Below are 69,538 nucleotides of genomic sequence, written 5' to 3' on the forward strand. Positions count from 1 at the left end.
CCGCTCGGTCAGCATGGTGCATAGTCTAGAAACATACATTTATTTTCCATAAAATTAATGTTTGAATTTAACTTGTTTTTAAATTGCAGATACAGCTCAAAAGCAATACTTTTTGCATGTGAGAAAACACACCCAGGTGAGATTAATTGAACCACCTCAATGTGTGCAAGGCAGAGAATGGGCTGGATGTGTAGAGGAATGTGGGTTCCAGTGCATTGCTGCATTCCTGATCACCCTTTTTGTGCTCCAGAATTCCCTGTCTGCAGACTAACCCATGATTATCCCCTTGATACACTACACCAGTGTTTCCCAAACTCGGTCCGCGTCAGAGTAGTGGTTTGGTCTGTACATACAGTACTGATGGCATAGTTACATGATATTGAACAAACACTGCTCATACACGCTGGTTTACACTCCTTCACAGTCAAGTACTTTATTTGTATTAATGGTTTTTCTTTCATTAAAAAAATCATTTCAATATACAACACCATTTTAGACGAGACAATGCTGTTTACAACTAATTTCCGCTCAGTTAGGGATCATTCAGAACCTAGACAGGCAGACAGCAAGAGGACAGAACAAGACAGGGAGAGAAAGTGAAAGAGGGACGCAAGGTAGAGAACTAGGGATATGAGAGGGTTAATTTGAGAGGGGTTTGGAAAGAGAAACTACAATTCTTAGTACAATGTAACAAAGAAAGCTAAATTAAAAGTCCCAAATAAAAAGTAAAAGTTAGAAAAACAAATAGGTCACTAGCACACGGTTGTCCCATCATTCATCCATGCAGTAAAGTAATGTACACGTCAGCTTTCTCTCTTCCAGTCTTTTTTCTTTCTTCCACCAAACAAAATGAGAAAGGAACAATATTGATACAGTCCTTGGGTCCAAGGGGCAGGCCTGAGGTATCTGTCACTCAGTCAGGATGAGAAGAGTTGAGCCCCGGGACCCGCCTCTTTTTTCCACCCCAGGGCATCTTTAACAGGCCATCTCCAGCCCCCTCCTTCAGCCATTCAGTTCAGATTCCTTCATGTCCAGGCCTCTGTCTTAAGGGAGCAGAGTAAGGGGAGGTGGGGCTTAGAGTGTGACCTAATAGACTCCGCTCTGTGTGTGAGAGTATGTGTGTTTGTGTGATTTTCAGAGGGGTAAGGGGAAGTGCGTTTGAGCACTGAATGGCCGATCGGGGAGGGATGACCCCTCCACATGAACACCAGGAGGACAACAGAGATGGTGCAAAGAGGATGATGGAGGGAAGGGAGGGTGGGTCCTTTCCTTGACCTCTGACACATTGACTTGGCAAATCAGGACTGTCCTCGGACACAGACACACACACCACCGGGCCTGCCCTGCAGAGAGAGACGCACACACTCAGCACACTATTCATGTTAGCTTGTAGGTATATTAGATTTAGGTCAGTAGTCCCGCCACCAAGCAAAACATTTTGGAGTTGTACATGAGCTGCAGAGCTTACCCAAACAAGTGCTGTAGACTGAAGATCAATAGAATAAATAGGATGGCTGGCTTAAAAGGTAGAGTCAGCAACGCATAAAGTAAACAGAAATATAGAGCAGACTTAAAGGCTTTGGTCTCTACATGCTCCGCAATTGCATCACACCCTCCATACGAAGCCTCCGATCCCCTTTTCAGATCAAGCATAAATTGGCTTTTACAGAAATAATACGAATTGAGAGGCTGGTATGGACCCACAGCTATCATGCACATATTTTTTTACGTCTTGCATCGCACCCATCTAAAATATCTGCAGTTCATCCTGCTGCTACTGGCAATGGCATATTGATGAGTGTCAACAAATAAGACACTCAGAAAAGCCAACTTGTATTTTTCTGCGTGTGCACCCCATTTGCTCAATTGATCCTGTTGGTGTGTCACTTCATTTACATGTCTTTAGGATAACATGCATGTTAGGGATGAGTTCAAATTTAACATATCCGGCAAAATAAAGTAAGACATAAGCGTGCATACTAGACATACGTCGTATCTATTGAAAAGCCACATATTTTGAATCAGATCCAAATCTGGTTTATACAAATAAAAAAATAAAATGTTTTCTTTTCATCTCCAGTGTGTGTTAGTTCTAGTGAGTGTATGCAGGTGTGTACTCTTCTGAATGTGTGCAAGTCGTGAATACCTGCTATCTGGAGATGTATGTGTACGTGCGAGAGGGCGACCGGCCCTCAGTCTGTCCATTGGTCGACACGTTCAGGAAATCCCAGATGAGGATGGTGTCGTCATGGGAACTGCTGATGATCTGGAACTCATCAAACTGTAGTCGGAATACACGCCCAGAATGCTCCTGAAAAACAACATTCATCAGTATCATCTACATTAACTATCCTTATAATCATTGCCACAATCGCCATATTCTAGATCCAGGCTAGACTCACCACCAGTGTGCGCAGACAGAGGGTGCTGGCAGGGGCACGAGGGTCCAGAGCAGCTTGCAGGTCCCATACTTTGATTTTACTACAAAGAAAGAAAACAGACTGTATGTGTTAGGGACCAGAACAAGTAGGCATAGAAATTGAAGATATACTAGCAGAACACATGAGAAGGCTGTTGGTTAACCAAACCCATATGTCCAAGATTTTATGCTCTACAGGTGAATTACAGGAGAAGGTGATTCACTCAATCCAGTCCCTGAGGAGAATAGATGGGAAGCAGCCCCGTTGGGAGGGGCCATACCAAGTGCTCCTGGTGACAGCCTTCGTAGTCAGAATAGCTGAAAGAGCTACCTGGGTTCATATCACACATTGCAAGAGGGTAAGACACACTGACACGGTCGAACAATCAGAGTTAGGAGAAGAACCGAATACCAATAGGGTTCGGGGTTACCTCTCTAACAAAGATCCCTGACCCCGCCCTATCCTCCCTGTGTGTGTTCATAGAAGTGAAAGTATGGGCTAGCCTCTAGATGATGATGTTGTGTTCTCCGGGAAAGGGTGGGGCTTTACAGGAGTGCTGATTGGTCTGAGCTGTCTTATCGTGGGAGCCATCTTCTTAATACACCATGACCCATCCGAGAATGCAGAAGGTGGTAACTTAACCCATAGTTTAGACGATGAGGATTTTGTATTAACCAAGCACAAGAGATCACTTGATCTGGATAAACAGGAAGTAAGAGTGGAGATTGGGAAAGATGTCTCAGTGGAGTTCTATGTAGACCAAATGGGGTCTCTGACTCCTTGGCAGTCTAGGACTATGAGCCGTTATGGAAGATATCTGTGCAGGTTCCCGTGTAGTTCATGGAAACAGGTTATAGCTCACACACAGAGAGAGGGCTATATAAATCCACATACCCAGTATGGAAGAAGGTGGAGTATAGTGAAGGTGAGGGTTTTGGACTGTAATCCGGAGCGAGAGAAGTACTGCGTAAAGGTATGAATTACCATTAAATACGTAAAAGGAAGAGGATCTCGTGTTATGGTATGTTGGATTTGATCGGGTTTCGGTTGATACCCTAGTGCCATTCCGGGTAGAAGACGTTAGGGCAGGTGATAGCTCTATAGTCAGCCAGAATACAAGCAGAGCCCCTGACAAAACAGATACTGACAGCAGAGCCGTCCAGAGCCAAGGGCCGGTGCGGATAGTGCAGACGAAAGATCTTAAGGAAATGATTGAGGTGGAAACTGGTTTTGGGGATTCTAACCTATGGTTAGAATGGATTCAGTATACAGCCAGATCAGTAGCGAAAGAAGAAAGTTATGCCTGCGCCACAGCAAAACCTCAGTTGACAACCATTCCCTTCCCATTTGATGGAATTGATACACCCAGGGGTATGGCCTGTATGGTAAAGCTGTTCATGAAGGCAGGGAAACCAGACAATGAGTTGCATTGATCTGCATTAACTGTATCCCCATGTGCCCATTACATCCAGACTTCCCCCTTTCACAGGAGGACATTATTATTGTATGGCTCGATACATCACACACGGATGGGACGTAGGGGAAGTAAGAACATGCAATAGGACAGAGAATGTTACAACAGACAAGACAATGAGGGACCTGACTGGGTGGTTGAGTTCCGAGGACTTTAGTAAGATAAAAAAAGGCTAAGAGCGGATGTTTTTTGATCTTTAAGACTGTAATAAAAACCCTAACAGGAAGTGTTAGGATACCTGATGTAGGCCTATAACAGTCATTGATGGATAAGTAATGAAAATACATATATTTATTTTGTGAGGTTGATTGAGTGACATTGACAAAATTAATAAAAATATGTATAATTTTTGTAGTTAATGTTTAGGCAATAATTAACTGTTTTCCACCCTGTCACTGTATAACATATGGAAATGGGTATGAATCATAGCAGACAAGGAACTGTGGCAGACAACTTATGACCACTGAACAGGGAAGGAGGTCTCCCCACCCAGAGAGGGGAGAAACCGTTGGGCTTGCAATAGATTGTGTAACATATGGCAGGATATGATAAGCAATGTATTGGTCTGGATTATTCTTGTATACAATTGATGTATAAGTGTGTATTATTTAGTCATTAAGGGTGGATTGTTAATGGGATTTATCTGTTAATTGAACGATTAGAATATTCCACCCTGAAACCATAAAATTGTATGGAATTGATTAGAATGTATAAAATTATAATCAATACATGTGTAGTTCTAGTCAGAATTAGGGTCTTTATGGTATTTTAAACAGACTGTCTGAGCAAAATTTGGCGCCGACCTGACTAGAGATTTGGGAGAGAACAGGGAGTATGTCTCAAGGTCAAGGTCTCCCTGATCTCTGTCGGCTGGGTAGTGAGACAGTATGTGCATAGGATATCTTCTGTTTGTGTGTATGTATGTGCGTAGGATATCTACTGTTTGTGTGGAAGTATGTGCACAGCTATAAAATGGATGTCTTTGTATTCTTGACTTTAGAACGTTCTCTGAATAAACTGTACAAACCTTTTGCATAAGCAGAGTCTTTGACTAATTATTATTATACCCACGGTCTTATAAACCTCAGGGATTGGTCAGAGCTATTGATTGTCAGTTATTATCATTGGGATAGAAAATTCACGTGACACAGACATACTATCTTAACTACATAATTTGAACGGACCGCGGCCCAAAACCTGCGGGCTCTCCTTCACTGCAGCCAACGTGAGGAAAACCTTCGCAAGGCTGCCGGCCCAGATGGCATCCCCAGCCATGTCCTCAGAGCATGCGCAGACCAGCTGGCTGATGTGTTTATGGATATATTCAATCAATCCTTATCCCAGTCTGCTGTTCCCACATGCTTCAAGAGGGCCACCATGGTTCCTGTTCCCAAGAAAGCGAAGGTAACTGAGCTAAATGACGATCGATCGGCCCATAGCACTCACTTCCGTCATCAAGTGCTTTGAGAGACTAGTCAAAGACCATATCACCGACACCCTAGACCCACTCCAATTTGCTTACCGCCCCAATAGGTCCACAGACGAAGCAATCACACTGCCCTAACCCATCTGAACAAGAGGAAAACCTATGTAAGAATGCTGTTCATCGACGACAGCTCAGCATTTAATACCATAGTACCCTCCAAACTCGTCATTAAGCTTGAGACCTTGGGTCTCGACCCCGCCCTGTGCAACTGGGTTCTGGACTTCCTGACGGGCCACCCCCAGGTGGTGAGGGTAGGTAACAATATCTCTACCCCGCTGATCCTCAACACTGGGGCCCCACGAGTGCGTTCTTGGCCTTCTCCTGTACTCCCTGTTCACCCATGACTGCGTGGCCATGCACGCCTCCAACTCAATAATCAAGTTTGCAGACGACACTACAGTGGTAGGCTTGATTATCAACAATGACGAGACAGCCTACAGAGAGGTGGTGAGGGCCCTCGGAGTGTGGTGTCAGGAAAATAACCTCACACTCAGCGTCAACAAAACAAAGGAGATGATCGTGAACTTCAGGAAACAGCAGAGGGAGCACCCCCCTATCCATATCGATGGGACAGTAGTGGAGAGGGTAGTAAGTTAAGTTCTTCGGCGTACACATCACGGACAAACTGAAATGGTCAACCCACACAGACAGCGTTGTGAAGGCGCAGCAGTGCTTCTTCAATCTCAGGAGGCTGAAGAAATCCGGCTTGACATCAAAAACACTCAAACTTTTACAGATGCATGGTCGGAACTAGAAGCACAAGCATTTCGCTACACTCACATTAACATCTGCTAACCATGTGACAAATAAAATTTGATTTGAACAACAGTCTCCCAAGTCTTGTCAGTGGATAATCTCATTTTTGAGTTTATGAGCTGTACGCAATAGACTAGAGACTTTGAAGTTGTTACTGGATAAACTGGAAGATCCATTACTCTGTCCTTTTAAAAAGTTTGAACAGCCTAACAGATTTATTATGATTAACTGGCCGAGACTGGGATTGAGATGGGGAGACCAAGAGTCCGATTAGCAGTGAGAGAATAACAAGGATAAACAATGGCCAAGTGCAGGATTAGAGTGAGGGAATAAACCCATTCAGGGTCAGATCTCCATTAGTAGTGAGACATCAGCTCAGGCTAACGCCTGCCACAAAGGAATAAAGCCTCTCACCCATCGTAGGCTCCACTAACGATCCTTTTGTTGTCGAACCGAATGCAGCGGACCAACTCTTCATGGCCTTCCAATACGCGCAAACATGCCCCACACTCAATATCCCACAACCTGAGGAGAAAAATAATCAGTGTTAGTTCAGTAACATTTGAGAGAACAGTCATGACAAATTATGTTCATCTCCAGATTATAGTTCTATAAATATAGACCAGTGTAACACACACACACAGCTGACAGATTTCACCCTCATGAACAAACATACACACTCACCGGATAGTGTTGTCAGATGAGCCACTGACCACTAGTCGGTCTCTGTACTGCAGACAGGCAATGCCTCTCTTATGGCCGTTCAGTGTGCGAACAAACTCACACGTGCTGGTGCTCCACACCTGCAGGGGAGACAAGGCAAAACATGAGCGAACACACAACCCCATGGGGCCAACACAAACAGGCATTTGGCCTACATAATTCTTCATGTCGACAAACTGTGAATCTCTTGAAACTGTGAATCTCTTGAAACCTCATCCTTCTGGTTTTCCTTCATTAGAATGCATCTCTACTAGTCACTGTCTGGACACACACTCACGTGTCAGAGAGAACAATACCGTGCTGCTGGATGAACACATTAATGTAAACACATACAGTACCAGTCAAAAGTTCGGACACACCTACTCATTCCAGGGTTTTATTTATTTTTTACTCATATATATATATATATATATATATTAGTAGAATACTAGTGAAGTCATCAAAAATATGAAATAACATGTGGAATCATGTAGTAACCAAAAATGTGTTAAATAAAAATATAATTTTATATTTGAGATTCTTCAATGTAGCGACCTTTTGCCTTAATGACAGCTTTACACTGTTGGCATTCTCTCAACCAGCTTCACCTGGAATGCTTTCCTAACAGTCTTGAAGGAGTTCCCACATATGCTGAGCACTTGTGGGCTGCTTTTCAATCCCTCTGCAGTCCAACTCATCCCAAACCATCTCAATTGGGTTGAGGTCAGGTGATTGTGGAGGCCAGGTCATCTGATGCAGCACTCCATCATGCTCCTTCTTGGTCATATAGCCCTTAGACAGGTGGTGTGTTGGGTCATTGTCCTGTTGAAAAACAAATTAGACGGGTTTCTTGGCCCAAGCAAGTCTCTTGTATTTATTATGGATCCATAATATCCATATGCTTTGCTGCCAAAGCAATAGCTACTCTTCCTGGGGTCCAGCAAAATTAAGGCAGTTTATACATTAATTTAAAAAAAAAATTCACAACACACTGTGCTCTCAGGCCCCAACCACATGTCTACAGTCCTAAATCCATGTGTATGTTATCGTGTGTGTGCCAATTTTTGTGTTGCTTCAAAGTCCCCTCTGTTCCATAAGGTGTTTTTTTTATCTGTTTTCTAATTTTACTGCTTGTGTCAGTTACTTGATGTGGAATAGAGTTCCATGTAGTCATGGCTCCATGTAGTAGTGTGTGCCTCCCATAGTCTGGACTTGAGGACTGTGAAGTGACCTCGTGGGGTATGCATGGGTGTCCGAGCTGTGTACCAGTAGTTTAGACAGCTCGGTGCATTCAACATCAATACCTCTCATAAAAGTCGCGAGGAAGTCAATCTCTCCTCCACTTTCAGTCAGGAGAGATTTACATGCATATTATTAGTATTAGCTCTCTGTGTATATCCAAGGGCCAGCCATGCTGCCCTGTTGTGAGCCATTTGCAATTTTCCTAAGTCCTTTGTGGCGCCTCACCACACAACTGAACAGTAGTCAAGGTGCGACAAAACAAGGCAGGTCATACAGGCCCTAGTTAAGAAGGCAGAGCATGGCTTTATTATAGACAGACTTCTCCCAATCTTAGCTACTACTGCATTAATATGTTTTGACCATGCCAGTTTACCATCTAGGGTTACTCCAAGCAGTTTAGTCACCTCAACTTGCTCAATATCCACATTATTTATTACAAGACTTAGTTGAGGTTCAGGATATAGTGAGTGTTTGGTTCCAAATACAACACTTTTAGAAATATTTAGGGCTAACTTATTTCTTGCCACCCACTCTGAAACTAACTGCCGCTCTTAGTAGTAGTACACGTAGTAGCTGACGTGTATAGTGTTGAGTCATCTGCATACATAGGCTTTACTAAACAGCTACCCTGGGGAATTCCTGATTCTAACTGGATTATATTTCAGACGCTTCCATTAAAGAACACCCTCTGTTCTCTTAGACAAGTAACTCTTTATCCACATTCTAGCAGGGGGTGTAAAGCCATAAGTTTTTCCAGCAGCACATTATGATCGATAATGTCAAAATCTGCACAGAAGTCTAACAAGACAGCCCCCACAATCATTTTGTCATCAATTTCTCTCAGGCAATCAGTCATTTGTGTAAGTGCTGTGCTTGTTTTGTGTCCTTACCTATAAGCAGGCTGAAATTCTGTTGTCAATTTGTTTACTGTAAAATAGCATTGTATCTGGTCAAAGAGGTTTTTTTTCAGAAGTTTACTAAGGGTTGGTAACAGGCTGATTGGTCGGCTATTTGAGCCAGTAAAGGGGGCTTTACTATTCTTGGGTAGCGGAATGACTTCAGCCTCCCCAGGCATGAGGTTACACGCTCTCTAGTAGGCTTAAATTGAAGATGTGGCAAATAGGAGTGGCAATATCATCTGCTATTATCCTCAGTAATGTTCCATCCAGATTGTCAGACCCCAGTGGCTTGTCATTGTTGACAGACAATTTTCACCTCTTCCGCACTGACTTTACGGAATTCAAAAGTACAACTCGTCTTTCATAATTTGGTTCGATATACTTGGATGTGTAATGTCAGCGTTTGTTGCTGGCACATCATCCCTAAGTTTGCTTATCATGCCAATAAAAAAGTAATTAAAGTAGTTTGCAATATCAGTGGGCTTTGTGATGAATGAGCAATCTGATTCAATGAATGGAGCAGAGTGGCTTTTTCCTCCCCAAAATGTAATTCTTCTTAAGGCTTGGGGGCGGTATCCTGAATTTCCAGATGACCGATGTGCCCAAAGTAAACTGCCTGTTACTCAGGCCCAGTAGCTAGGATATGCATATAATTGGTAGAATTGGATAGAAAACACTGAAGTTTCTAAAACTGTTAAAATAATGCATGCGAGTATAACAGAACTAATATGGCTGGTGAAAACCCAAGGAAAATCCATCCAGAGTTTTTGTTTTTTGGTCACATGCATTTTCAATGCAAGCCTATGTGATATACAAAAACAATAGCTCCCAGATTGCAGTTCCTATGGGTTCCACTAGATTTCAGTCTTTATCAAGGGTTTCAGGCTTGTTTCTTGAAAAACAAACAAGTAGTTGTAGTTTATCCAAGGTGTTCTCAACAGGAAATGTAGGCTTTTGGCCAGCGTGAATGAGGGCGCGCTCTTTGTTATTTCCCTTTTCTATTGAACACTGTTCATTCCGTCTGAAATATGATCATTTATTTACATATTAGGGTACCTGAGGATTAATTAGAAACATTGTTTGGACAAAGTTTACTGGTATCTTTTTAGATTCCTTTGTATGCATGTTGAAGGAGTGGATTATTGAAAATCAATGGCGCCAACTAAACTTGACTTTTTTGGATATAAAGAAGGACTTTATCGAACATTCATTGTGTAGAGCTGGGAACCTAGGGAATGTAAACAGAGGAAGACCTTCAGAAAGAAAATGTCTTTATTTTATTGCTATTTGTGATTTTTGTGACTCCGGTGCTGGTTGAAAAAGTATTTATGTGGGGTGATGTCATCAGATAATTGCATGGTTCGCCGTAAAGCCTTTTTGAAATCTGACAAAGCAGTTGGATTAACAAGTTGAGCTTTTAAATGATGTTAGACACTTGTATGTTCATGAATGTTTAATATTTAGATTCTTATTTTGAATTTGGCGCTCAGCAATTTCACCGGATGTTGTCACAGGTGGACCGCAATCCCTAAGAGGTGCCCCAAAGCTTTTTACTATCATTCTTTATATAATTTATTTGTTTCATAGTGTAGTTCTCTTTTTATTTAGTTCAGTCACATGATTACTTCAATTTGCAGTACGTTTGCCAATCAGTTGGGCTGCCAGACTTAATTGCCATACCTTTTGCCTCTCAACCATACAATTTTTCAATTCCTCATCAATCCAGGGGGATTTAACAGTTAAGAGTCATTTTCTTAACGGGTGCATGCTTATTAGTAACTCAAATAAGAAGTTTCATAAATGCGTCAAGAGCAGCGTCTGGTTGATCCTCATTACACACCACGGACCAACATCATCAACATATGAATCAATACAAAACTTCTTGTATGACCTCTTATACACAAAATTAGGACCAGCCTTTGGAACTTTGGTTTTCCTAGATACGACTATTATATTGTGACCACTACATCCGATGGATTTGGATACTGCTTTAAAGCAAATATCTGCAGCGTTAGTAAAGATGTGATCAATACATGTTGATGATTTAATTACTGTGCTGTTTGTAACTACCCTGGCAGGTTGACTGACAACCTGATCCAGGCTGCAGGCAATGGTTACAGTTAAGTTTTTTCCTGAGTGCACAGCTTGATGATAGCCAGTCGATATTTAAAATAAAATAAAAATCACCCAGAAAAATATACATCTCTGTTGATATCACATACATTATCAAGCATTTCACACATATTATCCAGATACGGACTGTTAGCACTTGGTGGTCTATAGCAGCTTCCCACAATAATGGGCTTTAGGTGAGGCAGATGAGTTGAACCTGTAGCCATATTACGTTACAGGAATGTGGTTCTGAATATAGACCGCAACACCGCCTCGTTGGCATTTCAGTCTTTTCGGTAGATGTTATAACCATGTACTGCTACCACTGTATCATGAAAAGGTATTATCTAAGTGAGTTTCAGAGATAGAATATGAATGTAATCTCTTTCATGGACCTTGTTTCTTAGGCTACGTATGTTAATATGAGCTATTTTTAGCACTTTTCTGGGTTGCTTGATTGTTTTTAATGCTTTACTGGGAAGCTTAGAGGTAGACTTACTCATGTTATTTATATTGGAGTTGATAGTGCAGGGTGAGCTGTATAAAGTGGTCTACCTACTATTGCACACCACCTCAGTGCTAACAGTAACTCTGTTTTATAGGCTCATGATTACTGCTTACAATTAGAGGTCGACCGATTAATTAGGGCCGAGTAAGTTTTCATAACAAATCGGTAATCAATATTTTACACCTTTATTTAACTAGGCAAGTCAGTTAAGAACACATTCTTATTTTCAATGTCGGCCTAGGAACGGTGGGTTAACTGCCTTGTTCAGTGGCAGAACGACAGATTTGTACCTTGTCAGTTCGGGGATTCGTTTTTGCAACCTTCCGGTTACTAGCCCAACACTCTAACAACCTGCCTTACATTGCACTCCACAAGGAACCTGCGTGGCAGGCTGACTACCTGTTACACGAGGGCAGCAAGAAGCCAAGGTAAGTTGCTAGCTAGCATTAATCTTAACATAATCACTAGTTAAACTAGTAATATCGTCAACCATGTGTAGTTATCTAGCGTGTTATATCCCTTCTTGGATATAGGGGGCGCTCTTTTAATTTATGGATAAAAACGTGCCCGTTTTAAGCGCAATATTTTGTCACGAAAAGATGCTCGACTATGCATATAATTGGCAGCTTTAAAACACTAAGGTTTCCAAAACTGCAAAGATATTATCTGTGAGTGCCACAGAACTCATGCTACAGGCGAAACCAAGATGAAACTTCAACCAGGAAATGGGCAGAATTTTTGAAGCTCTGTTTCCCATTGTCTCCTTATATGGCTGTGAATGCGCCGGGAATGAGCCTGCCCTTTCTATCGTTTCTCCAAGGTGTCTGCAGCATTGTGACGTATTTGTAGGCATATCATTGGAAGATTGGCCATAAGAGACTACATTTACCAGGTGTCTGCCCGGTGTCCTTTGTCTAATTTGGTGCATAATCTACAAGCTGCACGCAGTCATCCAGTGATTGAGAGGAGAGAGGAGGCTTTCAACTAACGATATATCATGAAGAGATATGTGAAAAACACCTTGAGGATTGAAAACACGTTTACCATGAGGATATTTGATTCTGGAAAAAACAACGTTTTACCATTTGTTTCAGTCGCAATTTCTCCTAAACAAATCATCTTTCAGGAAAAATGGAGTTAATTTGGAAAACAAAGTTCTTCAAAGGTAATGATTTTATTTGAATGATTTTCTGGATTTTGTGAAAATTTGAAGACTGAAGCTTTTGCTTATTTTGCAATGGTTGAGAAGCATATTTTTTGAGATGACAGTGTTGATAACAAAGGCGTGAGCTAGCATATTCATTTCATTTAATTTGCGATTTTCATGAATAAACGGAGCTGCGGGGATAATTACACTCCTTCTCCTAAACAAATAAACAAAATCTTTCAGGAAAAACTGAGCATTTGCTATCTAACTGAGTCTCCTCATTGAAAACATCTGAAGTTCTTCAAAGGTAAATGATTTTATTTGAATGATTTTCTGGTTTTTGTGAAAATGTTGCCTGCTGATGCTAACGCTAAATGCTACGCTAGATGCGCTAGCTGTTACACAAATGCTTGTTTTGCTATGGTTGAGAAACATATTTTGAAAATCTAAGATGACAGTGTTGTTAACAAAAGGCTAAGCTTGAGAGCTAGCATATTAATTTAATTTGCGATTTTCATGAATAGTTAACGTTGCGTTATGGTAATGAGCTTGAGGCTGTATTCACGATCCCGGATCCGGGATGGCTAGAATCAAGAGTTAACAAGCACATTTGCGAAATGTACCTAACCATAAACATAGATGCCTTTCTTTAAATCAATACACAAGTATATATTTTTTAAACCTGCATATTTAGTGAATATTGCCTGCTAACATTAATTTCTTATAACTAGGGAAATTGTGTAATCTCTCTTGCGTTCCGTGCAAGCAGTCAGGGTATATGCAGCAGTTTGGACCGCCTGGCTCGTTGCGAACTGTGTGAAGCCCATTTATTCCTAACAAAGGCCGTAGTTAATTTGACAGCATTGTACATAACTATGACATAACATTGAAGGTTGTACAATGTAACAGCAATTTTGACATAGGGATGCCATCCGTTAGATAAATGGTTCCGTATTTCACTGAAAGAATAAATGTTTTGTTTTTGAAATGATAGTTTCCGGATTCTACCATTTTAATGACCATAGGCTCGTATTTCTGTGTTATTATATTATAATTAATTAATTATTAATTATAATTAAGTCTATGATTTGATAGAGCAGTCTGACTGAGCGATGGTAGGCACCAGCAGGCTCGTAAGCATTCATTCAAACAGCACTTTCGTGCATTTTGCCAGCAGCTCTTCGTTGTGCTTCAAGCATTGCGCTGTTTATAACTTCAAGCCTATCAACTCCCGAGATAAGGCTGGTGTAACCGATGTGAAATGGCTAGCTAGTTAGCGGGGTGCGTGCGAATAGGATAAACAGATGTATTCGGTGCAATTAGGGGTACATAAATTAAGTTACTTACATTGTGTTTGCCAATGCCCCTAAGATCATGTAGATTTGATGCAGCATTATGACGACTTGTCACAATGGTAGGGGTTAACTGAGCTGGTCTTGGATCATTTACCAGTCATTGTTTCAACGCAGCCTTGAAATGTATGGACAGCGTCCAGGAGCCAAGATTTGGATGAACTCAGTCATTCCTGTAGAGTATCTTCCGTTTCCAGAAGGTGTCCAAGTTATCAATAAAACCGACTCCAGCAGAGCTACAGTAGTATGTTAGCCAAATGTGTAATGCCAGCAGGCTGCTCAATCTTTCACACCTGCTGCCCAACAAATGGTACTGGACCTGAAATTATTGGCAGTTGTTTTTTTTAAGGCTAAAATCTTTTATTTAAAATCAATTTTCAAATGTTCCGAGATAATCCATGTGGGGTCAAACGACATCAGGAGGACTACGACAGTGTCAGCTCCCAGCATCTGCGGTAGAACAGTCAGAAGCAGCCTTGTTACATCCTGTACTCGTGCTCCTTGGTAGCACAGGGTTTTTGGGACGGGTCTCTCAGGCAGCCTCGCGGTCTGGTGAGGCTGGGAGCTCTGAGGATCTGAACCCGAGATAGAAGCCACCGGAGAGGGAGACAGAACAGAGGATGAAGGTAACTCCGGATCCGATCTTGATTGGGAAGCCACCAAGGACGAAGGTGCCGGAACCTCGATCCAGGGCAGCAAAGCTGTTTCTGGTCTGTGTCAGTTCCGGGCTCAACATCTACATGGAGACCCCTGTTGCCAGAGGACGCCTTCTTCGACTTCCACAGCGAGTGACGTACCTCCATGGCTGGTTGGTTGGGTCAAGAACAGTTCTGTTCTCGAGGGAAGGTGGAGACCCCGTCGGGGATGGAACCCTGCCGAGCACCGGCCAGTCGGCTGTGGAGAGCCGACAACAGCGAAACGTCCACCAGACCAGAGCAGCATTCGGCTACTGGGGTAGAAGAAAAATAAAAAGTAGGTGGGCGTAGGTTCCCAAGTAGTTTATGTAGGTTTGCTACTTGCTTGCTAAGAGTAGCTAATTCGCTCCTGCAGTCCTCCGCAAGCAAGCAGTTGCTACATTGAAAGTCATTGCGGTCCACATTGTACCGGAACAAAGCAAAGTAAACACAGCCCCTGTAACGCTGGAAACGTTCAATAGCGGCCTCCATTTGAGACCGCAGAGCCAGCGAGGCTAGCTGGGTTTTCGCGTCTCTCCCCCTACACGGAATCTGTCAGGATCCTGGGACAGATAGCAATGCTTACAGCAATTTAGCACAACAGAGCCCCAGGTTTCAAAATAAAATAAAAAGTATAGAAAAATACTGTCAGCTTTTAAAGCTAGGCCGTTAGTTCAGGTTTCAGCGTGTCTGTTACTTGAACTCTGTGAAGCATTTATTTGGCCTGCAATTTCTGATATTGGTAACTAATTAACTTATCCTGCAGAGGTAACTCTGGGTCTTCCGTTACTGTGGTGGTCCTCATGAGAGCCAGTTTCATCATAGTGCTTGATGGTTTTTAAGACTGCACTTGAAGAAATTGTCAAAGTTCAAGAAATTTTCCAGATTGACTGACCTTCATGTCTTAAAATAATAATGGACTGTCGTTTCTCTTTGCTTTGAGCGGGTCTTGCCATAATATGGCCTTGGTCTTTTACCAAATAGGGCTATCTTCTGTATACCAACCCTACCTTGTCACAACACAACTGACTGGCTCAAACGCATTACGAAGAAAATAAATTCCACAAATGCATTCCAGATGATTACCTCATGAAGCTGTTCAAGAAAAAGCCAAGAGTGCGCAAAAGCTGTTAATGCAAAGGGCGGCTACCTTGAAGAATATAAAATAAAATTGGATTTAACACTTTTTTGGTTACTACATGATTCCATGTGTGTTATTTCATAGTTTTGATGTCGTCACAATTACTGTACAATGTTAAAAATTGTAAAATGAAAAGAAAACCCCCTGAAATGAGTAGGTGTCCAAACTTTTGACTGGTACTGTAGGTATAATAGTAACACCCATGTTTTGGGTGTAGAGTAACACTCACTCTCCCAAACGCACACATTGCAGTCCCTCAATTATTTATTGGGGAATGTTTTCAGAGCACTTGGACGTTGTGTGTGGGAGGCAGCTCAGTACGCAATGCCTTAGCACGTCTCCCAGGGCGATGGGTGGGCTAACAAGGGTCTCTTTATTCCTGGCTGCACACAAATCCACTGTCTGGAAGACAGGGGCAAGCAGGTACAGGGCTGGAGCTGGGGCTAAGACTACGGTTGTGGCTGAGACTGGGGATGGGGCTGAGGTGAGGAGACATGCCCACAGTTTGGCCCTAGGAGGAGAGACGTCAGCTCTGAACTCTGGGTTTAGTTAGTGCTTCCCACAGCCAGCATCACACGGTGGGCTAACTCCTCTATACTGTACTCTACTGGACACTTCACAGAACAACTTAACTCACCTAGAATGAGAGGATTTGGTAGTGATGGGAAAGGTAACTAGCTTTGGATTAAAACAGCCATGCTCATACAGCGCAGGGGGAAATAACTAAAGCCCCCATCAATTTAACTTAAAGGAATTACCATACACACTATATGACAAGCCCAAAAAATTAAAGCCTGGTTAAATATAAAGGGAGGATGTGCAGTCAGTACACTCTGAACCATACAAAACGAGTGACTTTACAATGCTTTAACAGAGTGCTGGAGAATCACCAAGACACATGAACTTAGTGATACCAAATGGTTGTCTTTGCAAGATCTGCAACATTTACTGGCCGAACAAGATCTCTAAAGCATGTAAGACAGGATGTAAAAATATGGCTATTGAGATCAATATGCACAAGATCCATTGGGTTGGACAGGTGCTGAGAGGATGTCTCAAGAAAGAATCCATAAAGTAGCGCACAAATGGACACCAACAGTAAAATACAAGGAAGGCAGACCAAAGACAACAGACAGTGGTGGCTGAGCTGGATCTCTCAGAGGACCCAAGCTATAGCAAGAGACTGGCGTGGCAGAGATCGAGGTCTTAAGTCCCAATACAGACAAAGAAGACCAAGTCTTGTGTCACCGCAAAAGTACTAGAACATAAGCATGTCACCATCTCAACAAGCATGAGGCTCTAGTGAGCTGACCCTGGGTCTTCGGGGCAGACTTGCCTTGATGGTACGGTCACCGGATGCTGACACGATGTACTTGTCATCGAAGTCCACCACATTGACCGCTGCTCTGTGGCCGACCAGCACGCGGCGCAGACTGATGTCGGTGGGTGAGGCCATGTCCCACACGGCAATGGAACGGTCCTTAGAGCACGTCACCATCAGACCGTTACAGAACCGCAAGTGGAGGACCGCCTCATTGTGGTGGATCAGAGTGTTCAGCACCTCCCCAGTGTTCACATCCCACACCCTGAGACAGAGAGAAATCATCAATATCAAACTCAATATATGACACTCTTCTCTTCAATAAAACACGTTTTGGAGCTTCCTGGAGCACAGGTAAGAGGGCAAAGGACAACAGCAGAAGAGAGGGGGTGGTGCTGACCTGACGGTGGAGTCTGAGGAGCCGGTGACGATGACCCGCTCATCATACTGCAGACACAACACTGAGCCTGTATGACCCGTCAGGATCTTCAGACACTCCAGAGACTGCTTATCCCAGATCTACACAGACAAGGCGGTGAGACATTTTTATCTCAAAATATGATCTATAAAAAAATTTGACTACACGTTGCAATGACACTTTGTAAGGCATTGTGTTCAAAATGTGGATCTTGTATTCAAAATATCCAGTAGGCATTAGAATATTCCCCCCCTTCAGTCAAGAATAAACAGGAACACCAACCTTAATGGAGTTGTCTCGGAGGCCGCTGATGATCTTGTCGTCATCATACTGCAGACAGTAAACCCCCTTACTGTTCTCTGAACGACATTGGATCCGCTGCAGATTGTGCCGACCACACCTCCAGTTAGCCTCGATCGTCTGCATGGAGGGAGAGGGGCGTGGAGCCAGGTCAGTGAATGGGAAAGATCAGTGAGAGTAAGGTTAATGAGAGAGGGCAAGGGGAGCAGCAGCAGAACTCACCTCTATGTCCTGGATGATTTTGGGGTAAAGGGAGCGGTAGTAGGAGTTTGGTGGGACTTCTGTGGTTCGATTTTTAAACAGGTACTTCTCCCTAGGAGAAAAAAAAAAAAAAAAGTGAGTGTTTTTTTTATTTTTTATGCACAAATATATTAATCTCAACAACATCAATTGTCTTTTTCTAAGGCGAGGACACTTGGATACAGTTTTGGAAACAGGCTAACATGTAGGTTCTTGAAAACAAATGGAAATATAGTGATCCATGGTGACGCAGCCAGTGGTCCCAGTCCGTACTCACCACTGGTGCCTCTCTGACAAGCCTTTCCAGAGAGGGTCTGTACGGACCATACGCTCTATGAGTTTCTTCCACAGCATGCCCTCTGAGATGACCCTCTGCCACTCCTTACACACCAGCTCTGCCGAGCAGAGAGAACGCGCATCCAAGAACGACAGGATGTTCTCCGCTATGTGGTCCAGACCCTGCGCTATAACCACAAGGAGAGACAGTGAAAGATTTAAATTTATAATAATGTCTTCATATCGCAAAATCATTGTCATGTGGTTTATCAATATTCTATCCAAATAAACTATAAAACCTAAAAAAGTTACTTATACTGCCAACTATGTAAAAATAGCCTACACAAAGCCAACAAATAAAAACATTGCAGCCTGCAGGTAGAAAATATCCTGATAAAAATAAAATATCCTATAAATCACATTGTTGCAGACAGGCCATGTCTAGCCAAACTTGAAACATTGTATCAACTAAGTTCAGGCCCAAAGCTTGCAACATTGTATAAAATATTCTGGGCCCTCAAAGTTCCCTGCACCAGTGAGCTCGGGACAGACATGGCTGTAGGGTATTTGCGCATGGGATAAGAAGCAGTGCTCGACTTGGACAGGAGCTCACCGAAGCGGAGTACTGGAACCTCAAATGTTCTACTGTGAGCTCCTGTTCCTCTTCAAGAACATTAGCTCAAAAGTATTGTGGAGCTCCTGCACCCAAAAAGGAGTACCGGAACCTATTTCAGTCCAAGTCAAGAACTGATAAGAAGCCTATTTTATGACTTTTCCACTGGATCAGAGCTTGACATTTATCCCTTTCACGCTGGGTGGTTATCGAAAGAAGAGAGCTGGAAAGATTGTTCAAATATATTGAGGAACTATTGTAATTCTCAGTGGATGTAAAAAAAAAAAAAAACAGACTGTTTGTTTGGTGTTTGAGGTGAAGAAAATATTACTTTGCGAAGCGCCACAGTTTATTAGTGCGTTAAGCAAATCAGAAATGCTAACACATCCCCAAATGGGTACATTTCTATGCCTACATTTGCACGCAGGCCAGGTAGCCTATAGACCTACTTCTATGCGCGGGCGTCCTTACTCAAAATTGACAGGAGTGCTCCAAACAAAAGACAATGACTAAATTGACAGAACTCATAAATGGAATTAAATAAACCAAAACTTGTTTCTCAGAAGTGTAGCATTGTTTGCTGAGTGCACAACCTATGTGTCCACTCAGTCAATGAGTACAGGAAGACAGGAATAATAATATTGAATGCATTAAAAAATGACTATAATCAAAAGTAACAAACATTATAGATTAGAAATTATAGGAATTAAAAGGTAAATGTACTACTGGTAATATATGTAATGGGGAATTGATATGCACTAACAATTCCCACAATGAAGTTATGAAACAATAAATGTGCACAAAATGGCGAGAGAAAGCGCATCCTGGAGAGGAAGTGCATTGTGAATCTGGGCGCATGGTCAATTCGACATCTGCATTGGCCATACAGCATTTTTGGTGATATGGTCTCAGCAGACTTCAGGGCATTCATACTTCTTGGCTTCGCAGAGCAGTGCAGAGCTGTTGTCAAGGGAATGACTGCGTGTTAAATACAAGATGAACCACCCCCACCTACCAATCATATCAATGTGGAGCTAGAGCCACATTGACACAAAATTTGGGAGGCGCATGGCGATGCGGTACAGAGCTCGATTTGGCCTCCGCATGCTTCAGCAATTGCATCACACCCTCCATATGGAGCCTCAGACCACATTTTCGAATAAAGAATAAATGTGCTTTATGTCTAGGCCTCCGCAATGGATTAGTTCACTGAGATGAGTCCAAAAAATAATAAAAACACACAAAACCAGTCATGTTTGCTATTTTCTACATTGTACAACAAATATATCACATATGGAACCATGTAGTAACTAAAGAAAGTGTAAAACAAATCCAATTATATTTTATATTTCAGATTCTTCAAATAGCCACCCTTTGCCTTGACAGCATTGCACAGTCTTGGCATTATCTCAACCAGCTTCATGAGGTCGTCACATGGAGTGCTTTTCAATTAACAGGTGTGCCTCGCCTTGTAAATTTGTGGAATTTCTTTCCTTCTTAATGTGTTTGAGCCAATCAGTTGTGTTGTGTTGTGACAAGGTAGTGGTGGTATACAGAAGATAGCCCTATTTGGTAAAAGACCAAGTATTTTGGCAAGAACAGCTAAAATAAGCAAAGAGAAACGGCAGTCCATCATTACTTTAAGACATGAAGATCAGTCAATCCGGAACATTTCAAGAACTTTGAAAGTTTCTTCAAGTGTAGTTGCAAAAACCATCAAGCGCTATGATGAAACTGGCTCTCATGAGGACCGCCATAGGAAAGGAAGACCCAGAGTTATCTCTGCAACAAAGGATAAGTTAATTAGAGTTAACTGCCTCAAATTGCAGCCCAAATAAATGCTTCAGAGTTCAAGTAACAAACTCATCTCAACATCAACTGTTCAGAGGAGACTGTGAATCAGGCCTTCATGGTCAAATTGCTGCAAAGAAACCACTACTAAAGGACACCAATAAGAAGGACTTGCTTGGGCCAAGAAACATGAGCAATGGACATTAGCACGGTGGAAATTTAGCCTTTGGTATAAGAGTTAAAATTTGAGATTTTTGGTTCCAACCGCCGTGTCTTTATGAGACGCGGTGTGGGTGAACAGATGATCTCTGCATGTGTATTTGCATGTGTAGGAGGTGTTATGATGTGGGGGTGCTTTGCTGGTGACACTGTCAGTGATTTATTTTGAAATCAATGCACACTTAACCAGCATAGCTACCACAGCATTCTGCAGCGATATGCCATTCCATCTGGTTTGGGTTTAGTGGGATTATAATTTGTTATTCAACAGGACAATGACCCAACACACCTCCAGGCTGTGTCATGGCTATTTTACCAAGAAGGAGAGTGATGGAGTGCTGCATCAGATGACCTGGCCTCCACAATACCCTAACAACCCAATTGAGATGGTTTGGAATGAGTCAGACTACAGAATGAAGGAAAAGCAGCCAACAAGTGCTCAACATTTGTGGGAACTCCTTCAAGACTGTTGGAAAAGCATTCCAGGTGAAGCTGGTTGAGAGAATGCCAAGAGTGTGCAAAACTGTCAAGGCAACGGGTGCTACTTTGAAGAATCTCAAATATATTTAGATTTGTTTAAAACTTTTTTGGTTACTACATGACTCCATATGTGTTATTTCAAAGTTGAGATATCTTCACTATTTGTCTACAATGTAGAAAATAGCACAAATAAAGAAAAACCCTTGACTGAATAGGTGTTCTAAAACGTTTGACCGGTAGTGTGTGCGATATATTTATTCATAAACTGGGTTTGAGCCCTGAATGCTGATTGGCTGACAGCCGTGGTATATCAGACCGTATACCAAGGGTATGACAAAACATTTATTTTTACTGCTCTAATTAAGTTGGTAACCAGTTTATAATAGCAATATGGCACCTCGGAGGTGTGTGGTATATGGCCAATATACCACGGCTAAGGGCTGTATGCAGGCACTCCGCGTTGCATCGTGCAAAGAACAGCCCTTAGCCGTGGTATATTGGCTATATACCACACCTCCTCGTGCATTATTGCTTAAATATATTACTCCGACTAAAACAAATCTTGGTCGACTAACAGCCTAACGACCAATCAATCGACCAGTCAACTAATTGGGGGTCAGCCCTAATTACTAAACACCTTTATAGGGTTCCAACACGGCCATATCGCCATGTTTTATCGCTTGTTTAAGGAAGACAGAGGTGACCACCTGTGCTAATTAGCTATCTAGGGTGCATGCACACCTATGTGTAAGCGTAACTGGAGAAGTGTAGTTCATCAGCTGGAGGTACACACAGCCGTATGGATCTGTGCAAACCTGCTACAGTAAATGTATATTTTTTATTTGAAAGATTATTTCTCACTGATATGAAAGATAAATTCCATAGGTTTCAAAAAACATATGGAAAGCAATGACTGACATTTCTAAACGTTAAAACAGAGCGTCGGGATGGTAGTTCACATGGTCCCATAAGGCATCATGGGTTCTCGAGAGCAAGTGTGTACCATACCTGGCAGTGCAGTGATGAAGTCCCTTTGGAGCATGGGTTTGAGGTAGGAGTTGATGTGGCCGTGTTGGTAGTGGCACATGCGTGAGATCAGGTGTTCCACAAACTCCACCTGGTCAGCCTCAGACCACTGGTCAAACAGCTGTATGCACACTTCCTTCTCCTTCTCATAGTTCCCTTCCGATGGTCGCTTCCTTGAGCCCGTCATCAGACCGTTCGTGATCGTCTGAACACAGAGGAGGATAGGTTATAAACCAGAGCTTCAGTCTACATGGCTCTCTTGTCAAATGAGGGATGGGCTTTGGGCCTTAATCCTGCTAAACAGTGTACAGAACTCTATGGGCCTGATTCCTTGACAATCTTATTGTGCATTCTTAAGTCCAGATCTTGCCTTAATCTGTGTCTGGGAAACTGGCTTTATATGTTGAGTATGGTTTTGGTACATGTGGATTGCCTTTTCAAATCGGTGGCTAAGAAGACATTGTGCTATGAGAAAAGTGTTTTTCTGACTTAAAGGCTACACTGTAGTCTAGCATTAGTATACTCACTGTTTCACTGAGCACTGTAAACAATGGCTAGATTGTCAAGATTGATAGCACACTTTTAAGAGAAGTGTGAAGACAAAAAAAGTGTAGATAAACCATTCGTGTATGTGCTCTGAGGTGGACTAGGCTAATAAACTTCCATTACACTTCAGTGAATGACTGTCTGGCCGTGGACAGTTTGCGCTCACCTTGAACACTGTGGTTTTCTTTGATCGTTCATCTGTCTGGGAGTCCATGAAAGTGGAGTTCTGAGGGGGAGGAGAGAGAGCGACACAGGCCATTAGTACATCAAGAGACACATACTATTCATTAACAGTCAGCCCAAACCTTCTGGTCCAAACTGCACAAAATCCAATTTACTATGGGGACCAAATTACAATGCCAGGCTAAGAGGCTTGCCATAATTTCTCATCTGAAGAAGCTGTCAGTCAAAGTAAACTAACTCCTTGAGCGTCGGGAGCTGAATTTAATTTATGTTAGCTTTTTGAATATGAGGGGAGGGAAGAATCCATGGCTGATCTAACAGCTGTGCCGTTTCCAGACCTGTAGAGCCATGTCAATCTGAAATCTGTATTCAAAAGATTGACATGAAATCAGACCTTGTTAGGTTGGCTGTGCAAGGTAATTTATGATTTAGCCTAATAACACCAGATGGACTGATAATAACAGCATTTAAAATATATGGAGAACTGGGAAATGCTATGGATGGCAACATTTGTATCCTGAGGGGTTTCATTGCCACCCCATTTTTATGAGTGTGTGTGTCCTGGCTGTGTCTAAATGGTATCAGCCTTACTGTCCTCCTGGAAGCGTGAGGGTGTTTGTCTGGAGTGACAAATTACTTACAACTGAACCTACGAGTATGTGCGTGTTGCCAAAACACATGCAGTTGATGTTGCATACATTACTCCTGCCTGTATCCACAAAAAATAAAAATCATAATTTGCACCACCATTTCCTGGTTGCTAAAATTCAAATAGTTAGCCTAATTTCAGTTTGTGACAAAACAAGCAAGTATAGTGTAAAGTATCAATGTACCATCGAAACTGTTGTGACTTACAATATTTTTGGTTACAGAAAATGTATTTTCAGCTCTTTGAAGCTTTGTACAAAACCAAAAATAAGATGCAAAAATGAAACTTAAAATGCAAAGTATAGAAATAGTGCACATAGAACAGATACCACTTCTTAGATTTGCTTTCAATGAGAACGACAGCTCTATAACACAGTTCTATGTGAATTTGGTCAGGTCGCCCCAAAAAGTTACATATTGCAACTTTAAGTGAGTGTCATATGACACTAGCCTAACATATTTCACAAGCTTAGACTGGCATGATCTGTCCAATAGAAAAGCACAGGGCTAGGCAGCTAATGTCACTTTGTAAGATAGTGCCAGTGACATATTGTGTGGAAACAAGAATGATCGACATGGACAAAGATTTAAGGTGACAAAACAGAGAACACTGGCTGGAACAAATGCACCGATGGAGGTGCATAACCACTGTCAGTAGCTAGCTATATTATAAGATATGTGGATGACAGCAATCTATGGATGGCTAAATCAAAAATATTATCTACAGGTAGCTAGCTAATATTAATGCCTAGCTAACCTAACATAGTAGGTCTAAAATAAACTAGCTAGCTGTTACAGAGAGGAAAAGGTGAAGTGAGAGATAACTAGGCACAAAATCTGTCTTCTCCAGTTGGCGGCATATTTCTTGCCCACCAAGAGAGAAAGGTACGGTGAAATTTGTTTTAGCTTTCTGAAGCTGCTAACCAAGCAGGCTGCTTGTTAGTTATATCCTCATGTTTTGATCCAATTCTAAAATTGTATTCATTCAACATTGCTATGCTAAACAAATCATTGTCATGTCGCAAGCTAGCAGAGATTCAATGATGAGACAAGAACTTAAATATATAATGATTGAATACATTTCCAATAGGCCAATAACTACTGTTAGAGAGTCAGAACTAACCAAGCTAGTTGGTGAGGTTAGTGACATTTCCATTGATGGCACAAAACTGGAAGAACTATCCATGGTACAGCCAGGTTGATGACAGCCAGCACTTGCCTCTTCTTTGGCGGAGAATGGAACGTCCCACTCATACCGTTGCCAGCTAAAATGGTACTCCATCACTTTCCATCACTTTCACTTTCCATCACTCTCCATGTTAGGGGCTGCCAATAACTATTAAGTGAGCTCTAACACCAACTCAGACATTATTTCCCTTGCCTCCAGGCCCGTATCGGATCCATTTTGGATTCTGAAGTTGCGACCCAAGCTGGCTGGTCGTTAGTTATTTTCTCATATTTTCACCAAGTCATTAATTCTAAGTCATTCTAATCATATGGAATAGGCCTACACAGGATGCACTGTGCTGGTTAATTCATAAAATGGAATTCTGAGTGTTTATGGTTTCTTAGTGGTAGAGGGGGATGGCAGTAATGCAATATTTTTTCCAGGGCTAGAATGTAAACACGAAGCAACCAAACTCCTGCTTTATGTCATATTTTGTGCTATAGTTCGGAGAGAAAAAAACATGACTCTGGGGCAGTGGTTCAAACTCATAAAAGACCCAACCTCGTCCACTTACCCTTGCCTTATGCCCTTGGGGGAATCCCCATCACCATCTTGTAGGGTGGTCCAAATGATTAGCCAATCAAGGGCGGTTTGCAACGTAAGCCCCTTAGCCCTCGTTTTTAGTTGAGTTTGGGAGTGTACAATTATTTTCACTCTGGGGCCCGAAACTGCCCATAAGTCAAGTCACAACAATGTTTCAGAAAAAAAATAAAAACAACATCAATGGAGAAGTCAACATTCAAGTGTAAGTAAAAGCTAACGTAAAAAAGGTTAGAAATTGTGCTACTAATCCACAAATACGTCTCGTAAAAGTAATGTTTGTTTGGTTAGCTTTCGGAAATTGTAGAAATAAAACATTTTCCTTCTTCAGAGGTTTCTAGCTAGGCAGACGAACGTTAGTCATCTAGGAGTATATTAATAATTACATAGTAAATAAGTAGACATGCAATCATAAAATACTGCAGCGCATAGAAAGCACCCACAAGCTACCAGTGGTTGAAACCACAATTATCGCGGGGTGAACGAGTGATGAATTTCTGGGCAAGGGCGGTCCATTTAAAAATCATTCCTTGAGGAGGGGGCTCAAGATGGGAGGGTGTAGCATGAGAGGGTGTAACATTTCTATCTGAGGAACAATTTTAGGCTTCTCTCAGTTGCAATTTTCTGTCTAGCCAGTTTCAGCATTTTGTAATTAATCAAACCATTGAATTATATTTGACGATTTCCAACAAACAAGCTAGTTATCGAAAAGTTTCAGCATGTTTAGTTAAGTTAGCTCACTAACGTCTTCATAGCTAGTATCATGGAATCAGGACATGACCAAACTGTTGCTGGGATAATGGATGTTGAAACTTCAAGGAGAAAAGAGGCATTGCTGAAACTCCCTCATATGCTTGCAGTGTAAAAAAGGGGGGTGAATGTGATTCATACCCAAATACCCCAACCAAGGAGCAACTTCCAAAGAAGCTGAGAAGTGAACCATCACTGAGCCAACTACAGGAAAACATCGTCCACATCCTCAGGGCAAAAATCAAAGAGAGTGCAGATGACATCATGGATTTGGTGAAAAAGAAGACTATCAGCATCGTTAACCTGAAGAAAGCAATTGATTTCAATGCTGAGGAAGTAAACTCTGAAGCAGTAAAACGCAACACTGACAATTCAGGTTGCAAACCAGGAGAAGAAACTCACCGAAATGGAGTCAAAGGTAAACGGGGAGGACCGGTATGGTCGGAGATGGAATCTCAGAATGATGGAATAGCAGAAAACTCTGACAAGAATATCAAAGCAAGAGTGAAGGACATTTGCTGGGCAATAGTCCTGGAGGAGGGGGCGAAACGTTGTTGCAGGTTCTCTGGATGTAGTGCACCGCCTGGATAGGCTGAGAGATGGGGAAAACAACCAGCCACCACGATCAGTGATCATGAGATTCACCTCCAGGACAGCGAGGGATCCGACATCGAAAAGTGCAAAGAAAAATGACTATTTAAAGAACAACAGGTTGAGGTTCAAGGAGGATCTGACAGCATTTGACAAAGAAGCTCGGAATCGTCTGTGGCCGATGATTGAGAGAACAAGGAAGGAGGGGAAAAGTTCTTACTTTGGGGGAGCCAAGGATTTGGTTAATGGAAGGGAAATTAACACTGACGCCTAGCTTGTTGACTGCTGGATTTATCAAGTGAGTTGTGCAGGACTGAGTATTATTTGCATCTGATAAAACTTGATATTTCTTGAGGAAGAGCATTGTTCGTGTGAGCCAAGTGTTTTCAAATGGCAGGGAAATTCACTGACACTTAATGTTAGCTTGATGGCTATTCATTTTACCAATCAATGGCACGATGTTATTTGCAATTGTATGGAAATATGTATATATACAGTTGAAATCGGAAGTTTACATACACTCAGGTTGGAGTCATTATAACTCGTTTTTCAACCACTCCACAAATTACTTGTGAACAAACTGTAGTTTTGGCAAGTCGGTTAGGAGATCTACTTCGTGCATCACACAAGTCATTTTTCCAACAATTGTTTACAGACAGATTTCACGTATAATTCCCTGTATCACAAATCTAGTGGGTCAGAAATTGACATTCACCAAGTTGACTGTGCCTTTAAACAGCTTGGAAAATTCCAGAAAATGATGTCATGACTTTAGAAGACTCTGGTAGGCTAATTGACATCATTTGAGTCAATTAGAGGTGTACATGTGGATGTATTTCAAGGCCTACCTTCAAACTCAGTGCTTCTTTGCTTAACATCATGGGAAAATCAAAAGATATCAGCTAAGACCTCAAAAAAAATTGTAGACCTCCACAAATCAGGTTCATCCGTGGGAGCAATTTCCAAACGCCTCAAGGTTCATCTGTACAAACAATAGTACGCAAGTATAAACACCATGAGACAACGCAGCCGTCATATCGTTAAGTACCGTTCAGGAAGGAGACGTGTTCTGTCTCCAAAAGATGAACGTACTTTTGAGTGAAAAGTGCAAATCAATCTCAGAACAGCAGCAGAGGACCTTGTGAAAATGCTGGAGGAAACAGGTACAAAAGCATCTATATCCACAGTAAAAACAAGTCCTATATCAACGTAACCTGAGAGGCAGCTCAGCAAGGAAGAAGCCACTGCTCCAAAACCGCAATAAAAAAGACAGACTACGGTTTGCAACTGCACATGGAGACAAAGATTGTACTTTTTGGAGAAATGTCCTCTGGTCTGATGAAACAAAAATAGAACTGTTTGGCCATTATGACCATAGTAATTTTTGGAGGAAAAATGAGAGGCTTGCAAGCCAAAGAACATCATCCCAACCGTGAAGCACGGGGGTGGCGGCATCATGTTGTGGGGGTGCTTTGTTGCAGGACGGACTGGTGCACTTCACAGAATAGATGGCATCGTGAGGTAGGAAAATTATGTGGATATATTGAAGCAAGATCTCAAAACATCAGTCAGGAAGTTAAAGCTTGGTAACAAATGGGCCTTGCAAATGGACAATGAACCCAAGCATACTTCCAAAGTCGTGGCAAAATGGCTTAAGGACAACACAGTCAAGGTTTTGGAGTGGCCATCACAAAGCCCTGACCTCAATCCCATAAAATTTGTGGGCAGAATTGAAAAAGCGAGTGCGAGCAAGGCGGCCTACAAACCTGACTCAGTTGCACCAGCTCTGTCAGGAGGAATGGGCCAAAATTCACGCAACATATTGTGGGAAGCTTGTGGAAGGCTACCTGAAATATTTGACCCAAGTTAAACAATTTAAAAGGCAATTATATCAAATACTAATTGAGTGTACGCACACTTCTGACCCACTGGGAATGTGACGAAATAAATAAAAGCTGAAATAAATAATTCTCTATACTATTATAATGACATTTCACATTCTTAAAATAAAGTGGTGATCATAACTGACCTAAGACAGGAAATTTTTACTAGGATTAAATGTCAGGAATTGTGATAAACTGAGTTTAAATGTATTTGGCTAAGGTGTATGTAAACTTCTGACTTCAATTGTATGTATGTGTATATATATGCAACTAGTAAGAACTTTTCTTCGTGAGAACCCACTTCATGTGAACCTACACAAGTTTACTATTCTTCATATAGTCACTGTAATAGTAAATGTTAATTTGTTTTTTCTATTAATGCCAGGGGAATCCGTAATATTTTCAAAAGGAAATCTTTATTTTTGTATTGTAAGGGTAAACGTGCTGACTTATTTCATTCAAGAAACTCATGTCTGTTCCACAGATACTGTGTTTTGGAAGTGTCAATGGGGGAATGATATTTGGTACTAAACCGTCTGCAGGTGTCGCTATTTTAAAAAGGCAACTTTAAGGGTCATATATTGAGTCATGAAGCAGATAATACAAGGAGATGGATTATATTATTGGTAGATGTCAACCACATTCAATTCATTGTTGTAAATATTTATGCTACCAATAACAAGTCAAGTAACTGTTTTATTTAGAGACATTGAGAGGAAAATAAGTACAATTATGTCTAAATTTTCATTGGCCAAAGTAAAAGGGGTGGAGACTTTAATACAGTATTACATGATTATTTAGATAGATGGCCTCCTAAGGATAGCAATTCTGTTTGTGAGATAAGGAATATATGTCTACGGTTAGGTGTTCTAGATATAAGAACCCAGATAAGATGATGTTTACATGGAGTACCAAAGATGTATCTATACAATTCCGTAGTGATTTCTGGCTGATATCTGAAGATATGGCTGACAAAGTTGATGCCGACTCAATTGAACCATCGATTTTAACAGACCACAAAGGGATCTCAATAAAGATAAATATGCATGGTTTGTAAACAAAAAAAGTTAGTAAAGGTTACTGGAAAATTAACAAGACGTTACTAGAGAAGTAAGTATTTAAGAAGGATGTAGCAGGAATTCCTGATAAATACTGGAATTGTGCCTGTGTTATGAATAGGTTTAGAAGTTACTGTGGGCTAATGAAATTTGATAAGGCTTTTGGCTATTTTAATGGGGAAAGAAATTGATTGTGCCAAGAGAGAGAATATGACAAAGGAAATAATGGATTATACAAAAAAAACTGAACTCACTCATCAGGAATTACTGGAGCTATCATCATTGCAAATGCAGTTAGACTGTATCTACGAGGAAAAGGCCCGGGGAGCGTTTGTAAAACAGACAGAATTGGATGGAAGAGGGAGAGAAAAATACAAAATATTTAATTAATTTAGAAAAAAGGGCAGGCAAAAACACTTCCATATGTAAATTAATGATCAATAATACTCCCAATGAAAATCCAAAATAAATCTCTCAGCATATTGCTGAATCTGGATACATCAGCCCAGTCAACTTCCAATACGGATATGCTAAGATATGCTAAAGATTTCAGGGATTTTTGTGACAAGTTAGCTGAAATTGAGTTGAGACTGTATTAAAAGCCTTAATTGTTTGTTTTACCTTTATTTAACTAGGCAAGTCAGTTAAGAAGAAATTCTTATTTTCAATGATGGCCTAGGAACAGCGGCTTAACTGCCTGTTCAGGGGAAGAACGACAGATTTGTACCTTGTCAGCTCGGGGGTTTGAACTTGCAACCTTCCTGTTACCAGTCCAACGCTCTAACCACTAGGCTACCCTGCTGACTAATGACTATAGGTCCCCTGGAAATGATTTAATAAGCAAGTTTTATAAAGCATTCAATGATAAAATTGATCCCTTTCATTCTTGCTATGTTCCAAGAATCAATAGAAAAGGGGGAGTTACTGGCTTCCTTAAAGCAAGGTGTAATTACTTTGATTCCCAAACCTAATAAGGATAGTCTTTATATCGACAACTGGAGACCCAGTTGAAATAATGGGAAATTATTTGCCCTTGTATTTGCTAAGAGGTTGAAACAAGGCTTGCATCATAATTGATGAAGAACAATCAGGTTTTATGCATGGTCGACACATTAGTAATAACATCAGGTTGATCTTAGATATGATTGACTATAATGACCTCATCCTTGATGATAGTTTTCTTATGTTTGTTGATTTTTATAAAGCTTTTTACACTGTAGAACATGAGTTTATGTTCAAAGCAATACGTTTTTTGGGGTTTGGTGACTTTAAAAAAAAAAGTAGTCCAAACTTTATATCATGGTTGTACTAGCTCTGTAAAATTAGCTCACGGGACATCCAAAATATTTAATATTGGGTGTGGCATTAGGCAGGGCTGCCTAATTAGTCAATTTTTATTGGTTACTCAAATTATGGCTCTTCATATCAAGAAAGGGAATTTAAGGTGTTTCAGCACTTGGCAATGAATTTAAACTATATAAACTGGCTGATGATACCCCCAGATTTTTTGAGAGACAGGAATGAGGATTCTGAAGCAGTTTCCTGTATTGAAGACCTTTCCTTAGTTTCGGGTTTGAAAATTTATATCAATAAGTCAGTCTTATTTCCACTCAAGGATTGTTTTTTTCCAGAAGTATATGGTATCTCATTTAAAGATAAGGTTACTTATCTTGGAATTGTTACATGCAAGGATGAAAAACAAAGGAGTGAATTAAACTTTAACCCCATTGAAAAAACAAAAGAAATTGAACCTCTGGTTGCTGAGAGATATTTCATTATACGGTCGGGTTTTATTGTCCAACGCTGAAGGGTTATCCAGATCGGGTTATGTCTCGTTATCGCTTGAATTATCCCCTAAAATTATAAAAGGACTTAGATAAGATTCTTTATAATTTTATTTGGAGGAACAAGCCACACTATCTATAGAAAGATATTCTCACTAATACCAAAGAACAAGGTCTTGAGGTTTTAGATTTCAATACTCTAAATAATACTTTTAAAATAAACTGGATTCTGAAGTATATTAAGAACCAGAACAGTATTTGGAATGTCTTCCCTAAGTATTTATTTGACTCTGTTGGTAGTTTAGAAATTTTGCTTCAATGTCATTTTGATGTTGATAAAATCCCATTAAAATTGGCCAAATTCCATAAGCAGGCAATTTTAGCTTGGATGTTAGCGTATAAACACAATTTTTCCCCTCACAGATACTTTCTATGAAACAACAGAGATATACGATTTAAAAGTAAGTATTTCTTTCACAACTGCATTGAGAATACAATTATTTTGGTTGGTCAGTTACTGAATGAGGATGGAAATCCACTCTCATATGGGGAATTTCTTGATAAGTTTAAAATTCCCAAAACCCCGAAAGAATATGCAATTGTTTGTGATGCGATTCCAAGGGGGGGTTGTATATATATTTTTTAATTCCTCTGGTTGATGTAACATAGATTTACATAAAAATAAATTAATTGGCAATATTAACATCAAAGATAAATGTAGTAATAAACAGATTAGGAATATTGTTTTGTTGTGATACTACAATTCCCTCAGCAAGGTTATTTTGGTTTAAATATCTATGGTGATGGCAATTTTCCATGCTTTCCCTAATTGTATAACAAATATGTATCAGTAACAAGGTAAAGGAAGTTTCATTTAAAATGATACATAGAATTTATCCTGTGAAACATGTTTTGGAAAGATTCAAGCTGAATATTGGCTATAAATGTAATTTCTGTGGAGTGGAGGAGACCATATTGCATTTGTTTTTGCCAGTATTTATTGTAGATTTCTTCGGATTGACATAGAATTTAATTTTTTTTTTTTTTTTAAATATAGGACTGGTTGTACAAGTTAATGGTTTTGATATGATTTATTTCAGAAATTCTGACATTGATAAAGATGTAGTATATTTAATTCAACTGCTAATAATATTAGGTCAATTTCATATTCACAAATGTAAATGGTGCAATTCAAAGCCTAACTTTTTTCACTTTATAAATGAATTTAAACAATATGGCACTAGTTCAAGTAAAAAAATTAAATACATTTTAAAAAAGGCAAGTAAAACTTATTAATGAATATGATTAGTCCGTTTAGGATTCCTGGCAATGTAAATAGCTTGTATGTATGCAAGTGACTATTCCTTTTCTCTGTTGATATTTGTTAATACATTATTATTATTTTTTTTTTTAATCATTCCTTCCTCCCCCTGCAAGTGTATACTCGTCTCCACTTAATTTGAGGGGGGGGGTAGGGTGTTTTAAGTGTATATGGACTGCAGCCTGGATTACAACATAGGGCTGAAATACACTTCCGTTTTGTTGCAGTGATACTAAATAGTATCTAGATACTGGTGTCCAGGCCCTTCGAATTATTAGTTTCACCTTCATTCTTGGGCTAGCTTGCCTACTGCAGTGGGAGAGAACACGTTTGTAAAATGATACCTCTAACGACCTGTACAACAATGTAAAACAGGTAGGTTGAGACAAACCCAACTGTTGCAAACCAAATAGTAGTATGGAAAAAAATATTGTGTAGACGCTTTTTCCCCGAGGAAGATGAAGGTTATGAATTTCCTGCCTGGGTTGCAGGACAGTGGACCTACCACGTCGTCGGCTGGTATGGCGGCGGAAGTTGTCCCACAAGCAACATCCACGATCCAAACAACCCTTTGTATCATTCTGAATAACAAATCCAGTTAGCCTTGCTAATTTTTGCCTGATGAAATTGTCATACGGACCTGCTACCTTCCTACTTATAAAATGTAGCATTAACGCCGTCCGTCTGCTTCAACATAACGTAGTAGTGACTTAGTTAACTGACATTCGCTTTACTGGTAGTTAACCAACGTTACTTCCTTCTGCGCAGCTTTATTAAAATGCCAATTATTCACAATGCCAGATACTGAACTCCAGTGCTCGGGTGGGGAGTGTCTGTTTTAGCTAACGCTAGCAAGGAATACATTTCTATCTGGGTAGCTATCTTACCTTACCTAAGACAAATCGTTAGTTATGTGCTCAATAACCGGTACATTAATCTGAAGCCTAACTTTAGGTTTGATCTGATTACTTGTGCAGTGGTTAACTTGTGCAATGGTTAACGTTAACTTGTTTGAGCCAGACAAACGGCGCAGCGGAGACTCAGTGAGATCCAATCGCCTAGTTTACTTTCCTACATAACGAGTTAAACTGGTTAACTGTAACTAGCTAGCATCTGACGGGGCCACTTCACGGCCCTCTACTATTACTTGCCGAATCAATCTTCGTCATGTCGACCTTTAAATTACCGTTCGGATGATAATCACACGTTTGCCAATCATTCCCCAAAACATTATGCTGTTAACTAGAATAATGAATCATAAGCCACTGGTTAATGTTAGATCACGGACATTGGGCCCTACCTCTGCTCGCTAGCCTAGGTAACTACTAGCTAACGCTAGTTAGCATCTATTTTGTCTGTCATCTCGACCCTCCGGTCAGTTCCAAATCCTTTCGATCGAAACCGCTCTCGGGAGATACTACCATATTACGTCCTCCGACACACGTTCACATCAATATCAGGCAGCGAGTAATCCGTTTCAAAACTCACCATCTGTTCCAACGTTTTGTCCTCCATCTCCGGCTCCATATTCTTGTTCCCCGAAACTCACTCGCTGCGAAAAATGGAAACCCAGCCCTGCGTCGGCCTGCAGCTGATATGACGTCACAGAAGACAGGATTGGGGAGGGGTTCACTCAAGCATAGATGCACTTGGTTGGTCAAACATTATAATGAAGGTGTTGTTGTCATGTGCTATTTCGTGGTTGGCTCTTTTCTGCTGCTAAGACATAGATGTTATGTGCTTGTTAGAGGGTCTACCTGAGCATAGTGCTGCGCAGATTGTGTGATATATAAATGACTTCCACTTCGAAAAGACTAGTTACAACAATCCTTCATGATGTAAAGAGTAGCGAATCTATACTGTGCCTGGGATTGGGGAGATGATTGATAGTTAAATAAATACAAATTGGCTTAACTCTTTATAGGTATGGTAGTATAATGATGCATTCTACTTAGCAATTATTATGTTGGCAAGGGTTGGACATTGATTAATATAACACATTTCCCTTTTAGCAGTGAAGCGAATAGTGTATTATTCACAGATCAGTGATGTACCAATACACTGAACAATTCCTATTGAAAACAATGCAAAATACAATATTTACTTGGTGTGTACTGAATAAGCCCTGAATCAAACAGCACACCCCTGAAGAAAATCAAACAGCACACCCCTGAAGAAAACACAAGAAAGGGCTAGAGGTGTCACTACTCCAGATGGCCAATGTTCTGAAAGAGCTGCAAAATCTGAACCCCTACAAATCAGCCAGGCTAGACAATCTGGACCCTCTCTTTCTAAAATTATCCGCCACAATTGTTGCAACCCCTATTACTAAATCAAGTCAAATCAAATGTATTTATATAGCCCTTCGTACATCAGCTGATATCTCAAAGTGCTGTACAGAAACCCAGCCTAAAACCCCAAACAGCAAGCAATGCAGGTGTAGAAGCACGGTGGCTAGGAAAAACTCCCTAGAAACGCCAAAACCTAGGAAGAAACCTAGAGAGGATTTTACTAGCCTGTTCAACCTCTCATATCATCTGAGATCCCCAAAGATTGGAAAACTGCCGCAGTCATCCCCCTCTTCAAAGGGGGAGACAATCTAGACCCAAACTGTTACAGACCTATATCCATCCTACCCTGCCTTTCTAAGGACTTCGAAAGCCAAGTTAACAAACAGATCACAGACCATTTCGAATCCCACCGTACCTTCTCCGCTATCCAATCTGGTTTCCGAGCTGGTCATGGGTGCACCTCAGCCATGCTCAATGTCCTAAACGATATCATAACCGCCATCGATTAGAGACAATACTGTACAGCTGTATTCATCGACCTGGCCAAGGCTTTCGACTCTGTCAATCACCACATTCTTATCGACAGACTCAACAGCCTTGGTTTCTCAAATGACTGCCTCGCCTGCTTCACCAACTACTTCTCAAATAGAGTTCAGTGTGTCAAATCGGAGGGCCTGTTGTCCGGACCTCTGGAAGTCTCTATGGGGGTGCCACAGGGTTAAATTCTCAAGACGACTCTTTTCTCTGTATACATCAATGATGTCGCTCTTGCTGCTGGTGATTCTCTGATCTATCTCTACGCAGACTACACCATTCTGTATACTTCTGGCCCTTCTTTGGACACTGTGTTAACTAATCTCCAAACGAGCTTCAATGCCATACAACACTCCTTCCGTGGCCTTCAACTGCTATTAAATGCTAGTAAAACATGCTCTTTAACCGATCGCTGCCCGCCTGACCAGCATCACTACTCTGGACGGTTCTGACTTAGAATGTGGACAACTACAAATACCTAGGTGTCTGGTTAGATTGTAAACTCTCCTTCCAGACTCACATTAGGCATCTCCAATCCCAAATTAAATCTGGAATCGGCTTCCTATTTCGCAACAAAACATCCTTCACTCATGCTGCCAAACATACCCTCATAAAACTGACTATCCTACTGATCCTTGACTTCGGCGATGTAATTTACAAAATAACATCCAACATGCTACTCAACAAATTGGATGCAGTCTATCACAGTGCCATCCGTTTTGTCAAAAACGCCCCATATACTACCCACCACTGCAACCTTACGCTCTTGTTGGATGGCCCTCGCTTCATATTCATCGCCAAACCCACTGGCTCCAGGTCATCTAAGTCTTTTCTAGGTAAAGCCCCACCTTATCTCAGCTCACTGGTCACCATAGCAGCACCCACCCGTAGCACGCGCTCTAGCAGGTATCACTGGTCACCCCCAAAGCCAAATCCTCCTTTGGCCACCTTTCCTTCCAATTCTCTGCTGCCAATGACTGGAACGAATTGCAAAAATCACTGAAGCTGGACTCTCATATCTCCATCACTAACTTTTAGCGCCAGCTGTCAGAGCAGCTCACAGATCACTGCACCTATACATAACCCATCTGTAAATAGCCCATCCAACTAACTACTGTTATTTTTTTTGCTCCTTTGCACCCCATCATCTCTACTTGCACATTCATCTTCTGCACATCTATCACGCCAGTGTTTAATTGCTAAATTGTAATTATTTCTCCACTATGGCCTATTTATTGCCTTATCTCATTTGCACACACTGTATGTTTATGTTTATATATAGAATTTCTAAGCAAACAGCTGGAGGCAGGGCTTTCTCCTATAGAGCTCAATTTTTATGGAACGGTCTGCCTACCCATGTCAGAGACGCAAACTCGGTCTCAACCTTTAAGTCTTTACTGAAGACTCATCTCTTCAGTGGGTCATATGATTGAGTGTAGTCTGGCCCAGGAGTGGGAAGGTGAACGGAAAGGCTCTGGAGCAACGAACCGCCCTTGCTGTCTCTGCCTGGCCGGTTCCCCTCTTTCCACTGGGATTCTCTGCCTCTAACCCTATTACAGGGGCTGAGTCACTGGCTTACTGGGGCTCTCTCATACCGTCCCTGGGAGGGGTGCGTCACCTGAGTGGGTCGAGTCACTGATGTGATCATCTTGTCTGGGTTGCCCCCCCCCTTGGTTGTGCCGTAGCGGAGATCTTTGTGGGCTATACTCAGCCTTGTCTCAGGATGGTAAGTTGGTGGTTGAAGATATCCCTCTAGTGGTGTGGGGGCTGTGCTTTGGCAAAGTGGGTGGGGTTATATCCTTCCTGTATGGCCCTGTCCGGGGGTGTCCTCAGATGGGGCCACAGTGTCTCCTGACCCCTCCTGTCTCAGCCTCCAGTATTTATGCTTCAGTAGTTTATGTGTCGGGGGGCTAGGGTCAGTTTGTTATATCTGGAGTACTTCTCCTGTCCTATTCGGTGTCCTGTGTGAATTTAAGTGTGCTCTTTCTAATTCTCTTTCTTTCTCTCGGAGGACCTGAGCCCTAGGACCATGCCTCAGGACTACCTGACATGACGACTCCTTGCTGTTCCCAGTCCACCAGGCCGTACTGCTGCTCCAGTTTCAACTGTTCTGCCTTATTATTATTGGACCATGCTGGTAATTTATGAACATTTGAACATCTTGGCCATGTTCTGTTATAATCTCCACCCGGCACAGCCAGAAGAGGACTGGCCACCCCACACCCCAGCCTGGTTCCTCTCTAGGTTTCTTCCTAGGTTTTGACCCTTCTAGGGAGTTTTTCCTAGCCACCGTGCTTCTACACCTGCATTGCTTGCTGTTTTAGGCTGGGTTTCTGTACAGCACTTTGAGATATCAGCTGATGTACAAAGGGCTATATAAATACATTTGAGATGTTCTATTGTGTTATTGACTATGTTTGTTTATTCCATGTGTAACTGTGTTGTGTCACACTGCTTTGCTTTATCTTGGCCAAGTCACAGTTGTAAATGAGAATTGTTTTCAACTGGCCGACCTGGTTAAATAAAGGTGAAAAAAAGACCCTGGTTCGATTCCAGGTTGTATCACAACTGGCCATGATTGGGAGTCGCATAAGGCGGTGGACAATTGGCCCAGTGTCATCTGGGTTAGGGTTTGGCCAGGGTAAGCAGTCATTGTTAGTAATAATTTCTTCTCAACTGACTTGTCTAAAATAAGTTAAAAAAAGGTAATATGTAGAAATAGCTCCCACAATCTTAATTTTCTGTAAATATAGGACATCCACTGGGACAACCAAAAGTCTTGACACCAGACTTGCAAACAATGAGGACATTTAATACGTCTCATACAAAATGGTGACAGATGAATAGATGAAATCTAGAAAATGTCATAATATGGGCTTGATGTTGCAAAGTAGACTCATCCCATTCATTACTAGATAAAACTGCTCACTGTGCCCCAAAATGAACTATGCAGAACCATCACAACACACCATTCTTACGTGCCAGATTCAGACAATAGTCAAGGCCCTTAAAGCTTCTTCTTTTTATATATATAGCTCACATTCAGGCTGACAATTTCTTTTTTTAGACCATGCAAGCCACAAATACCCCCAAATAAACATCCAGTGCCTCTGACCAAAATGTTCTGTGACTTGTTGGTAGGGAGAAACAGAGCTTGGCAGGAGTCTTTCAATCCAACAGTATGTAACAGTAAGGGGGGGAGAGGGGCTGCACTCAACTTTTGTATTGGCAGTATCCACATTCAAGTTTCAATTGATGTCGATAGAACTAGAGGATTACTCATACCAGTAATATGCCTGGAAGTCAAGCCACACACAACTGCCTAACAACAACCACACTAGCTCTCAGATTGGTCAGTTTCCTGTCACTGTGCAATTCAGACAATCAATCACAGTTAACATTGGACACAGATGCCTCTGGGGAACATGAAAGTATGCATGGTGCACTGCACTGAGGGCATGGTTCATTATACTGAATGAGACAGATTGGTTAGGGTGTGTAGTGTACAAGGCAATATAAAAACAGACAATGTAGCTGTACAATTCTAAATCTCAGCTCTGGGAAGTCTGTATGAGTAATAAAGGACACAGGTCCTCAAAATGAAAACAGGTACAAGAGAACAGTATAGGCTCAGAGTACAGCACCTGCAACAGTGGATAAATTACCAGAGGGGAAAATGGGACAAAACAAAGCAGATACTGAATTAAAGATAGGAGGCAGGATATGGAAGTCAAGCAGTTCCAATTGAATTATTTTTTCCCTGCCCACTACATACATTTTATTTAAAAAATGAAAACAAAATAATCAGAATCTCATAAAACTCAACAGCAGCAAGTACCAGTAAAAAAAGACAAAAAAGATAGAGGGAAATTGCATTGATAAGAAGAAAGTAGGGAGTGATGAGAAAAACAGGTTTCTATCACTGTGGCCTAAAGCAGGCCAAGCAGGCAGGAGGAGCATGGCCTTGCTGTCAGTCACTTTGAATCTGTCATTAAGTGGAGAGAAACAAACCAAGACAAGCTCCCTCCAAACAGGAGATGGAGTCACTGCTTCAAGTCAGGGATCCATTGATATACGGTATCACGTCTATCTCTTTTGTTTGAAGGTCTAGGTCTCTCTCCTGATGACTTGCTTTCCCTCCACCAGTCTTGGTCAAATCAGGGAAAGCCTTCCAATTGATGAATATTTTTTTCCCCTCACGTCAGTCTCAACTACCTAGTAGTCATCCAAATCAAATAACTCATCGTCTTCTCCTTGGTACTCTATGGCCTGGAAATCCACCCTGTACCGCAAGATCCCTGGAAAAATTAAATAAAAGATATAGTCAGTCTTACAATAAAATAAAAAAACATTACATGTTAAGTGTTGGTCCCTTGTTGATGGAGCTAAAATAAAAGATCCCAGAAATCCATACGCACAAAAAGCTAATTTCTCTCTAATGTTGCACAAATTTGTTTACATCCCTGTTAGTGATCATTTCTTCGTTGCCAAGATAATCCAGCCACCTGACAGGTGGCCTATCAAGAAGCTGATTAAACCGCATGATCATTACACAGGTGCACCTTGTGCTAGGGACAATAAAAAGCCAAATGTGCAGTTTTGTTCCACAACACAATGCCAGATGTCTCAAGTTGAGGGAGAGTACAATTGGCATGCGGAATGCAGGAATGTCCACCGGAACGGTTGCCAGAGAATTTAATGTTCATTTCTTTACTATAAGCCACCTCCGTAGTTTTAGAGAATTTGGCAGTACGTCCAACCAGCCTCACAACCGCAGTCCACGTGTATGGTATCGTGTGGGCGAGTGATTTGCTGATGTCAACATTGTAAACAGAGTGCCCCATGTGAAATCCATGATTAGGGCCTAATGTATTCATTTAAATTGACCGATTTCCTTATATGAACTGTAACTCAGTAAAATCTTGGAAATTGTTGCATTTATATTTTTGTTCAGTATAATTACTCTGCAGAGGTGCATTACGCTGCCAATCTACACCGACATTTTTATTCATTTGCATGAACCCAGAATAAACCCACCCAAAATAGTAAAAGCATTTAGTTGTGAATGTATACTTAAACCCTTACCACCAATTCCACCAAAGCCTTTTACAAACTGGGATCCTTCTTGGCTCTTGTCAGTGACAATCTCCAGACAGGCTCCAAACTTCTTATAGCTATTGGCGAACCATTCAAGTAATGGCAAGCTCTCGATCAGCTCATGGTCCTGACCAGTCTGTAGAAATAAACCCACAACCAAAAAGTTGAACAGGAAAAATTGGAGGAGATCCTTTTGTGATGAGAATTCTCCATGTAAAAGTGGTGGATGCGAACACAGGAAGTAGATTCAATTTCTCTTCAATTTTGCTTACATCACATTTTAAGGTCCTCTAGAAAATCTGGGACCACAACAGAAATTCCTTCATACACTTGTGATGGTTATGGAAAGATAATGACTCCTCACTGACCTCTTTGTCTGTGAAGTGAGACTTGTCTTTCTCCTGCTCTGGCGTCAAATACAACGTCTTCTCATCTGAATCAGTAGAAGAGGTTGAACAGAACAGAGGGGCAAGAAATAAAAACATGTTAAGACAAGAATCCCGCAACAGGATGCATTTTGTAGTGTGTGTCGAGCACATTTACATACCGGTACCCTTCTCCGCCATAGCAAGTCCCTCTGCTCCATGGCAACGTAGGATGTATCTCATGGTATCCAGGTTCTCATAAACAATCAGGATCTCAACAGCACCCATTTCCATGGCTTTCAGTGTGTCTTCCACCCCAAAGCAGTACTTCCCCGTATCCTGGCTGATCTCATCAAAGTATCGTCCTGGGAGAAAAGGTCCTCTATATTATCAATATGACAACAGGATGGAGTAGACATTCATGCAAATTAACAACAGATCAGATGTACTGAATAAAAGTACCTATTAGTTTCTTCTCCTGGATGAATTTGACATTGGTAAGCACTTCTGCGGACAGTTCAATGGCCTGGTTGAAGCCATTCTCCCCACCATATGATATGTCAACCAGCTTCAGGATCTTAGCTTGAAGCCTCTGAATGGACACGAGTCAAACATTCATCAGTGAACAAACAGATCACATAGCAGCCATATAAATGCTACAATGGCAATGCTGACAATGGCACCAGAAAGACCTGGAATGGTGGGTCTGGAGTTACTGACCGGGTCAAACATGTCTGACTGGCTGAGCTCCGTCTTGAAGTCAGCTGAACCAGCTAAGACCATGCCTGCTACGTTGACCTTGTCGTTGCACAAAAAAAGCGTGGCTGCCGTCTCTGCCACCTTCCGCACGTAGTTATGTCTCTTCTCCATCCTCAAACGAGCAAAACGCAAGGCAGACTGTCCTCCTCTGCCTGAAAGAGAGCTGTTTGTTATACATGGTTGTGTGGGGACAGGCTGTAATTGTGTTCATGAGCGCATGTGAATGTAGGGCTTTTACCGTGCTTCTTGGGTAGGTCCACTGTGAACTTATGCAGCACCTCCCTGGTGTTGCCCTGTAGGGTTCCGAAGAGGGCGCCACTTCCATCAATCACAATGAAACCAAACTTGCTGTCATCTGAGAGCAATGCTGTAAGAGCCTGGGAGAGAGACAGAAAATGCATGTAATATAATTTTTAAAATCTAATTATAAAGGTGGTCAATATTTTGACTGTTTTGGCTATACCTAACGTCACGCTACACACACACAAAGCCAAGTTTCTTCACCAAAACAAGCAACACAATCGTGATACCGTTAAAAGTGTTGTTTCGATAGTGCAATGCAATCCAAAACTCCATATTTCCCAGTCAAATAGCCCAATGGGAAATATATAGTGAGGTGAGAAAATATTGGACAGAGGGGTGTTGAACAACCTTACCTCTGTGTGGAACTTGTTGTCACAGAGATACAGAGAAGTGTTGATTGGTTTAAAAGGCTCAAAGTCAATATTGACTTTTTTCTCTTTGCCCTCATCAGTCACAATGGTGCCACAGTACACAACCAAGCCGTTGGGAGGCACTGCAGGGTAAAAAAAATAAGTTGAAGCTCAGAGATCAAATCAAAATGTATTGGTCACATACACGTGTTGAGCAGATGTTGTTGCGGGTGTAGCAAAAGGCTTGTATTCTAGACCACTAGAATGAATGGAGAAATGGCCATAACCCAGCCAGGACCACCCCAAATGACTTCATACAGGAGAGATAGTTACAACCTGACTTCACATACCTTTATGGTAGAGTTTGAGTCTCTGCTGTACAGATGTGATGGCTCCAAGCACAGAGAGCCTGTTGACTCTGCTTTTAATGTTGGATGCAGTGCCAAACTCATCAGCCAACATCTTGGCCACTCTGGAGATCTGGTCCTTAGGTGGGATGATCAGGGATATCATACTCGTGCCATTCCTGAGAGGAGATAAATTGCATTAAACCCACTTTTAAAAACAAGGCATATTCTAACACTTCCTTCGAGTTGTAAAATAAGTTGCAAAGTAACTCAGGCTAAATGATGTCTGCAAGCTATTTATTTAAACTTTTACAACTGTAAAAACAGGGAACATGGGTCTCCCGAGTAGCGCAGCGGTCTAACGCACTGGTTAGCAGTGCTCGAGGCGTCACTACAGATTCGAGTTCGATCCTGAGCTGGGTCACAGCCAGCTGCAACCAGTAGACCCATGAGGCGGAGCACAATTGGCCCAGCGCTGTCCGGGTTAGGGGAGGGTTTGGCTGGCCGGGATGTCCTTGTCCCATCGAGCTCTAGCATGCACGCTGACACGGTCGCCTGTTGTACTGTGTTTCCTTGGACACATTGGTGTGGCTGGCTTCTGGGTTAAGTGAGCACTGTGTCAAGAATCAGTGCGGCTTGGCAGAGTCGTGTTTCGGGGGACGCATGGCCCTCTACCGTCGCCTCTCCCGAGTCAGTACGGGAGCTGCAGCGATGGGAAAAGACTAACTAGCAATTGGATTTCACGAAAAAGTACACACAAAAATACATAAATATATTTTCAAAAAGGAACAACAGGTTGTCTTGCTTAACCTGCCTTTCATGTAAAGGAGTCCTGTTTAGCAAAGCATGTCCTTTTCATACAAGTATAGCATCAAACCAGACTGCTCTAAAGCAAGTTCTTACGACCGGTTTTCAGATGAGGAAATTACTAAAGTAGGTGAAGGTCACGCCATGGCTAGCATCTACATAAAAATTAAAAATAAAAATTTTACAGGCTTACAAATGTAACAGAGTTGGTAACAGCATTACAAATGTTCTCAACACAAGAATGTGAGCAGTTTTAATATTTTAGGTTTCTGCAAATGCTTTTAAATCAGGAAGTTCTACACAAGGGTAACTCAACACACGATAATTAACAATCAATCAGATCAAGCTTGCAGGGAACATAACTAAGCCCAGCAGCAATTTTCCTCCTCGTCATATCTCCCACGCGTATGTACAGACATGCCCGCATCCAGACATGCACGCGCATCCAGACCTGCGCGCATCCAGACTGACTTAATTACCAACCAGAGATTTTTTTGCATGAACAATATTTTAACAATTACTTGTTAGTACTGTATTAAAGCACTAACACATACCTACAAAAACATACATAGCATTAAGACTTGGCCCTGATTGTAAAAAGATAGACGGTTTTATAGTGAGAGTGTGACCTTGCCCAAGTAGTATTTCCACGTTTTTTGGAGTTTTGACCACCATGTTGACATTACAAACGTGTTGTTGTACCTAGTCAAGAGGGTGAAGGTCACAGTAGTTTGTGCACTAGGTGAACGCATTATTAAACAACTTGACCCACTGACCTACACAGAAACCACAGGTCACGACTTGCTTAACCTGCCCTAGATGTATCCGGTTTTCCCAAGCAAGCCAGGCATGTCCTTTTTATTCAACTATAGCATCAAACCCGACCGCTCTAAGGCGAGCTCTTATGGCAGGTTCAGATGAGGACATTACCACAGGCCTAATGGGAGCGTGACCTTCCCAGTCTTCATATTTCCACATTTTTGTTTTGCCCACAATGTTGACAATACAAACTTGTTGCTGTTCCTAGTCAAGGGGGTGAGGGTCACAGTATTCTGTACACTGACTGAATTCATTAAACAATTTGACCCACTGGACTATATAGATAACCACCCAGGGCGAAAGAGTGCTCATGCACAAGTCAGGTGTGGAATTTAGCTAAGCGAACTTCCCAAGTTGGATCCAGGTCAAAAGTAATGCTTAGGAATTCCTTGACCCTTTGCTCTAAATTAAACTACATTGTCAGCTACTCTGGCTGAGTGACAGGTCTATTGCCAGCTATTAAAGGCCTATTTATGTGACACTGACTGGTAAAGACTAGGTCAGCAAAAACCTGCCTGAAATTACATCACATGTTACTTTAAAGCAGCAAAATTGTCCACTGTCACTCATTTTTTAAATGTAGACTACCTAGATTGCGTTGGGCATCAGCTATGACATTGTTAAAATCAAAACAAAGTGTAGATTCAGATTGTATTATCAGCTAGCTAACTGTGAATGTCAGACACCACTAGTACGCATTGCCAGCTTGGTAGCTGAAGGTAAAGAAGTCATTCTAGTTACACAACTAATAGCAAGCTAGATAACTTGGCATTGATCTACGTAACGTTATCTAGCTGGTTAGCTAACCAGCTAGTTACGCGTTGAAATAAATACTAAAACTATTAACGTTATTTGCTAGCTAGATAACGTTAATTTGTATGGGCCTTGTACTAGCTTCCACATAGGTAGTAGCTAGTTAGCTACTAAGTTAGCCCCTTGTTTACTGGTTCAATGAGACGAAGAAAGTCACTGACAACCCCATACACTTGTCATGTCCACACGTACCCCCGAGCAGCTTCCAGACTTTTGATCAACTTCTTTATCTTCCATATCTCCACGTTCCTATCCGCTGCGTTGGGGTCGTCCGCCATTTCTTCCGTTGTCTATTCAGGACCTGGAAGGGTAGTAGTAGTGGCAGCATTAAAAGACGGACTGCGATAACTAGTTAACACGGGCGACTTGTGCTAAGGCTCATGACAAATATAGCAACATTTTAAAAAATCGAACTATTTCCACAACAGCAAGGACGATAATATTAGTCCATTTGATCTAGTCAGCAAACGGGTGATGTGTCTGTCTCGGTTGGAAAATATCCTGGCTTTTAAATCCTACTCAGGCCCTAGAGTCCACCTGCTCAAGTATTGCTGAATAATGTCAAAGTTATTAGAACGATAATATGCATATGAACCAAACACCAAATCCCCAAAATGACCACTCAAAAACAACGCAACTGTACTTGCCCCAAAGCGCCGTTTTGTCTGCACTTTATCTCTCAAATGACAGCTATTTAGTAGTTGTCGTCAGCCCTGACGTTGTCGAGTAGTAGCTCCACTCAAGCCGGTTTGTTCTTGCTAGTACGCATGGTGCGATGGGCCCTCATGTCATGTTGGGGAGGCGGCTGGAATAATTCCGGTTGGAGATCACTTCCTGGAAACGCCATAGTTACGGTTGATTTAGAGATTTTTCATTGGGCTAAACAGTGGGTGGGTGGAGCAGATAAAAAATAAGTACCAATACCAATGGTTTCCACTAGTTACCACAACCACAAAGTCAAATTGGCTAAATCTTAAAGATTTATGAAAACAACAATGTGCTTTTTGGTCTTAATTTAAGTTTAGGGTTAGGCATAAGGTTCGCAGTGTGGTTAAAGTTAGGGTTGAGGTAAGGTGTAGGTTTAAAACCCAATGTTAAGAAGAGTAATCAATGGGCTCGTTTGTGAAGTAAGGCTGAAGCAACCGACTCAGAGCTGGCACCACAGGTTCAAAAATGATGTGGCAAAAGTCTTTTCAGGGGGCTGGAGTTTTTCCTGTTCTCTTGACCTGGTCAGATAAAACTCTGGATTCTATTCATAGACTATGACAGGGTCCAATGTTAACTGTTTTTCTTACTGTCCCAAACACAATTTCTACTGGACTTGACATGGTGTAGTTTTTAAATGCATTGGGATCATGAAGGGCCTATAGAGAGCAATAGTAATGGCGTGTTTTTGTAGACACGAAATCCACCAATGCTTGTTGGCCAAGGCCTATGTGGAAAAGTATGGAGATCTGATACGTTTTGATCTATGAGATCATCTTCATCAGCTAATGTCACTTATGTGAATTTTGAAGCATTTATGTAATCAAATAAAACACTAAAGGCTTTACCACAGGAGGTTGGGGACACCTTAATTGGGGAGGACAGGCTCGTGGTCATGGCTGGAAAGGGAGTTGAATTAGTGGAATGGTATCAAACAAATGGTTTCTATTTGTTTGATGCCATTTGATTTGCGCCTTTCCAGCCATTATTATGAGCCATCCTCCTTTCAACAGCTACCACTGAGATTTACAATTCTTAAAGGTCATATTTGTTGACTGATATTATCTCATAGAATAAAACGGATAAGATCTCCTAAGCTTGTCTTTCGGCGTTAATGCCAAAACCTATTATTTCCTCATAAATTTTCCCTATAGGAATGGCTGAACGAACCAGAGGTAACTAATTTCAGTTTTTTAGGACTACAAGCTGTCAAGCTCTACTTTGGCATGCTTTCTCTCTATATGCAGTTATTAATAGGCTATATTTGGTTATTATGATATGTATTGGCTGTTTAATGTAATTTAGCCATTCATCTATGTTTTGAGAAATTATATTAGTTGCGTTCAGTTTTGTTTCCGAAGAATGTCATTTTGAGAATAATAGGACGCTTCCCCTTTAATAAGACAATTGCGATCCATCGCCGAGAAGACGATCAAACGTGACTATCTAGAGGAAGTACAGGTTTCCATTAGATACTTACGACCTTACGGTAGGCTGGCTAGTCAAGGTTAATGTGTATTTCATATGAGCTGTCGACAGTCAGTGGCGACCAGTCATTCAGGGCAGGTGCGGCAGAGCCCCACCTGTTTTGAGTCCCACCTATTTAGCAAAACATTTAATAAAACAATTTATATATACAGCACCAGTCAAAAGTTTTGGCACACCTAATCATTCAAGGGTTTTTCTTTATTTGTTCTATTTTCTACATTGTAGAATAATAGTGAAGACATCAAAACTATGAAATAACACATGGAATCATGTAATAACCAAAAAAGTGTTAAACAAATCTAAATATATTTTATATTTGAGATTCTTCCAAGAAGCCACCCATTGCCTTGATGACAGCTTTGCACACTCTTGGTATTCTCTCAACCAGCTTCACCTGGAATGCTTTTCCAACAGTCATGAAGGAGTTCCCACATATGCTGAGCACTTGTTGGCTGCTTTTTCTTCACTCTGCGGTCCAACTCATCACAAACCATCTCAATTGGATTGAAGTCAGGGGATTGTTGTAACGAATATCACCGAAGGTGGCTCCCCTTCCCGTTCGGGTGGCGCTCGGCGGTCGTCGTTGCCGGTCTACTAACTGCTACCGATCCCTTTTTCCCCTTTTCGTTTTGTTTAGTCTAATTGGTTTCACCTGTTCCTTGTCGTTTTTTTTTTGGGGGTTGGGATTATTTAAGTTCAATTAGCCTGCCTGTGTTCGTGCGGGTTTGTTTGCTGTTTTGTCAAGGAGTGTTCCTGTTTTTTGTTGGGATTGCCGCTGTACAGTGTATGTACCAGTTAGTACATTGTTGGAGTGTTTTACGCCTGTGTTTCGGGCGTCACCTGTTTGTGCGCTGTTACTGTACGGAGAATAAAGCGTTTTCCCGAATCCTCTGCTTTCTGCGCCTGACTCCACACCCATCACTCTTCGAGCGTTACAATTGTGGAGGCCAGGTCATCTGATGCAGCACTCCATCACTCTCCTTCTTGGTCAAATAGCCCTTACACAGCCTGGAGGTGTGTTGGGTCATTGTCCTGTTGAAAAACAAATGTTAGTCCCACTAAGCGCAAACCAGATGGGATGGCGTATTGCTTCAGAATGCTGTGGTTGCCATGCTGGTTAAGTGTGCCTTGAATTCTAAATAAATCACTGACAGTGTCACCAGAAAAGCACCCCCACACCATCACACCTCCTCCTCTATGCTTCACGGTGGGAACCACACATTTGAACTCATCAGACCAAAGGACAGAATTCCACCGGTCTAATGTCCATTGCTTGTGTTTCTTGGCCCAAACAAGTATCTTCTTCTTATTAGTGTCCTTTAATAGTGGTTTCTTTGCAGCAATTTGACCATGAAGGCCTGATTCACACAGTCTCTTCTGAACAGTTGATGTTGAGATGTGTCTGTTACTAACTCTGTGAATCATTTATTTGGCCTGCAATTTCTGAGTCTGGTAACTCTAATGAACTTATCTTCTGCAGCAGAGGTAACTCTGGGTCTTCCTGCACCAGGCTGGGAAGACTGAATCTGCAATAGGTAAGCAGCTTGGTTTGAAGAAATCAACTGTGGGAGCAATTATTAGAAAATGGAAAACATACAAGACCACTGATAATCTCCCTCGATCTGGGGCTCCACGCAAGATCTCACCCCGTGGGGTCAAAATTATCACAAGAACGGTGAGCAAAAATCTCAGAACCACACGGGGGGACCTAGTGAATGACCTGCAGAGAGCTGGGACTAAAGTAACAAAGCCTACCATCAGTAACACACTACGCTGCCAGGGACTCAAATCCTGCAGTGCCAGACGTGTCCCCCTGCTTAAGCCAGTACATGTCCAGGCCCATCTGAAGTTTGCTAGAGGATTTGGCATTTGGATGATCCAGAAGACGATTGGGAGAATGTCATATGGTCAGATGAAACCAAAATATAACTTTTTGGTAAAAACTCAACTTGTCGTGTTTAGAGGACAAAGAATGCTGAGTTGCATCCAAAGAACACCATACCTACTGTGAAGCATGGGGGTGGAAACATCATGCTTTGGGGCTGTTTTTATGCAAAGGGACCAGCACGACTGATCCGTGTAAAGGAAAGAATGAATGGGGCCATGTATCGTGAGATTTTCAGTGAAAACCTCCTTCCATCAGCAAGGGCATTGAAGATGAAACGTGGCTGGGTCTTTCAGCAGGACAATGATCCCAAACACACTGCCCGGGCAACGAAGGAGTGGCTTCGTAAGAAGCATTTCAAGGTCCTGGAGTGGCCTAGCCAGTCTCCAGATCTCAACCCCATAGAAAATCTTTGGAGGGAGTTGAAAGTCCGTGTTGCCCAGCAACAGCCCCAAAACATCACTGCTCTAGAGGAGATCTGCATGGAGGAATGGGCCAAAATACCAGCAACAGTGTGTGAAAACCTTGCGAAGACTTACAGAAAACGTTTGACCTCGGTCATTGCCAACTAAGGGTATATAACAAAGTATTGAGATAAACTTTTGTTATTGACCAAATACTTATTTTCCACCATCATTTGCAAATAAATTCATAAAAAATCCTACAATGTGATTTTTCTGGATTTTTTTTCTCATTTTGTCTGTCATAGTTGAAGTGTACCTATGATAAATTACAGAGCTCTCATCTTTTTAAGTGGGAGAACTTGCACAATTGGTGGCTGACTAAATACTTTTTTGCCCCACTGTATCAGTTTTCATACAAATAAAATCACTGACTTAAGAAAGCTGCATACAAACATGGTCTCTATTTTGCTTTCTTGAATAAGGCAGCTGCAAAATACAGGTGTTTCAGCCTCTCAGTTCTTTCTGTGGTGGTGGGGCAGCCAGTGGAAAATACAGAGCGTAGGGGTTGGTAATGTTATCTAGTTGCGCCGTGATTGGCTCAGTGTTCTGTCACTCATGGGGACACTATGTCAACGCAAAACCTACGGGCAGTGCTTGAAAAGTCAAGCCCCTTGGGTGCTGCCATATTGTTACATTAGAAGTGCCCATCCAAGAAGGCTCAAGGTCATTGGCCACAGATAAAATTGTTGAATCACGTTATATCTACTGTAGCTTTGATTGGACTGATCATGTCAACATCATCATACTTTCAAAACTTAGCTAGTAAAGCAAGTCATCATGAATCAAGTCGACAATCTACTGGCAAATCCTTTTCAACCCTTGTCATATGAAGAGAAATTATAGATAAAACCAAACGGTGCTCATCGGCCATTGGACATAAACATTACACAACAAGTTGGAAATCAAATTCAACAATGAGTGGTTTGTAAGGAATCAGTGGCTAACTGCAGGCATTCATTGCAAATCAATCACTAGCCTGGTATTCAGTGGAGTAGGTGTGTGATTTAATTCTGCGTTTAATGCTCTCTTTTCCAAGCTGAAAAGGATAAACATTCAACATTGGCCATGCTGTCAATCCAGCATGACTTCTGCCAAATCAAATCAAATCAAATTTTATTTGTCACATACACATGGTTAGCAGATGTTAATGCGAGTGTAGCGAAATGCTTGTGCTTCTAGTTCCGACAATGCAGTAATAAAAAGCAAGTAATCTAACTAACAATTCCAAAAAAAACTACTGTCTTATACACAGTGTAAGGGATAAAGAATATGTACATAAGGATATATGAATGAGTGATGGTACAGAGCAGCATAGGCAAGATACAGTAGATGATATCGAGTACAGTATATACATATGAGATAAGTATGTAAACCAAGTGGCATAGTTAAAGTGGCTAGTGATACATGTATTACATAAGGATGCAGTCGATGATATAGAGTACAGTATCAACGTATGCATATGAGATGAACAATGTAGGGTAAGTAACATTATATAAGGTAGCATTGTTTAAAGTGGCTAGTGATACATTTACATCATTTCCCATCAATTCCCATGATTAAAGTGGCTGGAGTAGAGTCAGTGTCATTGACAGTGTGTTGGCAGTAGCCACTCAATGTTAGTGGTGGCTGTTTAACAGTCTGATGGCCTTGAGATAGAAGCTGTTTTTCAGTCTCTCGGTCCCAGCTTTGATGCACCTGTACTGACCTCGCCTTCTGGATGACAGCGGGGTGAACAGGCAGTGGCTCGGGTGGTTGATGTCCTTGATGATCTTTATGGCCTTCCTGTAGCATCGGGTGGTGTAGGTGTCCTGGAGGGCAGGTAGTTTGCCCCCGGTGATGCGTTGTGCAGACCTCACTACCCTCTGGAGAGCCTTACGGTTGAGGGCGGTGCAGTTGCCATACCAGGCGGTGATACAGCCCGACAGGATGCTCTCGATTGTGCATCTGTAGAAATTTGTGAGTGCTTTTGGTGACAAGCAGAATTTCATCAGCCTCCTGAGGTTGAAGAGGCGCTGCTGCGCCTTCCTCACGATGCTGTCTGTGTGAGTGGACCAATTCAGTTTGTCTGTGATGTGTATGCCGAGGAACTTAAAACTTGCTACCCTCTCCACTACTGTTCCATCGATGTGGATAGGGGGGTGTTCCCTCTGCTGTTTCCTGAAGTCCACAATCATCTCCTTAGTTTTGTTGACGTTGAGTGTGAGGTTATTTTCCTGACACCACACTCCGAGGGCCCTCACCTCCTCCCTGTAGGCAGTCTCGTCGTTGTTGGTCATCAAGCCTACCACTGTTGTGTCGTCCGCAAACTTGATGATTGAGTTGGAGGCGTGCATGGCCACGCAGTCGTGGGTGATCAGGGAGTACAGGAGAGGGCTCAGAACGCACCCTTGTGGGGCCCCAGTGTTGAGGATCAGCGGGGAGGAGATGTTGTTGCCTACCCTCACCACCTGGGGGCGGCCCGTCAGGAAGTCCAGTACCCAGTTGCACAGGGCGGGGTCGAGACCCAGGGTCTCGAGCTTGATGACGAGCTTGGAGGGTACTATGGTGTTGAATGCCGAGCTGTAGTCGATGAACAGCATTCTCACATAGGTATTCCTCTTGTCCAGATGGGTTAGGGCAGTGTGCAGTGTGGTTGAGATTGCATCGTCTGTGGACCTATTTGGGCGGTAAGCAAATTGGAGTGGGTCAAGGGTGTCAGGTAGGGTGGAGGTGATATGGTCCTTGACTAGTCTCTCAAAGCACTTCATGATGACGGATGTGAGTGCTACGGGGCGGTAGTCGTTTAGCTCAGTTACCTTAGCTTTCTTGGGAACAGGAACAATGGTGGCCCTCTTGAAGCATGTGGGAACAGCAGACTGGTATAGGGATTGATTGAATATGTCCATAAACACACCGGCCAGCTGGTCTGCGCATGCTCTGAGGCGCGGCTGGGGATGCCGTCTGGGCCTGCAGCCTTGCGAGGGTTAACACGTTTAAATGTCTTACTCACTTCGGCTGCAGTGAAGGAGAGACTGCATGTTTCCGTTGCAGGCCGTGTCAGTGGCACTGTATTGTCCTCAAAGCGGGCAAAAAGTTATTTAGTCTGCCTGGGAGCAAGACATCCTGGTCCGTGACTGGGCTGGGTTTCTTCCTGTAGTCCGTGATTGACTGTAGACCCTGCCACATACCTCTTGTGTCTGAGCCGTTGAATTGAGATTCTACTTTGTCTCTGTACTGGCGCTTAGCTTGTTTGATAGCCTTGCGGAGGGAATAGCTGCACTGTTTGTATTCAGTCATGTTACCAGACACCTTGCCCTGATTAAAAGCAGTGGTTCGTGCCTTCAGTTTCACACGAATGCTGCCATCAATCCACGGTTTCTGGTTAGGGAATGTTTTAATCGTTGCTATGGGAACGACATCTTCAACGCACGTTCTAATGAACTCGCACACCGTATCAGCGTATTTGTCAATGTTGTTGTCTGACGCAATACGAAACATCTCCCAGTCCACGTGATGGAAGCAGTCTTGGAGTGTAGAGTCAGCTTGGTCGGACCAGCGTTGGACAGACCTCAGCGTGGGAGCTTCTTGTTTTAGTTTCTGTCTGTAGGCAGGGATCAACAAAATGGAGTCGTGGTCAGCTTTTCCGAAAGGGGGCGGGGCAGGGCCTTATATGCGTCGCGGAAGTTAGAGTAACAATGATCCAGGGTCTTTCCACCCCTGGTTGCGCAATCGATATGCTGATAAAATTTAGGGAGTCTTGTTTTCAGATTAGCCTTGTTAAAATCCCCAGCTACAATGAATGCAGCCTCCGGATAAATCGTTTCCAGTTTGCAGAGAGTTAGATAAAGTTCGTTCAGAGCCATCGATGTGTCTGCTTGGGGGATATATACGGCTGTGATTATAATCGAAGAGAATTCTCTTGGTAGATAATGCGGTCTACATTTGATTGTGAGGAATTCTAAATCAGGTGAACAGAAGGATTTGAGTTCCTGTATGTTTCTTTCATCACACCATGTCACGTTGGCCATAAGGCATACGCCCCCGCCCGTCTTCTTACCAGAAAGATGTTTGTTTCTGTCGGCGCGATGCGTGGAGAAACCCGCTGGCTGCACCGCTTCGGATTGCGTCTCTCCAGTGAGCCATGTTTCCGTGAAGCAGAGAACGTTACAGTCTCTGATGTCCCTCTGGAATGCTACCCTTGCTCGGATTTCATCAACCTTGTTGTCAAGAGACTGGACATTGGCAAGAAGAATGCTAGGGAGTGGTGCACGATGTGCCCGTCTCCGGAGTCTGACCAGAAGACCGCTTCGTTTCCCTCTTTTTCTGAGTCGTTTTTTTTTTGGTCGCTGCATGTGATCCACTCGGTTACACTGGTTGTAAGGCAGAACACAGGATCCGCATCGCGAAAAACATATTCTTGGTCGTACTGATGGTGAGTTGACGCTGATCTTATATTCAGTAGTTCTTCTCGGCTGTATGTAAAGAAACCTAAGATGACCTGGGGTACTAGTGTAAGAAATGCCACGTTCAAATATCTGGAAACTCGGAACTGTGAAATCTCAAGACCTCAGTGAGTTCAAGACAACTGGGAACCCTGAAAAAAAACAAGCTTATTTATTTTTCAACTCGAACCAATGAGCCCAATCAGTCCTCCATGACAACAAAATCATAAACAGAGTAGGGCTGGTTAATAAGTCCTTAGTTTTTGGGTTATGCTCAGGTAAAACAAGGTAAAACAATTTGGCTAATCTAATCTTTGGCTAATCTATACTTCCATATTTATACTTCCAAGTTCAATTTCTAATTTTAATCTATACTTCCAAGGTCAATTCTTGAAAATGAAAGGGTATAACATTTATTGGAATTAACTGGAATTCTGAATTTAATGTACAGATATAATTTAATCATATGATATGTTGTAGAAAGCGATGGGTTAGAAGAAGCCTACATAACCAACCCATAAAGTAAAATGTAACATCCATATATGGCCCGCTATTTAAACTTTAACATTGATTTATCCTGCAATAGATGTCGTTCAATTGGTAACATACATGTTTGTCTTCTTCTAATGTCTCTTAAGGGGAAAGTAATCTAAAAGTAATAGAATGTAATTAGTTAGGGTAATCCAAAAGTTGTTACTGATTTCAATTTTGGACAGGTAACTAGTAACGGATTACATTTATAAAGTAACCTACCAAACCCTGCTTATTTTATTTATTTATTTTACATTTTTACCCCTTTACCCCTTTTTCTCCCCAATTTCGTGGTATCCAATTGTTAGTAGCTACTATCTTGTCTCATCGCTACAACTCCCGTACGGGCTCGGGAGAGACGAAGGCTGAAAGTCATGCGTCCTCCGATACACAACCCAACCAAGCCGCACTACTCTGTCCCAGATGCTAATATATGCATATTAATAGTAGTATTGGATAGAAAACACTCTGAAGTTTCTAAAACTGTTTGAATGGTGTCTGTGAGTATAACATAACTCATTTGGCAGGCAAAAACCTGAGACAAATCTAACCAGGAAGTGGGAAATCTGAGGTTTGTAGTTTAATTTAAGTGATTGCCTATCCAATATGCTGTGTCTATGGGGCCAGATTGCACTTCCCAAGGCTTCCAGCAGATGTCAACAGTCTTTAGAAAGTTGTTTGAGTCTTCTATTATGGAAGGGTGTCGAATAAGAGCTGTTTCAACAAGTGGACTAGGCTGAGGCCAATCAGTTGTTTACTGCGCGGTCATGCGGGTGCACCGTTCCTTCTTATTCCTCTGTAATGAATACACTATTGTCCGGTTGGAATATTATTGAAGATATATTATAAAAAGACCCTTAAGGATTGATTGTAAACATCGTTTGACATGTTTCTACAAACTGTAATGGAACTCTTGACTTTTCGTCTGGGTTTTGCGCTCGCCTTTGGAATAGTGAACTAAACGCGCTAACAGAATGGAGGTAATTGGACATAAATATGGACGTAATTGAACAAAATGAAAATTTATTGTGGAAGTGGGAGTCCTGGGAGTGCATTCTGATGAACATCAGCAAAGGTATGTGAAGATTTATAATCCTATTTATGACTTTTGTTGACTCCACAATTTGGCGGGTAACTGTATAGCTTGCTTTTGTGGCTGAACGCTGTTCTCAGATGATTGAATATTGTGTTTTTTCCGTAAAGCTTTTTTGAAATCTGACACAGCGGTTGCATTAAGAACAAGTTTATCTTTAATTCTATGTAAAACATGTATCTTTCATCAAAGTTTATGATGAGTATTTATGTTATTTGATGTGGCTCTCTGCAATTTCTCCGGATGTTTTGGAGGCATTTCTGAACATGGCGCCAATGTAAAGGTTTTGGTATATAAATATGAACTTGAACAAAACATACATGTATTGTGTAACATTGAGTCCTGGGAGTGTCATCTGATGAAGATAGTGATTAATTTGATCTATATTTCTGCTTTTAGTGACACCTCTCTTTGGTTGGAAAATGGCTGAATGCTTTCTGTGACTAGTTGCTGACCTAACGTAATTATATGCTCTGCTTTCCCGAAAAGCCTTTTTGAAGTCGGACACTGTGGTTGTATTAATGAGAAGTGTATCTTTAAAATGGTGTAAAATACATGTATGGTTGAGGAATTTTAATTATGAGATCTCTGTTGTTTTGAATTTGGCGCCCTGCAATTTCACTGGCTGTTGGCGAGGTGGGATGCTAGCGTCCTGAACGATTCCAGAGGTTAAGCAGCAAGTCAGAGTCAGAGGCCGAGACTTCTCTGGTCTCTACTCCCGTTACGGGGTCTGAGGCGCTGAAGCCTCTCACCATTAGCTCTGACAAATTGAAATCCCCATGTCATTGGCGACTCCATTACCCGCAGTATTAGACTTAAAATGAATCATCCAGCGATCATACACTGTTTACCAGGGGGCAGGGCTACCGACATTATGGCTAATATCAAGATGGTGCTGGCTAAAGATAAAACTGGTGAGTGTAGAGAGTATAGGGATATTGTTATCCACGTCGGCACCAACGATGTTAGGATGAAACAGTCAGAGGTCACCAAGCGCAACATAGCTTCAGCGTGTAAATCAGCTAGAAAGATGTATCGGCATCGAGTAACTGTCTCTGGCCCCCTCCCAGTTAGGGGGAGTGATGAGCTCTACAGCAGAGTCTCACAACTCAAACGCTGGTTGAAAACTGTTTTCTGCCCCTCCCAAAAGATAGAATTTGTAGATAATTGGCCCTCTTTCTGGGACTCACCCACAAACAGGACCAAGCCTGGCCTGCTGAGGAGTGACGGACTCCATCCTAGCTGGAGGGTTGCTCTCATCTTATCTACGAACATAGATGGGGCAATAACTCCCCTAGCTCCACAATGAGATAGGGTGCAGGCAAGGCAGCAGACTGTTAGCCAGCCTGGCAGCTTAGTGGAGTCTGCCACTAGCACAGTCAATGTAGTCAGCTCAGCTATCCCCATTGAGACCGTGTCTGTGCCTCGACCTAGGTTGGGCAAAACTAAACATGGCAGAGTTCGCCTTAGCAATCTCACTGGAATAAAGACCTCCATTCCTGCCATTATTGAAAGAGATTGTGATACCTCACATCTCAAAATAGGGCTACTTAATGTTAGATCCCTCACTTCCAAGGCAGTTATAGTCAATGAACTAATCACTGATCATAATCTTGATGAGATTGTCCTGACTGAAACATGGCTTAAGCCTTTTGAATTTACTGCGTTTAATGAGGCCTCTCCTCCTGGTTACACTAGTGACCATATCCTCCCGCACACATTCAAAATTTTGGTGACTTTAATATTCACATGGAAAAGTCCACAGACCCACTCCAAAAGGCTTTCGGAGCCATCATCGACTCAGTGGGTTTTGTCCAACATGTCTCCGGACCTACTGACTGCCACAGTCATACTCTGGACCTAGTTTTGTCCCGTGGAATAAATATTGTGGATCTTAATGTTTTTCCTCATAATCCTGGACTATCGGACCACCATTTTATTACATTTGCGATCGCAACAAATAATCTGCTCAGACCCCAACCAAGGATCCTCAAAAGCCGTGCTATAAATTCTCTGACAACCCAAAGATTCCTAGACGCCCTTCCAGACTCCCTCTGCCTACCCAAGTACGTCAGAGTACAAAAATCAGTGAACCACCTAACTGAGGAACTCTATTTATTCTTGCGCAATGCATTCGATGCAGTCTTACCCCTAAAAACAAAAAAGATTTGTCATAAGAAACTACCTCCCTGGTATACAGAAAATACACATTTGAACGGAAATGGCGCTACACCAAACTGGAATTCTTCCGACTAGCTTGGAAAGACCGTACCGTGCATTATCAAAGAGACCTCACTGCTGCTTAATCATCCTATTTTTCCAACTCAATTGAGGAAAATAAGAACAATCCAAAATGTATTTTTGATACTGTCGCAAAGCTAACTAAAAAGCAGCATTCCCCAAGAGAGGATGGCTTTCACTTCAGCAGTGATAAATTCCTGAACTTCTTTGAGGAAAAGATCATGATCATTAGAAAGCAAATTAGACTCCTCTTTAAATCTGCATATTCCTCCAAAGCTCAGTTGTCCTGAGTCTGCACAACCCTGCCAGGACCTATGATCAAGGGAGACACTCACGTTTTTTAATACTATATCTCTTGACACATTGATGAAAATAATCATGGCCTCTAAACCTTTAAGCTGCATACTGGACCCTATTCCAACTAAACTACTGAAAGAGCTGCTTCCTGTGCTTGGCCCTCCTGTGTTGAACATAATAAACACTCAGCTGTACATTTCAATGAAATATGGTGAAGCCCCAAAATTGCCCTCCCTGGAAGCCTGTGTTTCCGACATAAGGAAGTGGATGGTGGCATATTTTCTACTTTTAAACTCGGACAAAATAGAGATGCTTGTTTTAGGTCCCAAGAAACACAGAGATCTTCTGTTAAATCTGACCATTTATCTTGATGATTTTACAGTTCTCAATTAAAACTGTGAAGAACCTCCGCGTTACTCTGGACCCTGAACTCTCTTTAGACAAACATAAGTTTGAAGGTTTTATACAAAGCTCTTATACAGAGGACACCCCTCAACTTCGATCAAGGTTTCTTGGCGTTCTTGCTAAGCTTGTCACCAAGCTGTTGGATCAAGTCAGCTAGTTATTCTGTGGCCTGAGACATCTCTTCCAGAAGCTCATATCTCAGGCTGGAGATGTCCTGCTTGATCTCCTTCAGCTCCCCTGCAAGGGATGCACGACAGGTTATTAATCACTCAATCCACTACAGCTCCATGTCATTGTCTTGCAGTTGTAAGAATGATCAGTCTTCCGTTAAGAGGGCGTAACAGCTTTCTGATCTTACATATGGATATGAATCATAAATCACCTTCGTTGATTTCGTCATTTTCACTGTCAACCTGAGCCTTTAACACATATCACTTAATGAGCCTCTTCATGAGTTTCTGTCAAGAAAAGAGAGAATCTTAAGAGACAACGGTTCAAAATGTAGCACTTCTGAGTATCGTCTGATCTTGCTAATTAATCAAATTGACTGGTATGGAGGAAGTACCTGGTATCGAGTAGGATATTTACTGGTGAAGTCATCCTGCCCTGGTGTCCTTGTTTGAGGTCTGTACTGATTGTTCTGAAACAGAACAGAAACCACACACCTATTAAAAAAATCCATTAAAGACTGACAACATCTAACGAGGCAGATATCCAAACCGGCTACAGCCACTCCCTCAAAGCAGACTTCTGACCTTAAATCGCAAATTGATCATGGCCGTCTCCCGCTGGTTGTCTTGGAGACAGACTGTGGCCTTGCACAGCCTCACCAGACAAGCCCTTGTGCGCAGGACTAGGTAGTAGAAGGACTTGGGGCTGGGAACCAGGTTAAATGGTGGGGGAAGAGTATGCCCCTCGTCAAAGTAGGACAGCCAGAGTTTAGCACGGGCAAACTTCCACTCCACATCAGCATCCTCCTATTCAGATTGAGACAGACCACCAGTGAGAGCATAATTGGAGAGTGATAGGAAAGAGGCAATGACTCATTTATTTTAAGTCATCTAGTATGGTCTGATAATTTTCCCAAAATTGCTCGCAACATTACACTCATAAAATAGCACATGAATACAACATGAACATAACAGTATAATACTCACACATACTCCAAATGGACATTATTACCCTTTGAACTCAAAACAGTGATTATTGACATTTGATTTCCTGTGAATTCCCTAGTGGTGTTTAGGCCTATTGCTTCCTAGTCTCACCTCAATCTCCTGATAGGAGTGATTGATCACTGCAATCAGCATGTTGAGCAGTACGATTACCATGGTTACATTGTAGACGCCAAAGAGAACATAACCAATGTTCTCTATGAACTTATGGTCATACTTCAAGACCAGAGATAACTTCAGACAAGCTGAAGATGGACCAAAATAGTCTTAAAGCTCTCCTCCACTCTGAACACATACACATAAATATTCAAACAAGGCACACACACGAGCGGTATACGTGTGGACACAGACATTAACAAATAACACACAAATTAATAATAATAAATGAATACATCTCTACTTAAAGCATTTCATTTGCAAGAATAGGCAGGAGGGTACTTATGTGGTGAAGGCAGGGTTGTACTTGGCACCAAGGTAATAAGAATATAGATTGAACATGCCAATCATGAAAGCCAGGAAGACCATTATGAAAATGACCATGAACTTGACGATGTCCTTGACTGTCCGGCTGAGGGAGATTTGAAGTGGGCCGAAGCTCTCATTGGCAGGCAAGATGTAGGCAATGCAGGAGAAACTGAGCACCACTGCAATGGAGTACAAACCTTCGGAGATGAGCTGAGAGTCGGAGGGTAACCACCTGTTCCTTGCTGAGAGAGCGAGAGAGAAACGGTGGCAGCACTTGTTCGTTTTATGACACAAAGGTAACTGTAATGCTACATACACACCCTGTTAGCCTGTAGACAGAGTTGGACCTATGCTATTATTATAATCATATTTTAATAATAACGTATCACTTGCACTGACCATGAGTGTAATATGCTACATTTGGAGGCAGTGAGGCGTTGCTCAGGTCTATGTTGGGAACATACATGTCCACATATAACTGGGCCTCAGAGGCCCTCAGGAAGGCCATGAGCCGAGCCGTGAAGGATGCCACGAAGATGGACAGCATGCCAAAGTCTAGTACGTTCCACAGGTGCATGATGTACTCCCTTGGCACATCAGCCCAGATCTCCTTACACTCCGACCAGATCATCCCTAACAAAGAGAAGAGTGCTTTTCAGTGCAAAAGCCATCTATTTGGAGCATACGAGTGAAATTGTTTAAGTACATTCAGATTTCATTCAGATTATACCGTGGTAAAGAGATATGAACAAGGAGATATGAATAGACTGGATAATAATGTCTCTCCCCAAAAAAGCACCTGTTTGTAAATCTGAGTAATTTACCAATCACCAAATTCATGATGAGCATCTCAGTCCAGGAGAATTGACTGGTTTTGACCCTGAACACCTGAAGAGGGTGGTCTGTTATAGTCTCATTGGGAAGGTTCTTTACTCCCTCGAAGCCGTCCGAGGCATTGATTACCAGCAGTCCAAAAAAGATGGTGAATGAAACAGCATGGGCCACAAACTTCATGAAGGGGCTACGGAGAATCTGACCGAACTGATAGAGGAAATCAACCACATAAACAGCAACCATCAAAATCAAATCAAATTTTAATTGTCACATGCACCGAATACAAAAGCTGTAGACCTTACAGTGAAATGCTTAATTTACAAGCCCCTAACCAACAATGCAGTTAAGAAAAATAATTGTTAATTTTTTTATTTTTTTTATATAATTAAAGAGCAGCAGTAAAATAACTGTAGCGAGTGGATATACAGGGGGTACGGGTACAGAGTCAATGTGCGGGGGCACAGGTTAGTCTAGGTAATTGAGGTAATATGTACATGTAGGTAGAGGTAAAACATATATTTTTAATATTATTATTTTATGTTTTGTTTTTATTTAACTAGGCAAGTCAGTTAAGAACAAATTCTTATTTTACAATGACGGCCAAACCCGGACGACGCTGGGACAATTGTGCGTCGCCCTGTGGGACTCCCAATCACGGCTGGATGTGATGCAGCCTGGATCATGTGTTAATGAGTGAATCTGAGAAGACAATAGAAAGGGGATTGTGTATGTACCTTACTGCAGGGCACTATCCAGTATGCGATTGAGAGGAAAGGAAGGCCAATAGCCACTCCCAGGACTATCCAGCATTTCACCCCAGCAGACTGCTGCCTTAAGTCCAGCTAGGTTCTCATACCACAGGGTCAGGAGCTGCTGCTGGCAGTTAGGATGGGCCACAAACTAGAGACATAATGAAAAATAACTTTGACATACTACAACATTGATAACCAGAGGCAGAGGTTGTCTGTTTTGTCATACCTTGCATATTATTGCGTTGTAGAATTCCTACATTGATGGTTGTTAAACAGCTGTAAAACACCTATTTCATTTAGGCCCCATTTCAGTTAAAATAAAATAAAATAAAAACCTTCATAGGGGATGGGTAGAATGGGAAAATGTACTCAAGTGTGTTTCTCATTGTGCCCTTGAGATTGATTGCTTTTCAAATGAAGACTACTGAGTGTTGTTAAAGACAATTACAGACACGCACAAACACCAGAGAGAGATTAACATTTAAAATGGCCATTTGAAAAAAACATGTTTGATTCAGCTTGAGTGAATCAGCTAACCTTCTTGACCTCGTAGTTTGACCTGACTGAGGCAGGGTCGACTGTGATCGCCGGGCAGAGCTTGGTCCACATCCCCATTCAAAATGGCCTCCACCGTGTCTCTGCATAAGTCAAGCACTCCCACCACAAATTCCTTACACTGCATGGATAGCTTCCTGTAGTCATTAAAATGTATGAGGAGATACTGTATTTGTGTGTGTCTATATTCATACCCATCAATTTTAAACCTCAACACAATATTTGGAGAGGTCAGTAATCAGGATAAAATAGATTAGACAGACCTGTGGAGTATTTCTTATGAACAGCTCCAGCAATACCAGGAGTCAGACTGGATATGAAAATCCCTGATTAGACTTATTCTTAAAAAACCTACATGAATACGTTGTATGTTGAGGGTGGGTAATATGTTGCAAAGCCTGACATACAGTACACTCAGATATTGCAATAATTTCTAAACATGTCACAAGGTCAATGACTCATTTGAGTGTGTTCCCAATCTTAATCTTCTCAAAGCAGTTCCAATAATATAAGTGTGTCATCACTCCAATAATATGAGTGTAGTGCACGTACGTGTATTACCTGATTTGATATCTGCCCAATTAATCATGTCTGTGTGATCAAAAGACTGAAATCAGCGCTTTCAGAAATATCTGCACAAAGCTTTGAGCCCATATTGTTAAATTAGTGAGAGGGTGGAGAGCATATGAGAGAGAAAGCAAGCCAATACATTACACAGATGAAAATATTCTTTAACTGTGAACCCCCTTCTTCTAATCCTCAAGCTTGGTTTTTGTGTTTCTCACCTTGAACTCGTTGGCGAGGCGAACCAGCTCGTTGCTGAGCTCGAGCGGTGAATACAGGGTCCTCACTAGACAGGGACAGGTAGGCAGCGCTGGCTAGCCCTTTATAAGCATTCATCCTGGAGCGGGAGTGGCTGAACGAGTCACGGCACTGCTTGTCATGACACTCGCTACACTTACAGAAGTAGTCATGGGGCTTCTCGATACAGGCTCCCTTCATCAACAGAGTGTGCACTATCTCGTACTCCAGGGAGTGTGCAGCCAGGATGACCGGGGACACGTCATGGGAGAAACGTGTGCCGTCTTCGTCGTAGGCATAAAATTCATCATCTCGTAGCTCCTGCTCCAGGGGGCTTAAAGTGAGGCGAAGCCCGCCTCCGAATGCAGGGTGGGCCAAGATATCCTCTACGATACGCACATAGCCCTTACTGACATCGCCCACACGAGCCAGACCATCCTTCTTCAGCAGTAGTTCTGTCACTTCCAAGTGCTCATTACCCACGGCCAACGGCAGTGCATTCTGGCCCATGTAGTCCACACAGTTGACGTTAAGGGTCTTGGACTCTTCCAGCATTTTACGCACCACTGGGACGTTCGCATACTCAGCAGAGTCTAGGAAGCGCTCCTCCTCTGAAGTGAGACTGGTGCCCCGCTCACTGAACATGTAGGCTGGTCCACGGATAGCCTGCCGACGACCCTTCTCTCGCACAGTAGTTTTTCTATTGTGCATGGTCTCAAATCTGAATGGAGAAAGACGGTGACAAAAAAAATATTCAGACCAGAAGGAAGATCACAGGAATTGAAGAGAAAAGTGAGTAGAAAAAAACAACATTCAGAGCAGATGTTTACACTTTCCAAAATGATAGTCAAGGAGTGCTTGGATACTTTTTTTTTTTTTCTACAATGGCATGATTATGGAATTTCAGCATGTATAATTAAGCAATGAGACTCGAGGAGATGTGGTATATGGCCAATAAACCCCAGTTAAGAGCTGTTCTTATGCACTACACAACGTGCCTGGACACATACCACCATCCCTGAGGTGCCTTATTACTATTATACATCGGTTACCAACTTAATTAGTAGTAAAAATAAATGTTTTGTCTACCTGCGGTATACGGTCTGATATACCATGGCTGTCAGCCAATCAGCATTCAGTGCTTGAACCACTCAGTTTATAATACACAACATCCTTGGTCTGCTGAGTTTTTTTATTAAGCAACTGGATGACAGGTGTTGATCTCTATGGAGAGAGGTGTGATCGGCATCTGTTGAATTCTGATGACTTTGATTGAAAGCCAGACGTTTGCTGTACAGTACTAGCTCAGCAAAACATGTCCTGAAGTCCTGATGGGGACTTCTGTCTCAATCCAGTCCTCTCTATATAGGGTTCATATGCCCAGTTAAATAAATGCAGCCTCATGGTGTTCTTTAAGTAACCTACACTCAGAAAGCTGTACAATCTGTTCAGTCCAATGACAGCGGCCCAGCTACTTGTAAAATGAAGCGGAATTATGGGCCCGGGGATATGTTACCACCATTCATAGCCCCAATTCATAAATGGGGCTATGAATGCAAGGCCTGACAGTCCATGTGATCAACAGGATACACTAGTTTTACACACATGTGGCTATATTATGTTTGTTTGCAAATGCTCAAAATGGGAGCGTTACAAATAATATATCATAAACAGGCCTACTCATAATTTGGATTATTTCAAGGTAAGACAGGTGTAGGAAGATAGTTGTACTAGACTCATGAGCAGTGCTGACACGTCATTCACGGTAGGTGGGGCTCCAAGAAATATATACACAGTTGAAGTCGGAAGTTTACATACACCTTAGCCAAATACATTTAAACTCAGGATTTCACAATTCCTGACATTTAATCCCAGTAAATAATTCCCTGTTTTATGCCAGTTAGGATCAACACTTTATTTTTAGAATGTGAAATGTCAGAATAATTGTAGAGAGAATGATATATTTGAGTTTATATTTCTTTCATCACATTCCCAGTGGGTCAGAAGTTTACATACACTCAATTAATATTTGGTAGCATTGCCTTGAAATGGTTTGACTTGGGTGAAACGTTTCGGGTAGACTTCACAAGCTTCCCACAATAAGTTGGGTGAATTGTGGCCCACTCCTCCTGACAGACAAGGCTCCGTTGCTCGCCAGGTGTAGCAATGATAAATATTCACTCCATGGTGCTGAAAAGAACGCTCTGCTGTTGGGACAGCTTTATGTAAGCCCTAACAGTTTGTGGGCATCGTTTGTCACCGTTATAGTGCAATTCATGTTTTTTTCAGTGTTGTGTTGTGTAGTGGCTTTGCTGGCATGCATTTTTAAAATATATATTTTTTGGTTTGCCCCACCAGGATTTACATACTAAAATGGTCACTCCTCATCATAAATGTATATGTTATTATTCAGGAATATATGTCTATACTATATTACATTATAAGACAATTGAACAATATGACATATCCCAGATTGAGCCATTTATTAATATTCAGAATATCAAGAAGGCGTTGTAGCCTGCCATGTAAAACAACCAAGAAAAAGTTTTCAATTAAAGATGCACGATGTAGAAATCGCTTCACCATTTCCTGGTTGCTAAAATTTGAATGGTTTGCTTAATTTCAGATTATGTGACAAAATAAGCAAGTATAGTGTAGAGAATCATTGTACCATCTAAACCGCTGTGAAATGTCTTTCCATAACTAAAAATATATTTTCAGCTGTTTGAAGCTGGCATACAAAACTGAAAGCAAAAGACACAAAAACTAAACTTAACAACCGGAAGCATAGAAAATGACGCTACAAGCTTCGCACACCTGTATTCGGCGAGTTTCTTCCATTCTTTTCTGCAGATCCTCAAGCTCTGTCAGGTTGGATGGGGAGCATTGCTCCACAGCTATTTTCAAGTCACTCCAGAGATGTTCAATCGGGTTCAAGTCCGGGCCCTGGCTGGGCCACTCAAGGACATTCAGAGACTTGTCTTGAAGCCACTCACGCGTTGTCTTGGCTGCGTGTTTATCATCGTTGACCTGTTGGAAGTTGAACCACCGCCCCAGTCTGAGGTCCTGAGCGCTCTGGAGCAGGTTTTCATCAAGGATCTATCTGTACTTTGCTCTGTTCATCTTTGTCTCGATCCTGACTAAAATAAACAGCATGATGCTGCCACCACCATGCGTCACTATAGGCATGGTGCCAGGTTTCCTATAGATGTGACGCTTGGCATTCAGGACAAAGAGTTCAATCTTGGTTTCATCAGACTAGAGAATCTTGTTTCTTATGGTTTGAGAGTCCTTTAGGTGCCTTTTGGCAAACTCCAAGTGGGCTGTCATGTGCCTTTTACTAAGGAGTGGCTTCTGTCTGGCCACTCTACCATAAAAACCTGATTGGTAGAGTGCTGCAGAGATGGTTGTTCTTCTGGAAGGTTCTCCTATCTTTACAGAGGAATTCTAGTGCAATGTCAGAGTGACCATCGGGTCCTTGGTCACCAACCAGCCCAAGGCACTTCTCCCCTGATTGCTCAGTTTAGCTGGGCGGCCAGCTCTAGGAAGAGTCTTCTTCAAAACCTCTTCAATTTAAGAATGATGGCGACTACAGTGTTCTTTGGTACTTTCAATGCTGCAGACAGTTTTTGGTATCCTTCCCCAGACATAATCCTGTTTCGGAGCTTTACGAACAATTCCTTTGACCTCGTGGCTTGTTTTTTTGCTCTGACATGCACTATCAACTGTGGGACCTTATATAGACAGGTGTGTGCCTTTCCAAATCATGTCCAATCATTTGAATCTACCACAGGTGGACTCCAATCAAGTTGTAGAAACATCTCAAGGATGATCGATGGAAACAAGATGCACCCTGAGCTCAATTGCGTCTCATAGCAAAGTGTCTGAATACTTATGTAAATGTGATCAGTTTTTTATTTGTAATAAAAAAAAACAGTTTTCACTTTGTCATTATGGGGTATTGTGTGCTGATTGCTGAGGATTTTTTATTTATTTAATCCATTTTAGAATAAGGCTGTAACGTAACATAATGTGGAAAAAGTTAAGGGGTCTGAATACTTTGCGAAGGCACTGTATATACATATTTTTTCTTCTTCTTCTGTTTTGCATGTTATTTTGGAATTGATACATGTCACATACCAGTTTGCAAACAATGTATAAAATTGAGTAAATAAAGCCACATACAAACTCTTTTTTTGCTTTCTTGATTAAGGCAGCTCCACAATACAGGTGTTTCTGCCTAGCTCAGTGCTTTCTGTGGTGGTGGTGCAGCCAACATAAAATACGGAGCATAGAAGTTGGTAATGTTCTCTAGTTCCGCCGTGATTGGCTCAGTGTTCTGTCACTCATGGGGACACTATGTCACCACAAAATCTATGGGAGAGCTCAAAAATTCAAGCCCCTTGGGTGCTGCCATAGATTTACATTAGAAGTGCCCATCCAAGAAGGCTCAAGGTCATTGGCTACAGATAAAATTATGGTTATATCTACCGTAGCATTGATTGTGCTGATCATGTCAACATCATACGTTCAAAATCTTAGCTAGCAAACTAGTCAAGCAGTCATCGTCATGAATCAAATTGACAATCGACTGGCAAATCCTTTTCAATCCTTGTCATATGAAGAGAAATTATAGATAAAACGTATCGGTGCTAATCGGCCATTTGACATAGATATTACACAAGATGTTGGAAATCGCAAATTCAACAATGAGTGGGTTGAAAGTGAATCAGTGTCTAACTGCAAGCATTGCAAAGCAATCACTAGCTTGCTATTCAGTGGAGTGGTTTGTGCAGTCCAATCTGGGTTTAAGGGTCTCTTTTCCAAGTTTAAAAGGATAAATATTCAACACCATGGGCCAGAAAAGGTTGAATACATTGGCCATGCTGTCAATCCAGCATGACTTCTGCCGCGTTCAAAACAACTGGAAATTCGGAACTGGGAAATCTCAGACTTCATTGAGTTCAAGACAACTGGGAACTTTGAAAAAACTAGCTCTGACTTGGAAAATATGTTTTGAATGGTCATCCAACTCAGAATTCCAAGTTGGGAACTCTAGAGCTCCAACCTGAAGATCACTGACGTCATGATTTGATCTTCTTTTTCCCCCCCAGAGTTCCCAGTTGTTTTGAAAGCACCATGAATCCAGAGAATGCCACACTTTGACAAAAGTTGCCTCCAAGCACCACCTTCCTGTTCAAGAGAGCACAGCACAACAAGGTGAGTCCAAAAATGTCTTGTATGCTGTTGCATAAATTATATAATATGCCAGGGAGATATGTATAGTGTAGCTAAGAAAGTAATACTAAGTATATGTTGTGTAGTAAGCTGTTAGTAGCCCATGTGCCTCACCATAATAATTTGGTCCCTTTCCACCTCATAATTTAGCCTAATGTTCTGCCTTGGTGGTGCACATGTAGCCTATAGCCTGTTTTAGAGAAATGTAATCATTGAAAATTGTCAGAGCTTTCATTGTCTGCTCATATGCCCCCTTTGTTTATCCCATGTTTCTGACTTGGTGTACAGAAGAATGCTGTAAGAACGGCCCATGCTCTGAATTCTGTCGCTGTACATTTCAAAATTGCTGAACAAATAGTTATATTGACTACGTCCATCCTAGCCCGCTAATTAATGTTGTCATTGAAATGACGGATTGCCTATTATCCGCTCATCGTCCCCTTATGCGATAGTTTGTATATCTCAATTGTCAGTAGAAACCCCATTTGTTTAAGCAAGTCAGCCATATTAGCTATGTTTTTCTTAAAGCCAGTAAATGAGGCTGAATGACCTGTTTCGCTGCCAGACAAGGCTC

The 69,538-nt window shown here is 41.8% G+C and overlaps 2 protein-coding genes and 1 pseudogene across 3 annotated transcripts; all 3 read right to left on the reverse strand.

The window, feature by feature from the left end:
• Nucleotides 1-407: 407 nt before the first annotated feature.
• LOC112257606 (F-box and WD repeat domain-containing 11-B) lies at nucleotides 408-34,762 on the reverse strand. 2 transcript variants are annotated; one of them, XM_024431301.2, is made up of 13 exons: nucleotides 34,618-34,762; nucleotides 23,310-23,369; nucleotides 22,580-22,802; nucleotides 18,470-18,656; nucleotides 18,175-18,265; nucleotides 17,935-18,072; nucleotides 17,635-17,753; nucleotides 17,250-17,499; nucleotides 6,821-6,939; nucleotides 6,551-6,661; nucleotides 2,403-2,481; nucleotides 2,147-2,311; nucleotides 408-1,343 (listed from the first exon to the last, which is right to left on the reverse strand). In XM_024431301.2, exons 1-12 carry the CDS (start codon nucleotides 34,654-34,656, stop codon nucleotides 2,150-2,152), a joined length of 1,578 nt encoding a protein of 525 aa, XP_024287069.1. In that variant the 5' UTR covers nucleotides 34,657-34,762; the 3' UTR covers nucleotides 408-1,343; nucleotides 2,147-2,149. The 2 variants fall into 2 exon arrangements, with proteins under 2 accessions (XP_024287069.1, XP_042182622.1); XM_042326688.1 differs by lacking the exon at nucleotides 34,618-34,762 and adding an exon at nucleotides 30,279-30,299.
• Nucleotides 34,763-38,745: 3,983 nt separating this feature from the next.
• On the reverse strand, nucleotides 38,746-46,425 carry LOC112257607 (eukaryotic peptide chain release factor subunit 1). The gene is made up of 11 exons (XM_024431303.2): nucleotides 46,262-46,425; nucleotides 45,807-45,915; nucleotides 43,179-43,354; nucleotides 42,832-42,971; nucleotides 42,414-42,552; nucleotides 42,137-42,327; nucleotides 41,879-42,008; nucleotides 41,599-41,781; nucleotides 41,420-41,484; nucleotides 41,040-41,187; nucleotides 38,746-40,252 (listed from the first exon to the last, which is right to left on the reverse strand). Exons 2-11 carry the CDS (start codon nucleotides 45,890-45,892, stop codon nucleotides 40,170-40,172), a joined length of 1,341 nt encoding a protein of 446 aa, XP_024287071.1. The 5' UTR covers nucleotides 45,893-45,915; nucleotides 46,262-46,425; the 3' UTR covers nucleotides 38,746-40,169.
• A 12,573-nt stretch (nucleotides 46,426-58,998) lies between these two features.
• The window catches only part of LOC112257608, a 52,452-nt pseudogene continuing 41,912 nt past the window's right edge, over nucleotides 58,999-69,538 (reverse strand).

The sequence above is a fragment of the Oncorhynchus tshawytscha genome, linkage group LG09 (genome assembly GCF_018296145.1).
Source record: "Oncorhynchus tshawytscha isolate Ot180627B linkage group LG09, Otsh_v2.0, whole genome shotgun sequence".
Lineage (NCBI taxonomy): Eukaryota > Metazoa > Chordata > Actinopteri > Salmoniformes > Salmonidae > Oncorhynchus > Oncorhynchus tshawytscha.

Coding starts and splice junctions, on each gene's coding strand:
- LOC112257606 (XM_024431301.2), bottom strand. CDS start 34,656: ATGGAGCCGGAGATGGAGGACAAAACGTTGGAACAGATG. Junction 17,500..17,634: donor TCCTCAGACTCCACCGTCAG/GTCAGCACCACC, acceptor TCTCTGTCTCAG/GGTGTGGGATGTGAACACTG. Junction 2,312..2,402: donor TCTGTCTGCGCACACTGGTG/GTGAGTCTAGCC, acceptor GTTGTTTTTCAG/GAGCATTCTGGGCGTGTATT.
- LOC112257607 (XM_024431303.2), bottom strand. CDS start 45,892: ATGGCGGACGACCCCAACGCAGCGGATAGGAACGTGGAGATATGGAAG. Junction 42,972..43,178: donor ACTCAAACTCTACCATAAAG/GTATGTGAAGTC, acceptor TTTACCCTGCAG/TGCCTCCCAACGGCTTGGTT. Junction 42,328..42,413: donor GGACCTACCCAAGAAGCACG/GTAAAAGCCCTA, acceptor GCTCTCTTTCAG/GCAGAGGAGGACAGTCTGCC.